Below are 69,620 nucleotides of genomic sequence, written 5' to 3' on the forward strand. Positions count from 1 at the left end.
CTCGTCACATAGGGGTGTTTGTTTTGTATTGTGAGAAAATTAGTAGAGGAATTATTGAAATTTCTAATCATATCCCTATTTGTTAATTTGAAAAAAATGATGGACCGCCATCCCATAGTAGAAGATATTCCGACTATCACGGGTTAAGTCATCATTTACATTTAATTGTATATATATATATAAACTGGGTTGAGATTTCAGAAAATCGAAGAGAAAGTGACATAAAATAAGTGAAAATACTTGAATTTTAACATTCTAAATACATAACAAATATTGTTAATGTAGAGAAGAGATGAAGGTGTACATATATGTATGGTGTTTGGATAATTTAATATTTTTTATTATAAACTTATTCCCATCTGATCTCTCTCCTAGTATTCTAGTAATGGACTTGGCAATATTTCTATAATTATTAGATTTCTATCCCTATCTCACGTTTAAGCTCCCAAACTTCCATTAATTCCCATATACGTACTTAGGTACTATCACCTTAGTGAAAAACAACTTTGTTACTTAAACACGCTATTTTATTATCAAATGATTTTGAACCATTTGTAACATAATAAGTGATCTCGTGTAGTGTTTTTTCTACACTTAAAAGCTCTCCTAGCTACACGTACAAAAACACACAATTACTTAATAAAGTTTTATGCTTCAACTAGGTTTATACAAGAGTTAGCAAATCGACCAATTAAATAGGGTACATATACATGTTACTTTTGCGTTGATGCTTGTATCCAAATATATTAAATGAATAATGTTAATACTTAATAGTTAGATTATTTTTACGCTTATTAATCCATCCCAAGTTTCTCTTATTACTAATTTCCTATGAATTCGTATAGATTATAGGCTTTATAGCTAGTGTTGTATCAGATCAGAGATTACTAGCTTTACCTTGTAGCCTATTCTCATCGCTTTTATGAGCAATAAAGAGTCAGAAAATGTATGATGAAAACAAGCCTTCAAAATTCAAATTAACGTGTATGTATGAGTTAAACAAGCTAAGGGAGAAAAATTGAGGAAAGTAAGGTTAAAAAAATTTAGTGAGAATTTGAAAGAAAGAGTCAAATAAGCGGGATCCACCACTAAATATTGTCGGAATTGATAGAGGAGAAAAAACTAAAAAAAAAAAAAAATAGTTGGCGTGAGAAATATTAGACATTAGTTTAAGTTTATATTAAGGGTTAGAAATTTTATAAAATAAATATATTGTGAATAAAAAAAGTAAAAGATAGCAACCTTTTTTTTCTTTCTTTTTTTTTTTTTTTTTTTTACATTAACATATTTTCTTTTGTTGGAAATTAGCCAACTACCTTGATTACAGGCTAAAAGGTCTAATCTTAACCAACAATTTAGGAAATTAATGTGGCAAATCTAATATTCTTATTTGTGTATCAATTTCTATGACACATTCTTACTTCATGCTCCAAGTCCAAGATAAGTCTAGATTCTAAACTTGTTATTCTTGCTAATATCATGCGTCATTAAAGTCATACAAATTTGTAGTTAGTGTTGGAATATTAGGTCTCTCAATGACAACTAACTAAGATTTTGAACATCAAATGTTTTAGATAGAATGGTTCAAATATGCAGGCTGGAATAACAAGTGTTCCAGTGAAAACTATTAGGGTCTAATCATGTTAACGAAGACAACTTACTTTTAATTAACAACACTAAACTTTGCACGAAATACTACCTCTAAATAAACTCAATATTCACGTATACTATTTTGAATATTAAACTAGTTCACATTTTTGTTTAAAGGAATAAAGTTGAGCATAGAGTACAAACATGAAACATACACCCCCACATAGATGATGAAAAAAGGCAACTATAATAGAAATAATTTGGGGAAATTATTGTGAATCTTTAATTATGAGTTGTTTAATTATTTTTCAAATGTAAGCAGATATATAGAACAATACTAATAACATTGGATAGCATATCATTGTCGATTCCGCTAGATTCAATCTGGTGATTCTATCTATTGTTTACGGAGATGATTGTTGTTTGAGGGAATTCTTGGTCACATTGAGTATACATATGGCCCTTTGGCCCAGCCAAACATGCCTACTCTTACAGCTTATGCATGGTTCAAATCAAACAAGTGTACTACCTTCCTTCGTTTGAAACTACTATATATACGTAGTTTTATTATGCAATAAGAGAGAGAGAGAGAGCCAAATTTTGGAACCAGTTGTGCAAATTATTGGTCTGTAACTCCGTATCCCATGATTCTCCCATAGCATTAAGCATACGACAACAATACATATAAGTGATAAAGCTAATACAACCTCTATCATGAATATCAACCAAGGAAACAGAAAATGGCAGAATTACTAGCAATAAAATTTTGATTGCTAACATAATCATTTATTATACACTTATCCGTATAAATCTGTAGATATTTGACCTAGCTCATCCTGCCTACTCCTACATAAAACACTGTTGCACAAGAAGTCAGTCAAGTTACTATACATGAATTGCGGAGAGGACAAAGTTTGATTTACGTTGTATAGACATCCTACTTAAGTTAGTAATACCTGAACTTTTCTGAAGGTTAAATATTGGTCAGAACTACGAAACGAAGATGGAAGCCAGATCAGGATGCTTTACATCCTTCAGCTCATGTCAGAAATCAGTGTTGTTTTCCATTCAATAGCTAATGTTAAAGGTGTTTTTCTTGCCATGGTCCATGATGAAACTGCCCTGGTGCTGCCCCTTGGTACATATTTGGCATTCCATTATTAAAGGGTACGGGAAACATATTGTGCAAATGAGCAGGCCTTGTATTTGGAGTTTCCTGTCATGCACAAGCATACAGATTTGATGAGATGGGTTTAGAACGACAACTTGATACGCTTGCCTATTTAAACGCATCAGGATTGAAGAGAGAAATTTCAAGAAGATACATTTTGAGCAGAAATCTGACATACCACTTGAGTAAAGCCATGTTCAGGTCCAACTGCTGCAATATTTTGGTCCAGTGGATCCTGATGGAAAATGCATGAATCACCCTATCAGAAATCGAGATTAGTTGTCTTTTACAAACTGTATCAAACATTGATACTAAGAATGTTGGCATGTATCAGTGAATGTGTTAAAAAGTTGTATTCATAAAACTCACCCTTTCTCTGGTGTTGTTCACATTGACGTCACCACTTCCAATCTCAGGAACTGCAGTTGTCTCAATCAATCTTATATCTGGCTCAGCGTCACATAATCTTGAATGGATACCTCGATTATCATCCTCATGGCAATTAGTTGAATAATCTAAACAAGAATTGGGTCTCAAATCCTGTTCAAGAGACCCATTCACATGGTCACACTGCTGAAATCCATCTCTTATAGAAGATACTGCAACATTATAGCTCTCAATAGACAGAGAACCTTCTTCAGCCAAGATTAAGGCTCTCCGACAAAGATCATTGTACCTACGAACTTTAGCCTGCACCTCATCCAGCTTTCCACTGATTGAATGCCTGCTTAATGCAGCACTTGTCCAGCGTTGCAATACATATTTAGAAGGGATGCTAAAAACACCAGACATCTGCAGAACAACGATAGCATGTCGACAAAGGTAACCATGGTGCTCAAACATACGGCACAAACAACAGATCTCAGACCTTGATTCATTCCATTCTACAATGAAATCCTGATTATTCTCAAAGTCTTTAACAGTATATGTTATGCCAGTTTCATCTTCTTTTTCCTTCTTTAAATGGCATGCAGCAGCTCCCAAAACCTCTACCTGAAACCTCTTAAAAATTTCATGTGTATAAACCCAGGACATCTGCTTCTCAAAAGGAGATGGAGACTTCAAGTCAGGAGCTTCATGCCATGCATCAAACTCTGCCTTGGCCTCCTCTTCATACCTATCACATAATAGAAGTTTATATTGTTCTAAAAAATCTCTCAAAGAAGATTCTGCATTGATATACTTATCAAAGAAAGAGTTCAAACATTCAGACCGTGATCTGGTGGACAACCCAGCAAACGACACACCTCTCATAAATAGTGGCACCCAGCGGATACGATTACCATACATCGATCTTAACCATTCGTCATCTTGAAGTTCAAACTTTTCAACCAACTCCAACCATCTCTTATCAAACTGCTCTGCTGTCCATGATCTATAGATGCATTTATTGAACTTTTCAACAAAATTATCAAGCCATATATTTATATATTCTAACTGATTAGGGATTTTTTCAAATATATGCCACAGGGAAAAATAATGGCGAGTATCAGGGAGAAGTTCAGCAATAGCTGTTTGCAAAGCATTATTCTCACCAGAAAGTAAAACTAGAGGAGGTTGTCCACCCACTGCCATGAGCCATGTCTGTATCAACCAAAGAAAGGTATGCACCGATTCATCTGCAATCAGTGCACAACCCAGTAATAACGGTTGGATATGATGATTAACTCCAACAAACAAAACCAATGGAATCTTGTAGTTGTTCTTAACATATGTAGTGTCAAAAGATACTACATCACTAAAGTAACTATAATCAGTTAAGCCTTTTGTATCAACCCAGAAAACATTTCTCAACCGATTCTCTTCATTCAAATCCACAGCATAGAAGAATTTTGGATCCTCTTCTTGCATTTGCATGAAAAGATCAAGCAGCATTTGTGAATCTCCAGCTTCTAAAGACAGACTCCGCCCCTTGGCATGTTGGCTTCTTTTAAGATTGTCCAAACAACCAACATTCTGATACGCACTGAATCGTTTGGATACAGAAGCTAAAATTTTGCGTCTGCGCAATCGAACATCATTCTTTAGTGGGTCCAAATCCCTATGGCTTCGGAAGAAATGCGCCTGTTCAGGTAGAAGTTCATGGTTATGCTCCTTGACAAAATTATACACATACCACTTTCCATCCTGCTTTCTTTTCACGTGCAAGCTAGCCTTGCAACCTATCTTGGGAGAAGGCCGAGGATTAATAGCATCATCAGACTGCTGCTTGTTCCCATACCTTATGCATGAAAATTTCGCATCAATAAATTCCTTTGAAGCCCTTGAACGGCGACTGCTCAACTTAGCAGTTCCAAATCCCAAAGACTTCGCATATTCTTTATAAAATTCATATGCTGCCTCGTGCGACTCAAACTCCATCTCCTCATGAGGCTCCAAGTCTGAGGTAGCCATGGTAGTGTTAGATTCCATTTAACAATCAGATTCCCAATTCTCCCACATCTACCATGCAGCTCAATATGAAAATCAGATTACAGTCACCCATTTACAGCCATTATTTTGTCAAATAGAGTTTCCATTAAGTACATTATTCCCTGACGAGCCTGCCACGGATAAAGAGTAAGAACATGTTTCACTTCAAAATTTCAACAGAAAAAAGGGTGTAAAACTATTAATTTAAACAAACTACCAATATCAGGGACAAATTTCACACAAATTAAAAACAGGAGAAAATTAGTTCTGAGCTTCTGACTATTACGTGAAATGTTAACTAGATATGGAATACTAACATTTCCTCACTCTTGCGGACCAAGCAAACAAAACAGAATCTCTAAATAGATGATTTATCAGAAAACCACCCGTTTTTTATACATCCGTCCATCTGCAACAAAGAGTGATTGTACTCCCTCTGTATTAGACTGAGGCTCACTTTAATGAAACACAGTAGAACTACTATAGTTATTCATCAGTCAAGTTCCTCTATAGTACGGAGTATTTACCCATTTAGTAGGTTAAAAGCTCTTATGGGATGGTAACAGGGAAAGTTCAAAGTTTAGCTAGCACATTTAGGCGCCGTTCTTTTCACCTGAATTTTATACTACATATAAACTTCTTTGTTAGAACCTACTGTTTGGCAGTTCCAAATGAATTTGCACCAGCTTACAATACAAATTCATACATTAACACAATAAAATTCAATTAGAACAAAGGCTTTCCTAAATTCTGAGAATATTTCTTCTTCTAAAGGTACATTTTTGAACAAAAATAAAACAAAAAAAACCCAGAAAATTAAGATTGCAGCTCTGAAATCTAGGGTTCATAAAATAGGGGAAGAACCCCCAGGATTAGAAATTTGGGATTTCGTCAACTACAACCTTATTGAAATTAGAAGAAATCAAATTCAAGAGACATAGAGGAGCATCAAGTATTAGAAAATTTCAGAAAAACAGCTCTTCAACTAATAATAAACTCAATCATACAAATAACTGCAACTAATTAATGTATACCAAGAACATGATTCTACAACTCAAATTATTGTAGAAATTACTACATTTTCATCTAAAATCATGATGTTATACATAAAAATGAAAACTTTGGAATGGGAATTAGAAGTATACCTGGGACTCTGGGAGGAAGAATTGCCGGAGAAATCAAAGAAAGAGAGAGAGAGAGAGGGAGGTGAGTTAAATCTGTGTTAATTCCAAATTAGGAAAGGAGATGATATGTTGGGCTTTTGCTTGGTTATTTTAGTCAAAAGGGTTTTGGCCTTTTGGGTACATAATACACACATATACGCCCAAAATCCCAAATTAGTTATCCACCCACCACTCTCCATGCTTTGCTGTATGACTGCCTGTATTTGGACTATCGACTTAGAGCTGACAATCTTTGATATGACACGACAACACGTTTAAAATCGGCACGACTTAAACACGAAATTACTTAGAGAAAACATGAAGTCAAAACGACATGACACAAAATCAACCCGAACACGTTCTATTTTGATAAATTGGTCAAATTATGCAATTATTCTTCATTTTATGTAGTTTTTGATAGATATCTTGAACAACATGAAATGAACAAAAGACCAAACACGATTACACGAACACAACTGTTTTATATTTAATTTACATGTGTCATGTTCGTCACAACTAAACAATTTAAAGAAAATCCTAGGAATTTCACGTGGGAAATAATTTCCCATAAAATACAACTTCCTACGGGAATTTATTTCCCGTGTCAACCAAATGAGACCTAATCGAAGATACTTCATTTGAAGCTAAAAATTATACTCATACTCTGGAACAATTAATTTCAACAAATTTATGATGTTGTGATAAGACGACATACCTTACATGGTGGTGTATGCAGTGTGGGTTGAATATAAAGCTTATATTAGTGTAAATATGACACATGTAAATTAAATATAAAAATTAATATCTCGATCAAATATCTATTATTAGATCATGGAACACATTAAACCCTATAATTTGGAACTTTTAAGTCTTATATAGGGAGGAAAAAGAAAAAAAAAGAAAAAAAAAAACATCCGTGTGAGGATCGGGATATTGAACCCGACGTGAATCGAACACGCAACCTTCTGATCTGGAGTCAGACGCGCTACCATTGCGCCACGGATCCTCGTTGTATGAATCTTGAATAAAATTATATAATACAATCATCATACTTATTGTAAAAATCTTATGCTAGACATAAAAACCAGATGTCTAAAAAGGGAGGGTCCAAATATCAGCGAGGATGACACTTGGCAAACTCACAGCTACTCTGAAACACATGTTGTCAAATTGGTACGACACAAGAGCAATAACATTGGAAGTACTTACGTACGTGTCTCTTCTTTTCTTGTACCTTTTCATGTTTACAAATACTCCATCTCCTTCTTTTTTCCGCTTCTCTTTATGCATACCATTCTTATTATGCGAACTATTTAGGTAGAGAAAATCAGAAAATCTTAATTTGCTAAGTTCTACAGCTTTTTTCTACAAGATTTGGGAGGAAGATGAAGGTATTGTTTTTGTCAAACTTGATTTTTGGTATATATGTATGGATATAATGTGTATGTATGTAGCCGAGTTTTTGTCTCTTTTAATTTTACATATTTGTGCATGTGAGGGTATTTTCAAGGGCGTTTTTGGTTTAATAAGTTTATATGCTAGAGCGCGTTTTTTTAATTAGGGATCCCCCTAGTGAAGTCGTGAGGATACCGATGATGGTTTTATAATGTCTTCTCTTGAGAGTTTGTTATGTATATGGTGCACGGTGTACCTAAAGATATTGTTTGCTCATTTTAATGATTATATATTGTTCATTAATCATCAAATGAGTAAAAAATACTCTTGGATGTACTATGCACCCGGGTGTATATAACTATTTTCATCTTCTCTTTTCCTTATCTTTATTACTCCTTATGCAAAATAAAGTAGCTTTTTTTGGGGTTGATATGTTCGGGATTTTATGCATCATATATTCATATATGCCTTAATGCTTCTTGGAGGTACAAAGTTAGGACTTTTTTTAAAATAATAATAATAATAATAATAATAATAATAATAAAAAATAAAATAAAAATTTGTGTTGTTTATAAATAATGATAATTGTTCATTAATTAGAAGGAATTTAAGAGCTGAGAAAGTTAGTATAGATATGACAAACTTGCCCTTTGTTCGTACCTTTTGACTCATAAGAGTCATAACCGTAGCAATACTAGCATGGCGCCATGGCTGCCCGAGTACTACGTACACGTCAACGTTGCACCCATAAAAAATACTCCCTCCGACTCTATTTGTTCTTTCTTAATTGACAATGCATAACAAAACAAAGAATAACCAAAGTTGCATGCATGGTAGTATTTGTTTAGATTTTATCATTAGTTTACATATTCTGGATAAGTACGTTTTAATTTGGTGCTCTAATAATGTGGAAAGTGAATTTGAATATAAATAGGTCGAAACGAGATCTCACGTAGCACACGATCACGGAGAAGAAAGAATGAAGACAAGAAAACATAAGACGCATGAGCATACGGATCATCAGACGGCGAAGAAGACGAAGCAAGAGAACGAGAATGAGACGAATGGGAAGACAAATGGAAAAGCAGCAACATCAGCAAGTTCTAAGGAGTATGAAGACTTTTGTAACGCTACAAGGGAGAATTTATCTCCTGATCATATGAAGGCCATTCTTCAGTTGAATGGCCAAGACCCTACTGGTTTTGATGACTCCGTCGTTTCTAGATGGTATGTTTGTTACCTTAATTTTATTTTAGCTAGAGCTCGATCTATCGTGTTGTCTTTCAAATTAGTTGTACTTTTCTTCGTCTTCATGCATGTTTAGTGTGATTTTAAGTAGCAATGTGACAATCTAATTCGGATGAACTTTGTAATGATAATGGTTTAGTCACAAAATTCGAACTTTTTAATGTAACACACAACATATATAGGTGGTTGTAAATGGTTATTAACCTCCCACAAATTGTACTCTACCTGTGTTTTACTATAATTAGGTAGTTCTTTAGCTCTCATATATTGGTGGGAAGTCATAAGCTAGAGTGTTTATTTAGCTGTTAAATACCACAGAATATCACTGAATTAATTTGATCTTAAATTTTGGTTTAAACTTTTTTTTTTTTTTTTACACCTTTGATTACATACACTGAGAGTTAATTAGATATTATGACGGAGGGAGTAAGTGTTCACAAGGCATTGGATTTCAAAAACTATTGAAAAGTGTGTTAAATTATGCAGAATCCTCGATTGTGCTATGTTTTTACGTGAATCAATTTCGGACATAGGAGGTACTAGTATCAATCAGACGTAGGAACTCTAGGAAATATAATTAAGCCCCTACGGTGAGCACAATAGATAGATAGTTCTTGTTGGTTCATATATAGGGAGCGAAATCCATTGACCCAAATGATTTGAGCTTATCGCATTATAACTAAACTTACGAGACTAGGCCACTATGAACATGGTGTGACCGACTTGGGTTGCACCATTTCATCTAGAAGTAGCTAAGTAGCTTAATCATCTTTTTTTATGTCATTTGTTCTTTGGGTATAAGGTTTTGTACAAAACTCAAATATTTGACATGGAATATATTGCGAAATTAAATTCAGCCAAGACCTATTATATTATGGAGCATTGTTGGAATGTAAAGTATGTGGAGGCAATTTGGAGTTCATTGGAAATAGTTACTCTTGCACTGGGGAATTAAGTGAATGGGCCACTTGCACCTACAAGACCAAAAATCCTCCCAGGAAACAGGATCCTATCAAGCTGCCGGATTCGGTCCTTGAATCCCCGGTTTCTGATGTAAGTTATATACTCCTTTATAATTTCCTTATACGATTTATACTCACTAGTAATACGTACTGATACTATAGAAGCAACATAAACTACGAAATAAGACGAGTAACCTCTGAAAAAAGGAGAATTATCTTTATATGTAACTTCTAAAATTCGGGTTTTTGAGTGGGTTTTAGTTGTTGAAGAAGTACCAAGATCCGAGTCAGCGTCATCAGAAGGAAATACCTCATCATGCTGACAAGCCTTTCACAGACATGGTCATATGTTTGTCTGGCAGGCTTTCTCGAACTCATGTATGTACATGATTTCTTTTTACAAGCTAAGGTGGGTTCATAGATGGAACTTAGTGAATAAATTGATTAAATTTTGCTGTTTGTTGGTGATGTTGCAGCAATACTGGAAGCAAGTAATTGAGAAACATGGAGGCAAAGTGGCCAACACAGCTATTGGTAAATTTTCACAGTATTGTGTAACCTATATGCTTGCAATAATTCATCATGTTTTTTTGTAGCAACAGTAACATTATTATATTGGTATTGTACTGGTGTAAACATTTTTGTATTGCAGGTGCGACTTGTCTAGTTGTTCCTCCCATGGAAAGGGAACGCGGTGGCTCATCGAAAGTGTCTGAAGCAGTGTAAGTATTAGCCAGAACACCCTTTATGATGCAATTATTAGAAATTGAAATTTATGTAATTGATACACTTATCTTCTTTTGGGCAGAGAGAGGGGCATACTGGTGGTACGAGAAGCATGGTTAACAGACTGCATCGAGAAAGAAGAGCTGCTGCCTTTAGAAGCTTATGAATGTGTTTCTGATCGATCTGCTTATGGCAAAGGAATTGCATGGGACAAACAGGATGCAAGTGAGGAAGCCATTGAGTCCCTTGTTGCTGAGGTAATTTCCTCCTGTTTGCAGTCTTCTGATTCTCAACTGTAAATCTGTTGTTGAAATATTGAGGTCAGTTTTTATAATTTGCTTTTGATTTTTCATTTCCAGCTTAAAATGTATGGAAAGAGAGGTGTCTACAAGGACACCATGCTGCAGCAACAAGGAGGGAAGATCTTGGAGAAAGATGGTTTACTTTACAATTGTGGTTTCTCTCTTTGCGACCAAGGCCGCAACATAAACGAGTAATATAGGCCTCTTCCAAACTAAGTACATTGATTCTGTCAGACTTGATTTAACAATACTTCCTTGATTAGAACTCTTTTCTTTTCTGTTAGGATCGCTATAATCCAACTGGTCACCGTACCTGAGAAAAAGTTACACCTCTATTACAAGAAGGGTAAGGTAGGGGATGATCCTAAGGCAGAGGAGAGGATGGAAGAATGGGATAGTGTGGATGATGCAATAAAGGAATTTGCACGGCTTTTCGAAGAATTAACAGGAAATGAGTTTTTTCCATGGGAAACAGAAAAGAAGTTTCAGAAGAAACCACAAAAGTTCCATGTGATAGATATGGTACAAGTTATATTACATTTCATTATGGATATTTATAGAGGATTTCAGGTTTTTGTTGATATCTTTAAAACTGTACTCCTACAGGACGATGGAGTTGAGGTGAGATATGGTGGGTTGGCTCTTCGGCAACTAGGAACAGCAGCTGCACATTGTAAACTTGACCCTGTGGCTGCAAATTTCATGAAGGTTTTATGCAGTCAAGAGATCTATAGGTACTTCTATTTCTAGTTTCTACTAAACTTTTGAAGATTAACATTTTCATGTCCATATTCTGAGCCTATATAATTTTTCAACAGATATGCTTTGATGGAGTTGGGTTTGGATTCGCCCGACATGCCAGTAGGAATGGTCACTGATTTGCACTTGAAAAGATGTAATTGGAATCTTCTAGTCTAAATTAATAGGTTTATTTAACTTATATGTTGCCTTGTCATAGATTAACATCAAGCTTATATTACGTCAGGTGAGGATGCTCTCCTGCACTTTATAGAGAACGTAAAGTCAACGGAGCAAGGAGGACCAAAAGCTGAAGCACTCTGGTCTGAATTTAGTTCAAAATGGTTTACGCTCATGCATTCTACTAGGCCTTTCATCTTCGAGGATTTTGAGGAACTCGCGGATCATGTAACTAACTTCGTGCTTATTTGAATATTCTACAAATACTCCCCAAGTTTAATTTTTCTTTGGCTAATATGTTGGGGCAAATATGTGCAGGCGGCATCTCCTCTTGAGACTGTTAGGGACATAAACGCAGCTTCACGACTAATTGGCGACATGAGTGGCTCAACATTGGATGACCCAATGTATGAACGTTACAAGAAGCTCGGATGCAGGATAACTGCTCTGGACAAAGAATCTGATGATTATAAGATGATCCTCAACTACTTGGAGAAAACCTATGAACCAATCAAAGTTGGTGAAGTTGTAAGTAACCAAACCCTTTTTAGTTGATTGATATTAAAAGTCCTCATTATTCATTGTAATCCAATTTATTCAGAGTTATGACGTTTCTGTTGAGAACATCCTTGCTGTTGATTTGAGTGCTGGACCATCTTATAATGATATAAAGAAGTTGCCAAACAAAGTTCTGCTATGGTGTGGTATGGAAGCTTTGCACCTTCTTTCTTATTCACAGAAATTGCATTGATGCCTTTGTTTAAGGTTCATAATCGATTAATGTGTGTAGGAACTCGAAGTTCGAATCTGCTAAGACATCTGCAGAAGGGTTTTCTCCCTGCAATCTTTTCTCTTCCTGTTGCAGGCTACATGGTATCAACACACTATGAACAGAACATATATATATTTGCATCTTTCCATCATTTGCAGGAATGCTTATTTCTGTGTCTTTCTTTCTACTTGTAACAGTTTGGCAGGGCAATTGTATGTTCAGACGCTGCTGCTGAAGCTGCAAGGTATGGATTCACAGCAATCGACAGGCCAGAAGGATTCCTAGTACTAGCAGTAGCATCTCTAGGGGACGAAATAATCGAGTTTAAGAGCCCTCCAGAGGATACAAAGTCCTTGGAGGAGAGGAAGGTAGAAGTGAAAGGGTTAGGGAGAAAGAAAACCGATGAGTCGGAGCATTTTGTTTGGAAAGATGATATCAAGGTACCCTGTGGTAAATTAGTCCCAGCATCACCTGAACCAAAAGAAAGTATTTTGGATTTCAATGAGTATGCTGTTTATGATCCTAACCAGGTAACAAGATAGTGCCTGAAATCAACCTAAATTTTGTTTTTTCGGTTGTAATATGTAAAGTATTCTGTGTCTGATAGATAATTTTTTTACAGGTTAAGATGAGCTTTTTGGTGGCTGTGAAGTACATAGAGAAGGCAGAGTGAGAAGGTAGTGATGGCTTGAATTCACAACCAGTTTTTTTGGAGGGAAATCAAGTGGGTGCAGAAGCAACGAGCCAACGACACAAGGCATGCCCATGCTGCATCCCCCCTCGTTGCGGTTCCCTCAGGTTGTTCCCCTACCGAGGATGGTTTATATGGATGGATGATATTTTGCTATTTTGTAGATAGTTAACTAGTATGCTTAATTCTCCCAAGGGTTCAAAAGACACTACACTAGTAAAGTAGTCTTATCTTTTGTTGCAACAGCTTTTGTAGTTCTGGTATATAATGGAAACAGACCTATTTTGGTGATCTTTTGCTGGAAATCAGCTCGGTTTTGTTCATCTGTTAATTTATTTGCTTGAAGTTCTATAAATTTTTTGTTTTGTATATTCTGTGATGTTACAGAAGTTGAAAATTCTAGTTATAGAATTCCAGTATCGACCTTAACATCAGCCATTTGAGCCATTTCTCGAGCCAGTATCGGCCCTTACGATTAGTCAGCTCTATTTCTTGATAAAAGATGGTATGCTAGAACGAACATGGTTAGCTGTAACAAAATCAAAAAAATATACACATGTATTATTGTGATTTTAATAACGAACAAAGGTTTTATCAAGTCAAGTTAAACAATTGAAAATGATGCGTAAAACAACCAATACCAGTAAATTACAAATCTAGACAGTCAAATATGAAAGTTGTGGGTGTAGATTTAAGCTGTGATCTTCATTATCAAGAAAGTTGAAAATTGACGACTAAGGGTTTATTGGTCATTGCTAAGGGTCCACAACGGCGTGCTGCTGAGTGTATCTACCTGGAATCCAATTCTTAAATTGAGGATCACGTCATTTTTCCAACTTGACAATCAACTGAACGTATTATATTATCTTCATCTAGATATGAGTTGTATAAGTAGAGTATTAACCATTAAGTCCATTAATAATATCCGAAGTTATACAATGCCACACGAAAGTATTTGATTAAGGGTCGTATATAAGGTACGCAAGCTTATGTACTTGGTCAAAATTAACCCAAAATATATTTATTACTTCGTATATAGTAGAGCTGAGTAAACACATAATAGTGAATCAAAAAACAGCACAAATGCACAATGGCACACATTCGAAATTTAAAGACTCGGGTTATTTTTTTTCAACTGTTTAAATCATGAGCTAAATACAATTGGACACTCTCATGAAAGTGTGGACTCAAAACTAGATCAAAATTACAGCAAAGTATCACCACAAGAAACTTCTCTTGGGATTTCGAATTTGTTTCTGTTCCTAATTGATTTGGGTATATGAAGAAAAAACTAAGACTACAATTAATAGAATCCACAAAAAGACGCTTTCAAAAGACTTGTCAACGATGAATTTCCACAGGAGGAAACTTGAACTTGTTGGAGATGAATGGTACTGCACGAGGCCTCTCCACTAAATCGTTGTAAAAATCATACTCGGCCAAGTAATCGTGCAATGTGAGCTCCGCCTTTTGATTAGTATGGTAATGATGCTTTGCAGCAGTCGATTTCCCAAACCCAAAAAGGCTAACTCTATCACAAACTCCCAATGCCAACGTCACAGCTTGCATACCTGAAGAGTAATGGAACATAGACCCATCATGAGCGGAGTTCCATTGCTCTAGAGTCTTGTTCGGATGATCTGCAAACCGTTTTAGTGAGTAATACTTCACAATCCGAGAACACAACATATCAAACCTAGGATCGGTGACAATCAAGGGCGATTTATGAGACGAGTTGCACACTACATAGTCTAGAAATTGGGCAGGTTGGCACATATACATAACAATGGGCGTATTAGCCCCATATGGGTGGCAAAAACAATCATCCCTCCTTGCACAAAGATGCAAAATGTTACTATTTACGAATGATAAACTCGTTTTAGAACCCACATTCTTTCGATAAGATTCAATCCTAGCATTATTCAACCGAATCACGGCTTCATGACTATCAATCAATTTCCCATACTCTTTACTCAACAAAATCCCACTATTTCCCACAACAGCACAAGATGAATACTTCTTCTTTACACCCTCAAACACTCCATTATGCTTATCAATAGGAACTTTCACAAGCTCAATCAACTCCTCCATAATATCAGGACTAAACCTCTTCTTCCTAAACCAATCACCCAAAGACCTCCTAAATGTCAACCAAACCTTAGAAAACTCCGGTGACCGGATATTAACCGGTACCCCCCTCGACGTCCTAGCACGAATATCCCCACTCCTAAAGAACCTCCGCCACGAGGCGAAAGTCCGAAGCCGAGCAACATTCCCAAAATTACCATCCATCAATTCATCAACCTCCTTCCTCAATTTACCCTCACCCACCTCAACGTCAGCCAATCTAAGCAATGTGGAGTTAAAAACATGCAAATCCAATGGTGAAACTACACTACCATTACCAACTGAATAATCCCCTTCACCATAAATGGATCCAAACCCATTTCTAATTGCAATCCTGCAACCAAAAGTTGCAGCAATAACAATGAACAACAACAAACTAAAAACGGGTCTAACCGACCTTTTCATGGGTTGTGATGAAAAGGCGGTGGACCTAATAAGATTATGTGCTAGAGTTTTTGGTGAATCATTAGAATAGATCTCCCAAAATTTGGATTTTGACTTTGAAATATACTCTTCATCTTCTACACTTTCTAACATTCAACTAATCCTCAAAATAAACTTAATTTTTACTATAAATTATAGATAAATTTAAATCAAGCAGCAAGATTCAATCTTTAAATTCACTAATATCAAAGCAGGAATTTTGTACAGCTAAAACTTAAAAATATAGCAAAAAAATAAGAAATTATAGAAATAAAGATTGAAACTTGCAGAAAAAAAGGGGTTGCTACATACAGCAAAAGCGTTGAGCAAGAATGGATTTTGGAGGCTGTTTGAAAGGAGAGAGAAAGGGTGGGAGATGGGATTTTGAGAAATTGAGAGGAATTAATGGGTGGGTTTGTATTTTGAAAGCAGGAATATGATTTTGAGGAGATTTATTTATATAATATAGTTCTAAATCCTAATTACACGGTAGTTCATATGGGGTAGTATTAATGAAGTACTCCGTTGAACGGAAGATTCCACTAGAAAGAGGATAAAAAGAGCAAAGGGAAAATCACCTAGTTTTTTTTTTTTTTTTTTTTTTTTTTTTTTTGGAAAGAAGGGATAGAAAATCACCTAGATTAATAAGGAAGATTTTCAATTTTTTTCTTTTTTTTTTTGATAAAATGACAAGGTAAAAAAAAAATTAGTCAAAGATAACTATAAAATGCAATAACTTTTGATGAAAATAAACTTATAAAAAATTACGAGTTGACATTTTTTTATAATTTTAATTTTGATAAAATGAAGAATTATGGGTTTACAATAGGATCAATCATATAAGAAGTGTTCAATTTAAAATTAAATCATAACTCCACGATTTCTTCATACATATTTGAGTCTTTGACAATTTGCTTGATTTAATTTATGTCGAGGAATATTACTTGTACTTTCACATATAAGAACATTTATTTCTCCTTGAGAATGGATTCTTGAGAAGACTTATTCATTTGAATTTCCGATAAAAGTCATCCTATAAAATTCTAAGAAGTAAGTATATTAAAAATTGACATACTCAAAATTGCTTAGAAATTCACTCTTAATTTATTAAACTTTAGTCCTTATGAGGCATTCATTTAATGTGTATTTTTGTAATTCTAACAAAGTTTTAGCATTACTAAGAGTTTTACCAAACTTTATGTCACGTAGGATTGATGAGAGTAATTAAAAAAAATTTCATTCCCATTAAACTTGGCACAAATAAGGTGAAAGAGGAAAAGAATGCTCATATTAAAAGCACAGTTCCTTTCTATATATGGGTGAAGAAATTAGTTTTAGTGATTTTTTAGGATAATGAAGGAAAAAAGCTAGCCCATAAATAGCATTTTCTTTGCTTTATTAGGTTAAACAGATTTAAAGTGCAGCCAATAGCAGTTTGCAAGAGCAAACTTAATTTTCTATAGGATCCAAGATTAGAAAGTTTCAACAAATTTGTGATCTAGTCGTTGTCCATGACCAACTAACCATATATAACAATTATTGTTGTTTAAGAAAAAAAAAAATGATAAACATTGTCATTCACTATGTCTTTCCTTTTTTATTTTATTTTATTTAAGAAAAAAAATCAACATCATTCATTATTTCTGAATGACTGAATTAATTTTGTGGTCCCTCAAAAAAATTGTGGAATAAAAGTTATAGAACACATTGGAAGATGAAAGACTGTCTACAATATTTTGTTGAACTCTAACTAGAGAGGTGAAGAATTAAAATGGTGCAACATCAACAAAGTTGAGAAGCAAAGAATACATTGGTTTTATCTACTTTCAAAGGGAAATGCCACTACTCTAATTTCATCTTCTCATTATTTATGATTTCCATAAGTCTAATAGTGAATTGGAGAGCCAGAAGTCCTAATGAGAAAAAATACCAAGAAAAAAAACATGGCGTGGATCATACTTAATAATATAATCTTATTTATTTAAAGGAGCGACCACTTTTTCTTATTAAAGAGAGGCCAAATTATACAATTATACTTATACATAACATGACATTACAAAGAAAGAGAGTCAGAAATAGACAAACATTTTTTTGGCATATATGCCAGTACTTCGTAACAAGTTGTTATTTTCTAATTATACGAAGTACTCTGTAATAGACTGAGTAATAGTTTATAATTAAATAGCTATACATATGAGGAAGGTGAGACATAAAGGATTTGCTCCTCCAATGTCCTTGAGAAAGATGAGCATCATTAATGAAGATTTAATTAAGTGGTGCAATTATTAATTAATATTCCCAGTCAATTTTTCAGGGTAATCAGCTAATCGTGGAACATGCTGCCTTTCATTCTATTATGACGGACATTGCTTGTAAACAATGGAGGGCCCTTGCTTTCTCTAAGCCGACCTTCAAATTTTGGTCTTTTGGATTACTTTCAGCCCATTATCATTCTTTCTAAGGGTCCCTCATTTCATCTTATAGTCTCACCTGTTATAGGTGGGAAGATGACCAGGATCATCTGATCATGGATAATATGGAAATTTTGTGTAATATTTCGTACATCCTATAGAAGGAAACAAATCAATAAGAAACTGATATATGGTCGAGTTGGTTTACTAACAACGGTACTTAAAGTAATGGGTATTATATATACTCCGTATATGAACTTATCAACAACAGATAGGAAAAGAGATAATTAACTTAATTGGACTACTTATTATGAAGAGGTTTAAAATAGATCATGTACATCCATTATGAAAGGTTAGGGCAATACGACTATTATTTGGAAATCGCACATAGAGGAGAAGTATACATGAGCACTTAAGTCTATCAAATGACTACAAATGGGAGTTAGTAGCTTGCTTGACTGAAAAAAGGTCCAAAATTTGTGAAAAACTTTCCCAAAACAAGGAGGCGGCTTATAAAGGATAAAGGTTTAGAGCATAATTGTGTGTCCCAAAGTAAAGGGAATATAGGCATGTGGTCATGTGGGGAAGGGGAGAACAATCAACACATGGTGAATGTAATTGACTGATTAAAAGGTGATCATCTCAATACTAACCTCCCTCAACTTGCTTATTAAGTCTGTATTTTGCTGCCTTTTTCTACTTTTCTCTCTTTCAACTTACTTTTCAATTTCTACTACTCAGTATTTATGCTTCTAGAAAAAATAATAATTAATAATTAAAATTTATCCATCTTTTGACCAGTCTACATCTTGTGCCAACAGCAGGGAGAATAGAGGTAGCATTGTGGCAAGGGCAGCAGCCTATGTTACTAAAACTAGGGTATTCTTGTTCAATACGGGTACATGTCCAAGACTATTTTGTGAAATCTATCCATGATTTTGGCCCAAAATGAAAGGTCGATGTGTCCTACCTGATAGGCCTATACCCATACCTAAGCGTCAAGGATCTGGCACTTGGGATCAGATAAAAAGTCATGAGTAACTAGTACTGAATTTTTTTGGCAGAACGAAGAATAACAATCTACTTAAAATGGCCATGGACTCAAAGCACTCCCCTGCTGTCAAAATTCCAAGAGTGGTTCAAGGAGCATTACCCCTGCAGCTCTACACTGAATTGGCTTGCGCCTTGGGCAATAATTGCTAAATGGAGTAATAAGTTTACACTCAATATAACTCGCTAAATGGAGTTATAAATTTATATTCAGTATAAGAGTATTGATTAGTTACCTTGAAACTGGAATGTTTAGCAAATTAGCAATATAGGTTAAACACAATACACATATCGAATACTGTAATGGAGATCGCTTGTTCTCATGGAACGTGGAATGATAGTTCAAATATAAATAAATATTCAACCCTAGCTAAACTCTTACAGAAAACCATTTTTTTTCATTTGATCTACATACGAGTAAGTGAGTAACAGTGTACTGTGTACAGAAAAGCTTTCCATGAGTTGGTTCACTGTCTAGAAAAGATAAATTATCCAATCCTTAAGCACCTATACCGCTTTGCTTATAACCTGCCTACTCAAATTATTAAAAATTAAGAATACTAGGGTCCAATTGTCCAAAGCTTGTTTACGACTTTTTGAGTGAGACAATGAGCTTCTAGACATACAAAGCTATTTTCGGTCACAAGAAGAAACACATCAAATATCCACTAAACTGAAAGTCCAAGACTCCTAAATCTAGGTTAGAATCAGAGACAAAAACATGATGCTTTTTCAACGAGTTTTGCAGGGAAGATAGCATACCACTATTTCTCATGACATTAACTTTCCTCATTGTAGCCTTTACCAGTGTGTTGTAGGGATTTGAAGATATACTTAAGCAACTGCTACAACATAGGCATTCCAAGCATCTTGCTGCTGAAAACTTGAGACCTCTTCGTATTTATCATCTCTTGAGGAACCAAATCCCCGACTACTTCTGTTTCTCTCAGTGTCAGGCATCTCTCTTATCCAAAAATGAATAGATTGAAAACCAGCCTCTTCCAAACAGTCTCTTATCTCAGGCAATGACCACCTGGATTTAATTAGAAATGTAAGACATAAGCAACCTTTTCACAGTTATCACATTTTATGAAGAGCAAATTCAGGAGGGAGGAAATGACTTACAGCCTCCAGCTATAAGAAAAGGCATTGCGAATTTTTTTCTGTGGCTTGTGGAGCTGATAATGAAGACTAATTCTGGTCTTCCGCTGGATTAAATCAAATTCTGCTTGCTCCCATGTATACTACAGAAAAGTAGCCATATTAGATTACTACACCTCACTTTGCATTAAAAAAAAATACTCAAATGGTTAGCTATAGAAGAAAATATAGGCTATTAAAGATAAGTACAAAATAAGAGAGGATTTTTAGTCATCAGAAACACATTTACAACCCGTTTGGTAGGCAATAAAGCCAATAATAATTGGGATTTATGGTCATGAATTAATATGTAATTTTGTTAGAAAAGTCTCACGTTAATATTCATGGTTATGCAACTCCATCCTCAAACATGTGCTTTTCAATATAGACTTTCATTGTCACTCAATAACATCTCTAAAGTAGTCACAAATAATTGAAAAACAGACGTTAGCAATATCATGCACTAAGAGCCATAAGAGCCATCAAAAATTGATTTTGAAAGATTCTGCACCCTTCTAATAAGCACCAGTGCAGGGAAATGTCGTAAATTTTGTTCTGCATATTCAAGCACATCACAGAGATTACACTCCCCTGAATAGCAGAGCCAAGCAGCTAGAATAACTGAGAGGCCAATCTCCACCAATGTTAATACTAATCACAGCCAAAAGATAATTATGGACTAGTCTTATATTACATGAACTGCTATGGTAACTACCGTCATATTCAATTACACATCTTCATGCATTGACATACAGGCTTTTATTTGTAGAAACCAAAAGGCTCTATATTATCTTTTCCCTGTATAATCCTAATAAAATATATAGAATGCTACTAGTCCATGAACAGCTGATATGTAGATAACCAACCTCAACAAATTGAAAGATAGTAAGGTACTGGTCTAAATTCCAACAAAAATGATAAGATTTACTATCTTTAACAAGTAACTCAAAATAATCCTTGATTCATTAGTTATCACTTATCAGTCATGTCTCATCACCACTATTCCAATCTCTAGGACGATTCAGCATGCCTGAAAGTAGCTAGAATTACATGGGGAAATGTTAATCATATAGCTTAAAAAAAAAGACCTTGTCATAAAAGGATAATAACGCTTAGTACCAGTCGTCAAGAAAAGGCAACTACGGAGTAAATCACAAATTCTCCCTTTCAATTCAAGGGCATCCCAACTCCCAAGGCTATAAACCAAATCGCATAGTTATATTGATCCACCAAAATCTAGATCTAGCAAATGTTATATGCATACCGTAAAATTGGGAAATTTCCTCTGGAGCTTTAACTTGTGCTCAGATGAAGTACCACCATACAAATCCATGACAAATATACCACCCTTCTTAGACAAAGCATCAAGGGAATACTTGAAATATGCAACAAGCTCTTTCCGCTTATGCAGGCAGCAGCAACTGTAATTGAAAGCACACACAATATCCCTTGCAGGCAATGAGAAATCCTTTTTCAAATTTCCACCACTAACTGAAGCTGCCGATCCCAGAGAGTTTTCTGCTGGATTTTTTAGTGTGGCATCTTGACTCTCTTGGATAGTTACTTTCTGAATCAGATCCTCAGAATTCAATTTGACAATTCTAGCCTCAAGAGGCTGCAAAACATTTCCATGAAAAAGAGAGATTCCGGAACGAATGTCACTGCCAACTTTGTCAACATTGTTCTCCATGCACCACATGAGTGCATCAAGGTCGAAATCTACACCTATAGCAGTCCTCCGAGGATCAGTTCGAAGCCACTCTGTACTGTCAACCCATTGCAGAACACTTAGACAGTTAGACTAGATGATAATATGAAACATTTGGTAGCACTTGAACAAACTTGAGCACATATCACTGTACTTAGTCTACTGAGATTTTTTTTCCACATCAGCACATCACAATACAAAGCAATTAAACATTTTTTAGCAAGAAAATAAGGAGTACGTGATGTAACTCGTTTGGTATGATGTACAAAAATTAAGGGGACAGATATTCACCCATAAAAGTCATTTTTTGTTTAGCACGCCATATAAAGCGAAGCCATATAAACACAATTAACAAGAGATAACAAGTAAAAACAGCAGCCACGATGATCACATTATAAGCATTATAAGCAATTTCGGAGACATGATATCACATTATCACAGCTGCTTGTTTCCCCGGTATATATGAGGAGCTACAACATTATAGTTTCATCAGTATAATTGAGGTGCTACAACATTGTAGTTTCCCCAGTCCTGCACTTCAGAATGAATGCAAGCTAAGTAGTGCACTACAATACACTCTAATCTAGATTGATGAAGATTCAAGTGTTGGGTTTGTGATGTGTGGAGAACAATTCAAGGCTAATCAAAGGAGGCATAAGGTGCATGCATGCGCTCGTGAAGAATCAAGTGCAGTTCGACCAAACTTGTTAGTGGTTCGGCCAAACCTCGAAGGGAACAAAGTGAGCAATGTCACTGTTCTTTTGTGCGCCCAAACCAGATGAAGGTTCGCCTGAACCTGAGGTCAGTTTTGACAGGCTGATTTCTTCGGTTTGCGATTAAAAGGCGTGGTTGCTTCTTGTCCATTGGATTGTATTTAGGCATTGCACTATATATACTCATGTTTAGTCATTAATTAGGGTATGATGTGATAATTAGAGAGAAAAGAAAAGCCTCTTGTATTAATTCATTTTCTTAGGGTTTAAGAGAGGTGTGAGCTTTCATGGTGGTTTGAGAGCTTGTAATCATCATCATCAAATTACTTCATAGTGGATTGGTGGTTTTCTCCCGGCAATCGGGTTCCCACGGTAAACTCTTTCTTGTCTTCGTTACTTACTTGTTTTCGCTCTTTATCATTGTTGATTGTCATTAATCGCATACAAGCTAGCACATTCGTTAATCCTTTCATCAAGAATCAAATTACATGAGTTATCAAGACCAAATTCTCACATTCTTGTTAATGTGTAGATGAGCACTAGGAACTTCATAGCTTTCCATATCAAGTGATTAATTTACATAAAATCCTAAAAGAAGCTAAAATCATTCCAGTCTAAAGAGAAAAAGAAAGCAAAACATGTGAGCTACTCCAAAGAATTGAATAAATAGGTACCAATAAGGAAGGAAGAAACAAAAATCAAAAAAGAAAACACCTTAACCATATGTCTAACTTCTCGATTCCCACATGATCTTTAACACTCTAACCTTGTGTTAAGTAACATAGCCCTAAAATGCTCAGACACAAAGGGAAAAGGAAATCAAGATACCAAAATAATACAATTCGCACTATATACTCCCAGTTCTCTTTTACGTTTTTACACGATGTCCTTTAAAAGTTCACATTTCAAACTATTGTAAGGGTTTATAATCGAATTGTATCAAATGTTTAATTATGAGGTGTTTGGACAATGTTTGTTATTTCCGATAACATGTGTATATTAGTGTATCTCAAGTACTCAAACAGCTTCCCAAAATCTATACATCATTACTAACTTGTTTGTTATTCTGAATTTCAGACAAGTACCTCCCTCAAGAAAATCATACTTAAATATAGCAAAATATAAATTTTACCTAAGAAGAGCAGTGCCACAAAAATCCTCTTGTAGGTGAAGAGGAGCTCTCCCACCAACATACATCAAGAAGAACTTCTGCAAATAGCTTATATCCCCTTTTGGTGACTACATTAACAAACAAACAGACAAACAAATACCCAATTAAAATTCTAACAAAATACCCAATTCAATTAACATAAATTTCTTTAAATTAAGAATTATACCTGAACAGATTGTTGATAAAGAGAAAAATTTGAAGGAATTGACTCATCAGAAAAAGGGTTTTGCTGATTTTCTGGTTCAGAATCTTCTTCTTCCTCTTCTGAGGTTTCTTCATCGCTGTTAGAGAGAGAAAGAGGAGGGTAATGTTCATCTTCAGGAGGAAAATGAGAGTGTCTTTGACGAGATGAAGATTTCTGTTGATGCTTCTGCTTCTTGCCGTTCTTCCCCATTTTTGGCGCTAGGTTGAATTACAGAGGTTTTTCTGGGTTTTAACTTTTAAGGGGTTTTGTGAATGATGAATTGCAACTTGCAAGTAAATGGATTGTTGATTTTACGATGATTCAAATTTCACCTTTTTTTTTCTTCTTTTTTTTTTTTTACCGTGTCTAAAATTCTGAATTACCTCCTACTTTTGAGCTTGCCCCATTTACTCTCTTAGTAATAAATAATTTTTGTTTATCCATGACATTTTCGTAAATAAATCCACAACTTTATCCAATCACCATCAAGTGTGGAGCTCACATTATTGAAAAAAATTGTTGATTTATTTACGAAAATTATTACTGAGAGAAAATGGTATCTGACTTTTGATCGTTACAAAGTTACGTCACTTACATGTACGAGTAAGACAAAGAAAGAGACCATTAATAGGCCACAAGCAACTCAACTTGGTCAAATATTGATCAAAAATCAAATTGATTTGACTCAAAACTTTAACTAGCATGAGACGTATGAGTTGAGCAAACTCTCATTCGACTTGATAAGCTAAGCTCATGAATAAGTTAATACGGAATAATTTATTTATTTAATTTATATTGGAAAAATAATATTGCTAATTTTTAAAGTGAAAGTAAGAGTAATTTAAGAATGAAAAAAATGTATATAGGGGAAGCAAAGGCCAAAATTTCACAAGTCAAGCGAAGTTTTCAAGTCGAAACTAGCAACTATCAGCTCGCGATCATCTCGGCCAATTAGCATCCTTGTTTATTTTAGTGTCTTAGAGCAAATGATTGATAATTGAAGTATTTAGCAAAGAACAATTAAGAAATTTAATAGTAAAAGAGACAAAAAAAAATTGGAAGGTGGGAAAATCCTTCTAAGCAATTATTTGAATACTATAAAACCCACCCAAAGCAAGGAGAATAGTTGTATTGATTTCAACTAGTGTTTATAAGAGTAATCTCTCACTAATATCCATTTTAAAGCACAAGGGTTTCAAGAACAAGAACCCTAGCTCTAAATGTGTTTTTCTCGATTTGGGGATAATAAACAAAATAACCCCAAATGGGTATTTATACCCCTGACAGATCTGGATAGAGCATCAGGTAGGCACGGACGTGCTAGCTTAGATAAATTAGACCAGAAGTTACTGGTCGTCTGGAACTCCAGCTGCACGAACGTGCCAATTTTGGCACGGACGTACAACCCCTGTTCGAGTTAGCACAGATAGCTCGTAGTAAAACAGCTATAACTTCCTCGTTTCTCATCAGAATTAAGTTTATGACCTATTGTTGGAAAGCTCTTGAAACAAGCTTTCACCTCCAACTTGAATTACCTCAAAATTCCGAGTAATTTGAGAGATATGCCCAGTTGAAGTTGACCCATCCAATGCTTCTTTGCTCAACACAAGTAATTCATCCTCAATTGATTCTTGAGTCATATTCCAACATAGTGTAATGATATAGGAGTTTGATATTTAGAGGAATAGATAATATTATTTATCATTACTCTTTTTCCTAGCTTTGTTTAAAGAGATTGTGTGAAATCATGAACTACTAAGATAATCTCAATCTTGCAGAAAATTAGAGTATTTCATACCCACAATCTTGCAAGAACAAAAGGAGAAGATTGGAACAACAGTCGCCTATTTAGTACTTGTGTAAATAAAATGATTCGCAAACAAGGTCGGAACAACTGGCCACTGGCCACAGGCAATCTTACATTAGTGAAATTAATCTATGAACAACTGGCCACAGGCAAACAAATGATTCATAAATCTAACAACTTTATCAAAAAGACTACAATATTGAACTCATTTGAGTCATTTCAGCAAAACTCCTGCTCCTTTCATTCAGGGTAGAAGAATTGCACATGTCTACATCACTACATGATGGTTTTATGAATTGAACAAATTATACACCTACAAGATTTGATATATGCTAACATATGGTCAAGAATCAAAACTTTCTGCTTATATGACTCATGTAACATTGATTCAGAAAACATGACATGGGAATCCCGTGTCAGTTTGCAAGAGTTGAGCCTCAAACCATCAGCTTGACCAGTTGTCACGTTGACTATGTGAGACCCCAATTATGCAGCCACCGCTACTTTTTCTACTTTCTTAGCAGCAGTTTTTGGTGTCTTCCCTACTGGTGGTGCTTCTGGTTTCTCAATTCCTTCTACATCAGTTATTCTCAACCTAGTGAGCTCCTGCAAGTCCATTTACACATTAGCACCTGTCAGTTTACAGGGTCATGCATGAGGGAGGTTGAGTAATGTCATGAATCTCAGTTTTGCATTACCTGTCGGTGACCTTTGGTCCTCCTGTAGTTCTTTCTTCGCTTCTTTTTAAAGATGATAACCTTGGCATCTAAAGCCTGAAAATGAGAAAGTTAATTTATAATTACTCATAAATTCACAATTAAATCTGACCTGCAACTCATTCAAATTCAACTTTCATGACAAAAATTAATTGCCTTACAACTACATTTCTTTCACAAACAGTAACTTCAACAGATCTGAGTAATCAGCAACCTAATTTATTGATAAATTTGACTGCATAATGCAGTTTCTTTTGAATTAGAGGGCCTCTTATATAGATCTTAGCCCCTAAGCCCAGAGGTTGTAAGCAGAAACCACCTTTTGCTAAGACGAACGACATAGAGATGATCAAACATTAAGGGGTAATAGCCCAGAAACCATTGATAAACATAAATAAAAATTAAGTTCCAAAGATTTCTTACATGTTCCTCTACGACAGCATGAACTGCAATCTCTGGCAATATAGGCCTCCCAATCATGGTTTGGGTTGGTGAACCGGCCATCAAGACCTTATTTAAAATCAACTGCAAAAAACCAAAATGATGAGCAACCAACCTGAATTCTTGGTACGATATGAGGAAAGTAACTGTGAGGAACAACTTGATGAATTAGGGAAACAAAAGTTATGCACAAGACACTAACATCAGTGCATTCAAGTAAGAAAGAGAGAAACCTAAAATCATTTTCAAGTATAAGTCTTAAAAGTTCAAACTCAGAGGACATTACATGTCAGTGGCACTTCTAAAATTCAAAATCATTTAAATGTTAGAAGAAGCTTGCTGACAAGTATACACTTGTCAGTTCCTGCTTTCAGTTTATGTACTGCTGATTTGGAAAGTAAGGGTCAACAATTAGTAGAGCGCTATCAAGATGTAACAAAAAGCATTAAACTAGGATTTTCAAGACATAGTAGGAATAGGTAGTCAGGAAGATACTGGTTGCTTATGGTACTAACAAGTCAAGTTCACCACCAATGTAACAAACCAACCATAATTAGGCGGTCTGCTCAGCTAGCACAATTATATATTTGCTCTTTTAAGTGCAGCAAAATAAGGACTTTATCATAATTGATAAAGGCTGGAGCTTAAAGATCCTCCACAAAAACAACAAATGCAGGGTAAATAAGATGTAGCACCCTTTCCAAGTCCCTATGCCTTCATACTCTAATAAAGCAAAAAAATTCTCTTCAGAGCAAAAGGACCGTGATCAACTCATTAACCCAATACTAGCTCAACCCATCTTAGCTGATCTAGTATTGGTTTTCTGTTTCTGTTGAGAATATGGAACTATCAACCATTGTTTTTTCCAGTTTCTTTTTGCTCACTCACTCTCACAATTCCCGTTGGAAAAGCAGCTCCCATGTACTAACATTCAATGCTTCACAATAGGAGGAATATTGATATCTGCTCTATTAACAACTACTTGTGACGTTACCAAACTTATTCTAAACAAAGGGGTTGATAGACACAACTTCAGAAGTAAATGGAGTTCCCACCCCAACCTAAAAATGCAGAGTAATTTATATAATCATAGTTGACTCCTATTACTTCGCAGTCATTCCACTCCCAAGATGTAGCATACTTTCAAGTTCGACTAATCGATCGTTATGAAGTATAGAGTAGCTAGTGAGCAATTCTAAATGCCAATGGTGAAGATCAACATGCAGATCAAAATAAAAACCAGCATAAATCATTCAAAATCCAAACAAGTCTTTAAAACAAGCACACCTACTATGATAGGCAATATCCATGTCTAGCCAATAAATTCAGTGCATTTCAACGCCTGGAGTTTCTCTTCATCATCATAACATACCAAATCAACTTTCCGGAAACCGAAACCCAAAAATGCAACACCAATTTATAATCTATTATTACCACACTCATCAATCAATGACCATAAAATCGAGTAGAAAAACAAATTACCTTATCATTGACCTCACAGTACTTGAGCTTCTCAACATAGATGCAATCCCCATTACTCACCTTAAATTGATGTGATCCCACCTACACCACAAAACAAATCAAAAACCCCAATTAAACCCTAAAATCAAACCACACCAAATTTCAAACAAAACTTACAAAATATAAATCAAACCTGAACAACTGCGAAAGCGGGTTCATAGGGCTTAAAAACCCGATCAGTGGGCAGAAGCGGCCCGACAACCTTATACCCAATATGAGCAGCTTCTTCAAGTTTATCCTCAACAAAATACGATCTATCAGCAAGATTAGATGGCTCATTTGATCTTTCTCCCTCTTCTTCGCTCGAATAATCCTCCTCTTCCTCGTCATCATCTTCTTCTTCATCATCGTCGTCGTCTTCATCATCGTCATTTTCGATGATTTTAGGATTTTTAGGGTTTTGGGTGCGTGAAGAAAAGTTGCGAGGGAGGAATGAATGAGGGTTGAATTGAGGAGAGAGAGAATGAGGGAGTCGTTGAAGAGAAGGAAGGTGAGAAGTTAGGGATTTGAGGGAGTGAAGAGAGGGAGATTTGGAGAAGAAAAGAGGGTTGAAAGAATGGCGAGTGAGAGTGGAGAAACATCGTCTAGACGCCATTGTTGATGGGTTGAAGCTAAGTTGCAGTGTTGGTTGTTGCTGGAAATGTTGGGGGTTTTTGCTCAACAGGAAGAGAGGGAAAATGGTACTCAAGGGTTTAGGCAGTTTGAGTCATTGGGCCAAATTGAACGATTGGAGCTCATGCCAGATACGGAGTACCAAGTACGGAAGGTTAACGGTTCAAAGTTCCTAATCAGCCTTATGGCTAGAGGTGATTTAAAATTCAGACAGGTTCGGACGCTAACATCAAATTTCAAGCAAATTTCATGCCGAAACCTGTAAAATGTGATGGGCTTGTCGAGTTAAAGCGGATTTTTTGGGCTTTTCTGGGCCGAATAGAGTTTTTAAACTAATCGAATGGTTTTTGGGCAACTTTTTTTTGGGTCAGGGTCATAGTTGGTCACCTCTAGCCATGTATGGCACATTGATCACACAATTAACGATACATATTAGTTCTCTTCTTATATTGAATGACAACGAACAAATGCATCACTTTTATCAGAAGCCAATACCAAGCAAGATTGGTGGACTTGGTGGGAAATTTGCCTTATGAGTTGTGACTTTAAGGCCACATGTTTGAGTCCTACCTACTACATTTGCTTGAGAATAGGGGATTCTCTTACCTCCCCCTTTACTCCTAGGTGTTGACTTGCATTGTTAGATTGACTTAACATGTTAGAGATGTTGGTTAAGTAAAGTCAAAACAAGTCAACTAATTTAGAATGGATGGAGTATGATAACTTTGAGGTAACAAGTTTGAGAATCATCATCTACATGTCCTTGGTAATTAAGGGGATTTTCTTACCTATGTTTTATATGTACAAAACAAGTCCATGTATTTTTATCTGTATTCGCTTATCTAATAATTCAAAAATAATCAAACACCCAATTTTGATAATTTGTGTGTCTCAAGTGTATTTTGTTATCGATATGTGTTGGACACACACACGATACACTTAATTTAAATTGTCAAAAACTAACCTGTCCCCAAAAAACTAGCTTGAACTATGGAGTAGCAATGGCTCAAATCCTACATATATATTTGTAACATGCATGCATGGGAGATACTAGCTATAATAATCGAATTTGACGTAATTTCCATAAACAAAATTGACTTGGTACTTTATGGCCATAACTTAAACTTGTACCTGATCTAATTTTAACTGGCAATAGATTTGACCCAACCCAACAATGATATGAACCTAAATTGGCTCCTGATTTGATTAAAATAAAAAAAAAAACCAATTTTCCCAACACAAGTTATTAGTTTGTTACTAACTTGTGGTGACTTGTTGCCTGATTTTATCCCACTCTTGTTAACTCAACTCAAAACATATATGAAATCACAATATAGACACAATCTATTTGTACTTAGCCTAAAACATATGAAACAAGCTTAACTAAAATTAATCTCGAGTTTAATTTAATTACAATGGTAAAATTAAATATATAAAAAAAACATTTTATTTGATATTATTAGTAGAAATGTTTTATTAATATAAGCTCAGTTTTTGGTTTAAATAACCCATTAAAACATGTTAACCAATCATATAATTGTTGTTTGCAATTATATAAGCTTAACAGTTAATAACATGTTATTAAGTATTGATATTGATTTGACTTGACCCGACTTAATATATGTTAATCAAACCCGAACTTAAATCGACCCAAATAAAAATAATGACTCGATTTGAATTTTATCTAACCTTATAATTATTCGACCGAACATGCCTCAAACTTGAATTATCCACCGTAAACTTGCTATAAACCCGAAACGACATAACCCTAACCAAAATAAAACCAATTTGAAGTTGTCTTGAATCAAACTTGACACGATTGAGAGGATAATCACCCGACACAACACACGAATTTAACCTAACTCGAACCAAACCCAACTTGAGGACTAAATTCACTCAATATGACTCAACACTTGTAATGACCTAATTAAACTAAACCTGAATGCAATCCCCTTGTAGGAAATCCAAGAATTAGCTTAATGCCTTAATCATGATTGAGCTACTTAACTTAATCATGATACTCTCCTAATTTTTTCCAAGGTGTACAAAATCCAAAAATTAGATAAAAACCCAATGAAAGTATCAAAGGAAAGAACCTTCCTAAATCTGTCATTCTACCACCACAAGGGTGCGCGTTGCACCCTTTTGCAAATTCCTCGTCTTTCTCACGCGTCACCTTCTTTTGAATCTTCTCCTTCATCATCAACCTCCAATTTCTCTCTCCTAGGTTTTCCTTTGCACAATACGAACAATCGATCAATCATAAATCAAAATCAATTCAATTCAATCGAATCGAATCGAATCGGATCATCGCCTTTATGCATCACTAACCCTAATTTACCCAATCCAATTTAATCAAATTCGACAATTATGTACAGCAATTTCAAAGAACAAGCGATCGAGTACGTTAAACAAGCAGTACAAGAAGACAATGCTGGAAATTACGCCAAAGCTTTCCCTCTTTACATGAATGCATTGGAGTATTTTAAGACTCACTTGAAGTACGAGAAAAACCCTAAAATTCGCGAAGCAATTACTCAAAAATTCACTGAATATCTCCGTCGAGCTGAGGAGATTCGAACGGTTCTCGACGAAGGAGGAGGTGCTGGGCCTGCTTCTAATGGCGTCGATGCGGCTGTTGCGGCCCGGCCGAAGGCGAAGTCCAAGGACGGGGAGAATAAGGATGGAGAGGATGCTGAGCAGGCTAAGTTGCGCTCCGGGCTTAATTCGGCGATCATCAGAGAAAAGCCTAATGTAAAGTGGAGTGATGTTGCTGGATTGGAGAGTGCTAAGCAAGCTTTGCAGGAGGCTGTTATATTGCCTGTTAAATTCCCACAGTTTTTCACCGGTTAGTTTGGCACTTTTTATTTTATATCTCCACAATTTGATTTTGCAATTGTTTGAGAATTGTTGGTTTTGGTATTGAATTTTGGGTGTTTGATGATTCGGAAAGTATGATAATTTGGTGTTGATTCTCTATTATTTCAATGATTGATGAATTTCGATAAATTATGATGCTGTGGAAGTCAGAATTTGACGGCTGGAATTTTCTTTTCTTTTGGGTTTTTCATAAGATTTGAGGCTGTTGTATAATTTTGTTGCTTGGGTTGTTGAGATATGCTGATTTTGGGTATGATTTGAAGTTTTAAGTGGTATGAATGAGAGTTTGATCTTTTTATACTTGTAGTATTTGTGTTAATTGGTTTCACTAACGATCACTGGTCACAGTGTGGGGGATTTTTCTCCATGATTTGGAGAATGCAAGATCGATTTTAATTGTAACTGTTGATAGTTGCTTGAGAATAATTTCAAATTATGGTGTATATTTGGCTATTGGTAGTTCCTTTTGTTGTTTCGGTTTGGGGATTATAAGGCCTTGGTCCTTTTTAACATTAAAACTCCTCATTCGAACTAATTAGACCTTATCTAAATCAGACCAAACTTTTAGGCTTTATTTGACGTATTTTAATTTTGAGTCAAACTTGGAAACCCTTATATGAGGCTCACTTCTTGTGTTCGACTTTTTGATGGGTATGGTTTATTTTATCATCGTTAGAGAAGAATGGGACAAGGAATTTGTTCACGAGAAGTAGTTTATTGGTCAAAGAAAACTTTTTTTCACTTTAGGTGGCTGTTCACTGGACACAGGTTTTCATCCTTTCAAGTTTAGGGATTTTGGCCATGTTGAACAGCTTTTCAACTAGCTTCTTTAGTTTTGTGTCTTTTGACCCTACTTAAGGTGAAAATTCGTGTTTAGTGAAGTAGTGTCTTAAGTTAGCTGTTAGTTGTTGAGGTAGTTTTTTTGGAGCTACTGAAAAATGTAGATTTGGAGGTAGAAGTAGCTATAGCTGGTAATATATTATATATAATTTTTTTTAACTAACCCAACAGCTAATTCATTGAACACTCATTGTTTAATTTAACTAATAAAGATTACTTTTGCCAAATAGTCCTTTAGTCATATTTGATTCTTCAGTTTATACAAATTCGAAGTTGTTACCTCTTCATGGAGATCGGAAGCCTGTTAGAAGTGCCATGTGTGTAATAATAAGTTTTCGTTGGTTTTCTGGTGTTAGCTTGTGCCTTGTCAATGGTTATTGATTGATTTTTACTTGCTAAATTAACTAGTATGTGTGAATATTCGTCTTTTTAGCATTTATTTAGGGTGCTTGCTTTTTTTAGAATATGAGACCATATCTTAAAGAGTGCTTGCCTTTTTAGCTGGTGCTCACCGTAAAGAGTGCCGAGGTGTACTTTTTATGTTGATTTTTGGTGTTTCCCAGCTGATTTTATGAGATTATCATTCGCGCAATCGCGCTGTGTGGCAAGTATTCACAAACCAATTTTTAATAGCTCATGGTCTTAACCTTTATAGGTAAAAGACGACCATGGAGAGCTTTTCTTCTATATGGACCACCTGGAACAGGAAAATCATACTTGGCCAAGGCTGTTGCAACTGAAGCTGACTCAACATTTTATAGGTATATATATTGTGCTCTGATTTATCTCATTAAGATGTAGATGTATTTTTTAGTTGTTTTATGTCCTTTGGAAAACTTGACTACCTTTTGGTGGAGCCAGGCATGTTTAGCCTTTTGTTTTCTTGTTATGACTTTCACATTTGTCAAAGTGCATCAATAAGTAAAAATTATGATAAGTTGATAGTTTTCTTATGTTCATATCACAAACGACGGTCAATGGGCTGTGTGTGTTTGTTAATATGGTCAAAATAAAGAGTTTATACTAAATTTAGTTATAGTTTGTCAAGTGTTGACTTGCTTCTGAATTACTGTACTAGTTCATCTACGGTAAATAGGCACATAAGAAATAACCCTCTTAAGTAGTCTTTAACTACTACTCTACTAGGATAAGTTGTTCCCTCAACCTTGCTATCTGGGATTAATACTGGGTGCTTGTTATCATCGTTGTTCTGTGTACTTATTCTCAAGATCTAGCTCCTCCTATTGAAAACATGTATGGTTTTTTTAAGAATGGCTCTCCCTCTATAATTAAAATGGCTTGTATATAGTCCCTCCAGGTGAAATTCAAGAGCAGATGCAGTACCTTGCATCTTGTAGCTTTGGTTCACTAGATAACAAAGTAAAAGACGGGAAGGATCTCAGTTTTATCTGCTCATTTATTGCGTATGATCTATTTCTTATTTTCTCGTTCTCATCATTAATGTTTCCCTCTGGCTTAATGCTTGTCACTTTGTGCCACATTTTTTTTAATTGTCTGTTAGCTTTTTGGCTACAGCTGCATCACTCAATCTGTGTTTTGTTATGTGGTATCAACTAGAATCTAGCACACATTAGTTCTACTCAAGAAAAAAATTTGAATTAAGTTTCAACTCCTTTTTTATTTCCTTTTCTTTTTCTAGTGTATCATCTTCAGATCTTGTATCCAAATGGATGGGTGAAAGTGAAAAGTTAGTTTCCAATCTTTTCCAAATGGCCCGTGAGAGTGCTCCTTCGATTATCTTCGTTGATGAAATAGACTCATTATGTGGTCAACGAGGAGAAGGAAATGAAAGTGAAGCTTCCAGACGTATCAAGACAGAACTCCTTGTGCAAATGCAGGTTATTTTGCTTTACGTTCACTTTGTTTGACATTTAGATAATTCTTTCATGTTGTAAGCTTTGCTGATTTGCTATATTCGTGATAAATCTGTTTTTCTATGCTGGCATGTGCTCCTTTTCCCATTCCCCAACCATTTTCCCTTATGACATGAAAAGTAGCTAATCAAATATTTTGTTCTGACTCTTCTGAGATTTAACGACTGACTTGTCTTTGTGTTGGTTTATTTTCATCTGCTTTGTCATTCTGGGCAATGTTGTTTTTTGCTATGAAAAATTCTAGTGATGAGAAATTAATTTGCAAATGATGTATCTCAATCTGAACCATATTTATCAAATTTATCATACCTTTATTATAATGTTTATTTAGATTGTCTGTACCTACTTGCTTTCTGTCAATTTCTGACATACTTCCTCCTTTCCAAATTAGTTGACATGTTTTACTTAGGACACTATTCATAAACTTTGCTTTGACTAACATTTGTGGTTTATAGATATGAAAAAACATAGTGGTGCCTCAATCTTGTTAGATTCGTTTCAATGTGTTCTTAATTAAAATTAAATTTTTAGTATTTTTTTTACAAAAAGTATAATTGCAAATATTTTTGATTAAATTTTTGTGTTGGCAAACGTGATAAAAGAAACATGTCATCTAATTTGAAACGGAGGAAGTAGTAAATTGCCTCCATGTGTGCTTTGAAGTTTGAACTCCCAATTTGGCTAAGTGATCCAGTAATAGAAGATCAGAGAGAGAATTGTAAGAGATCATTGAATAAGGGGAAACCTTACTAGGAAATCATGTTGAGTGCTTGTTTGGTTTAACATGGGAAGTAATGTGTAGGAATCAGGAAGGTGTTTCTCCCATATTGTTACAATTTCTACTAGCATCGAGTTCAAAGATTTAGATCTGTTTGTTGAAGATAGGATAATCAAAGATGATTTTGATGTTAATTAAATAAGCATTTAGGCTTTCACTTGGCAGGGTGTAGTGAAATTACTGTGATGAAAAAGTATCTGGTAATTAATCCTTCTATCATCTGTTCTTTTGATTCTCACCCTCCCTGTCTTTAAATTTGGATGAGCTGCATGTATCAAGGCCTGACTTGTATTGTAAATTTGTAACACACCATTGATTATTTTTGCTTGTTGATTTGAAAGTATTGTTGATTTCTGTTCTTAACTTTGAAATTTTAAACTTTAAGTTTCTGATGCAACATTCCCTAGGGTGTTGGACACAACGATGAAAAAGTTCTTGTTCTTGCTGCAACAAACACACCGTATGCTCTAGATCAGGTACCTCTACATCCACATCCCTTTCTACTTTGTACTGAGGGATTGCTGTACCTATATTTCTAAATGGATGATATCTGCAGGCTATTAGGCGGCGTTTTGACAAGCGTATTTATATTCCCCTACCAGATCAAAAGGCTCGGCAGCATATGTTTAAGGTTCTTAAATGCTTTTATTCTTCTATCTGCCTTGTAGTTTCTTAGCCATTTCTTTATTTGGAGACATGCTCTGCTTTACTTGCTAAAGAAAAATTCTGCTCATTAAATTTATTTTCTTTTGTGAACTCAGGTTCATCTTGGGGATACCCCTCACAACCTGACTGAGAGTGATTTTGAATTCTTAGCTCGTAAAACAGAGGGCTTCTCTGGTTCAGATATAGCTGTTTGTGTAAGTCTCTACAAACACTGGTTTCTATATCTTAAATTTTGTGCATTTAGTGTCCCTCTTTTTTGGGAAATATTAATATTAGTTCCTTTATATTGTCTTATTGTACAATATATTTAATGCCTTTTCACAGGTCAAGGATGTACTTTTTGAACCTGTTCGTAAAACCCAAGATGCAATGTTCTTCTTTAAGACAAAAGATGATGTGTGGGTGCCCTGTGGACCTAGGCAGCCAGGTGCTGTCCAAACTACTATGCAGGATCTTGCAGCAGAAGGACTTGCTGCTAAGGTATGCGCTGAATTCAAACATCGAGAAAGCTGTCATCATTTCTTGCTTATACTCTGTAGGAGAAGCTGATTATTGAGGCTTACTCTATATTGGTTATAAATATACTCAAGCAATTAGACTTCTAAATTGGTGTCTAATCCTTTATACTCCCTCCGCCCGGGATTATCTGCACCAAAGGACATGTTTGCGGACTCCTAGGCAAAACTTTTAGGGGAGTTTTAATTGAGTTTTGGTGGGTTTAATTAAGGTTGAAAATGGAGGGAAAAGGAGTGGTCCCACTTAATTTTGTTTTGAGTGGGTTTTAGTTAGTGGGTAATAGGTGGTGGAGGGGACCACTAACCAAAAAAGTGGGTAATTAATAGTTAAATATTACCAAAAAAGGAAAGAAAAAAATTTGTTGCAGATAATAGAGAGCACCCATTTTAGGTAAATGTTGCAGATAATTGCGGGCGGAGGGAGTATTAAAAATATCGTTTTTTCTGTTGATAAAGGTTTTCGGACAGAAAATTTAAAACGATAGTTTATCCCTCCTCAAATCTATTGGGTACTGGAAGTTTTTAGAAAGCATGTGATGCTCTAGAGCATGAAATAACAAATTTGAGTTCAATTGCCTATGAAAGAAACATGCTAGTTTCTCAAGCTGATTTGTACTTCATTCAAAGTTTTAAATTGCTGGCTGTTGTTCTGTGGATGCACTTCCATTTTTTTCCCTCCCTTTTCTTAATTTTAAAGATATTTTCACTCAATTTGCAAGTCATGACATGGTTTTATGCTGTTATAGTTGCTTTTGCTAATCACAAGACAAAGGTCTAATGTGTTATCTGGTGTGAGTTTTAATGCATTTTATTCCTCGTTACAGATTGTTCCGCCACCGATTACAAGAACAGATTTTGAAAAAGTACTCTCCCGGCAGAGGCCAACTGTGAGCAAATCAGACCTTGAGGTTCATGAGAGATTTACACAAGAGTTTGGAGAGGAAGGTTAGTTTTTCTGAAGGAAGGTTGCCATGTCACCACGAGGAGGTTGCATAACTTCGTAATTTAATTCTTGGTATTGTTTTCAAAGGATTACTCTCCCTGCCTCTTGTAAAAGAGCTATGGCGTAATTCGCTCTCCTCTTGTATTTCGATTACTCTGATATTTGATATCCGAAGAAATTGTTTTGTCTGTGGTTGAAACAAGGCCCTATAATTGTGCATTAAGTTGTTGCTCATTAATTTGTGTATCAAAAGTAGCCTGCTTGGCACTCGATGTTTGACAATCTTTTGTAAGTAATACATGATACATCCAATCTTTAATTACAGACTTTGTAAGTTTTGTTTCTTTTTTCACTTTCCTTCAAAAGTCTTTGCAAAACAGTGCATCAGTCTGATTTATCTGAATATTGTTGGTATCAATATACCTCGTAGTTTCTTTGTTTCTTACATTTTGAACAACTGACACAACGTGACACTGTTCATATAATAACTTTGCCCGTATTGTCGAATCACGAAGTTTTATCTTATGAACGGTTGCTAAATTAGTAATAATATATCTATAAATTAAACTTTTTGTACTATATGCTAATATATATTTCCTTATTAAACAATCAAACGCAGCTTGCCTAGTTTAACTAGGTCAATGAATTTTGACACGGAAGGTATACAAATATACGTAGTACAATAGTTATATGAGTAGTTTCATTAAACTTGGTTAAACTTGTTTGCATCTATTGCTTACAATCACCATTGTAGTGGACTCAAGAGTCCAATCAGTAGCGCATACGGCGGACATACGTATGCCTGATCATCTCTGTGACCTTGCAGGCCACCCGACAGTCCCGAGAAAGACAAATGCTTTCATAGAAAAGGGTTGAGAGATCTCACTGTCATCTATATTTTCTGGTGAAATCTACTCTCTCTAAAACCTAAAGACTTACATGTACAATTCTGTCATCCCCGAGGCCCGACCTCTGCGAACTTGCCAATTGATATATACCATTTTGTTAAATAATTGATCACATCCCTATTTAATAATTGAATCTTATAGCTAAAGGTAAAAGCTAAAAAACTACAAATGAATTTGATTTAAAGAAAGTTTAGCTCCAATCATCAGTAAAAAATTTCTTCTAATCAAAACATTCATCTCCAATTGACGTCAAAGCATAAATTCCATAAGTGATTATTTGACGTATGTAATCTTTAAATATTACCGATTAGATAATTGTGTGAAGTTAAAAAATACTACAAATTCAAATTGCTTACAATTACTTGAGCAACAACCGGGCCAATCAATGATACATATGACTTAAAGTTATTTCTGGTCTCTAATCCAATTCTTAAATCCTCCATTGTGCTAACAGGATTGCTATGAATAAATTACACCCCTGGAATACATCCCATGATCAATATGGCACGATATGCTATAAATAGCTAATATAATACCCATATTAAATTTTTATGTAGCGGCATGCTAGGAGATATATTTTGTGACTACTAATTTGAACGGAGGGAGTACTAGATAAGGCATGAAATATCAACCATTTACTTGAAGGAGAATTCATTGTTTTATGGGTATATCACTCTTAAAAATGTAATGTAGGCAAACCTTGAACTCTATACCCTCCATGGGATGATATAGAGCTTTGATGTTCAGTTGCTCCTATCCATATCCATGAGAGTCTTTCCTGGACAAGCTCCTGAGGATGCTAAAAACATCTCCTAATCCCATACGTACTCTGAAAACAGGTTTGTTAGCTATGCTGTCATGCTCTGAAAGCGGCATTTAACCATCTCTAGGTCATTCTTGCATGCAAACTTTCTGTTTCAGGAATCAGTGAGAGAGAGAATTCCCGATTAGTCAAAACATTGATTTTTACAGTTTAGCAGGCATTCTGCAAGTAATTGCCTTGCTGGAACTTCTAAAGAAGAAACTCTTCTACACTCTGATGTAAAGTTCTCCTTGCTCCTCCACCTATAGATAGACAATAATCAATAAAAATATATCTGAGGGTTTACGGAATAGAGGGTTTATACATAAAAAAAACATGTAACAAACCTTGATTGACAAGTTGAGCTGCAGCCTGCAAATACCTCAATCATCCAGGATTACAAGCTCAGTAAAATTTGACTGCCTTTTCAGCATGGAAATAGAGAAGCATAACAAGCCAGCCAAAGCATTTTTGCAAACATCTATTTAGAAGACATCATACAGATTGAGTTGTGTTTGCATAGGCTGAAGGTTAAGCCCCAACAACACGAAGCAACTATCACCTTCCAGAAAATATGCTATTTGATACAAAGTTCAGGGAGGTCTAGCGGCAGCCATATTTACCCTAAAATAAATGAGTATTCTGCAAAAAGTTCACATTTGTAAGAGAAGGTGATGGTTATGCAATTTCATACTAGTCAAGTCTTGAGTTATTGGAAGTTCGTTCTTCAACTGGAAAACGCATAAAGCCTCCATCCTACATGCTTTGGCCTAACTTGAATGTCACCAAAAGTCACCACATGAACACAATCCTCCTTTGAAGTGATGAAAACGATTTGAATCCCGAACAGTTATTTCCCGTCCCTCAATTTTGGATATTAATTTAATAACAGCATGGCAATCCCCACAGACTCGCAGATTCTTCACAATTTGGATAGGAGTGCCAGGTGGAGTTGCAATAAGTCCAAAAGCTATGGCCAGTCTTTCACTGTGTTTAGACAAGATAGTTTCCTTGTGCTCATCTTCCACATCATGAAGCACATATGTGGTATCTGGACTATATCCTGCATCCTTCAATCTAGTAGACAACTCTTCAAGCTTTGCGTATATATGGTCTGACAATGGATGAGAACGATCACCAGCTAAGAAAGAGTAAGTCTTGTTCTTGACTTCAATCCAGCTGTAACCTGCTTCCTTTTTCACTTTTCTGAGATCCATCAACTTCCTGACTTCAGCTCTCTCTTTCCAGTTTCCAGTAGCTGCATATATGTTTGACAATAGAACATAGGCTGAAGAATCTTTAGGTTCAATTGATATGAGGTTTTCTGCAGCAACCTTTCCCACGTCTGCATTTCTCCGAACATGGCAAGCACCCAAAAGACTCCGCCACACTGTTGCCCCAGCCGGACATGGCATCTTATTTATGAAGTTCATGGCTTTTTCAAGCATCCCAGCTCGACTATAAAGGTCCACCATACAAGCATAGTGTTCCATGGTTGGATAAACATGATGCTCCTTGACCATTTGGTCAAAGTACTTTTGACCTTCTTCCAATAGTCCAACATGAGTACAGGCAGAAATTACACCAATAAATGTAATCCCATCCATTTCTATATTTTTTCTTCGCATTTCCTCAAATACTTCAAGAGCTTTGTGCGCATAACCATGTTGTGCATATCCAGAAATCATCGAGTTCCATGAAACTAAGTCTCTTTCTTCTTGCCTTTTAAATAACTTGTTTGCACTATCAACGTTACCCTTCTTTGAGTACATTGTAACAAGAGCACTACTAACACACAAAAAGTTGTTGTATGCAAATTTAATAGAGGAAGCATGGAATTGTTTGCCCTGTTCTACTGCTGCTTCAGGGGCTGCACATGAATTGATGACACTACTGAAAGTGTACTCATTTGGACAAATTCCTTCCTTTGATAACTGGCGGTAGACATTGATAGCCCCCTCTGTGTTCCCTACTTGAGCATACCCTGCTAACATCGCAGACCATGCCACAATATCCTTCTGAATTATGTTTTCAAACACCTTGGCACCTTCATTTACATTTCCAGTCTTGATATAAGCATCCAGGAGAGCAGTCCCAACATTTGGAGAGCCCAGATAACATGTTTTGACTATATGCGTATGTACCTGATATGGAGATACACAAGGATGAGCAGTAAGGATAGCAGAATAAGTGAAATCGTTTGGTCTTATTCCCATCCTGTTCATATCTATAAAAATATAAGCTGCCTTTTCCTTTCCACCATTCTGCAAGTACCCACTAATCATGGCTGTCCAGGAGATCACATTTTGACTTTTTCGAATTGTCTCAAACATCTTGAAAGAACCATCCATGTCACCACACTTACTGTAAGCAACCATAAGAGATGTCCTTATATTTACATCAAAGTCAAATCCACTCTTAAGCACTTGACACTGGAGCTGTCTCGCAAGAGAAAATTCCTTTATGCTAGCACAAGCTTTAATGATGGTAGCATAGATAAGCCGTGTGAGCAGAATGCCTTCAAACCTCATATTCTGGAACAGCTCAAGAGCTTCCTTATCAAGCCCATTTGCCACAAGACCTGCAATCATACCATTCCAAGAAACAACATCCTTGCTTTCCATGCCTGTAAAAATATCTCTAGCCTCTTGCACCATTCCAGACTTTGCATACATGTTAATTAAGGAATTGGACACTGGATTATAAAATTTAGAACCATTCTTTATTACTTCTGCATGAACTTGACTTCCTTTGGCAATCATGTCATAATCTGACAACGCCCCGAATACAGCTGCATAAGTAAAAGGATTAGGCTTAATCCCTTCCGTTCCCATACAAATGAATACCTCTAATGCTTCTTCTACTAATCCCTGTTGCACATATCCGGACAGCAACGAAGTCCATGTAACCACATTCTTAACCTCCATTTCATCAAAAACGCGCTTTGCATCCTTCACATTATCAAATTTCATATTCATATCAACTAGAGAAGTACCCACACTAACATCCACCGCAAAGCCTGATTTAATACAATGGCAATGCAACTGTTTTCCAACAATCTTATTGTTTGAAACACCGGAAACCTTCAGTGCACAAGAGAGGCTCGATCCATTGTCGACCAAACCTAACCTATGTATGTCCAAGAATAAATTCATAGCTTCCGCGTTCTTGTTACTACGAGAATATTCAAAGAGCAAATGATGGTACATATCAACATTTCGCTCAGGGCTTTCATCGAACAGTTGGTGTGCATTGTATCCCACTTTAGATTTCGCATCACCAACTGGAATTTGGGGATCATAAGCAAGTCCATGGAAGTGATATAAATTCTGGGTTTCAAACAGAATTTGTGGGTATCTCAAAAAAATTGAAGCTTGCCTAAATTTGACTTCTGCAAGTTTGTTGTAATGAGGTCTAAAGAGAAGCATTGGTGGTTACAATTATAATTTGGATTTCTATAGCAGATTAGCACTTTGTTTGATAGGTTTTTTTTGCAACATGAAATAATATGGACTTTGGAAAGTTGGAATTCTAGAGGGGAAAGAATACACACCATACAAGCAACAAACTCCAATAAGCTGATTGAAGCATAATTGCATATTCCAAGCTTCCTCTGTTTCTTCTTTTTTTTTTTTTTTTTTGAAACCAGCTTCCTCTGTTTCTAACCAAATGAGTTACAACTTACAAGTATTCTGGGTTCTTGATTGGTTGACAATATAAAATGTGGGAAGTAGATAATCACTGGGAATTGAGAAGTTGGATTAGTTTGATTGACGCACAATAAAAAATTGTGGGAGTGAGAATTCCAGGGAATTTTAACTTCCTATGAAAGTAATTTATCAAGGTCATGTTTAGTTCACCTTATTTTTATTTATCTGAATTTATTTGGTCTGCTCTGATCTGATCTGATCTTATTGTCTGATTTGACCAAACTTTGACCTTAAGTGTACGATAATTTGTAAAGAAAAATATATCAAGCGGGATCTTGTTAGATTCGTAATAATGTGTATTTTATTAATATATAATTTTCATAATTTTTTTCATTACGAAATTAAAGATGTTTAGCAATAAAAAATTGTACATAAAACGATGATCTGATCTGAACTTATTTTTTCTGATCTGATCTTATTTTTTTGAAATAAGTAAAAATAAGTTGAATTAAACAAGACCTAAGTCTCAGGTCAATCAAAATTTACTGGAATTTAAAATTCTCATATTACCAATTTAACAAAGGGTAATGCTATATGCAGCCCTTAATATACTTCTTTTTTTAGTATTAAGTTAAGAATTTATTGACAATTCACGAGTAAATCGGTGTAATAAATGTTTATTTATTGTCAATTCTTTTCACTTTTAGCTTCTTATATGCAGCCCTTAGCGCTGTATATATCTTTTTCCTTTAACAAATGAATGAAATTCATAAGAATGTCTTAGGGAAATAACTTCTCATAAAATGCTACTCCGTAATTCTTATGGGAATTTAATTCGCATGTCAATCAAACGACGTCTCAATATTATAAAAAACTATGTATTCCAATTTTTGGCTGATGACATATTCATACGAGAACATTCTACCTAGCAACGAGTTTGTATCGAAATCAAAGCTTTCCAAAGACGGGTGATTGAATTAGAATATCTCAATCATATCCACTTTGGCCTGTTTCAAATTCGAATTCAGGGCCAAATTAGATTGTGGGTTCCGCACTCCTAAAGTCCTAATGTTAACACTCACTAATAATACCAACTAGTTAAAGTCCCGTGTCACGCACGGTTATCTTAAATTTTATATCAAATTATTATTTTTTATACAATGTATTAACAATAAAAATTTATTTTTTAGCAATGCAAATAACTTAAATTAAATCTGTATCCAATACCATAGATATCAAAGTTATTACACTTCATGTTTTTTTTATACATACTAGTATATGTTATCAAAATAATTTTTTTAATGAAATGAATTCTATAGCCAAAAAAAATAAAGTTTGAGAAAAAAGAATGATAATATAACTTAGGTAAATTCTAATTATAAAAATTTACCTAGTATATTATTGAAGATATGTACAAAAATTCTAGTTAATTGTATATAGATTCAATATGATTACCAAAATGAGAAGAAAATAATAATATAGATTATAAATTGAGATTTTTAATTTGATATACACTTTTGTAGGTCTTATTTTATTTTTTTTATTTTTATTTTTTGATGTTCCACCATCCACCCTTTGGGCTAATTCGGATTCGGGGATCAGTTCAAGGTGGTTAGATTCCAGCCCCTTACTGATTGTTGTTGCAAGGGATCGAACATGGGTCCTCCATACCTAGTGCAGTCCCAATCACCATTGCACCAACAATCAATTGGTAAGTCTTATTATTGTAATATACGTTGTATGTATAAGTGAATCAATTGTAATTATTTAAAATTATTTTGTTTAATAGATATTCCTTAATAACATAGGAGACATTGCATTTATTTATATATATTTTTTAAAAAATACAGTATCCGGTGACCGAATTATATAGTATGTACTCGTATAATGCCAGTCAATGGTTTTCTGATTTGGTAAATATATATATGGTAAATATTATTTTTGAATAAATATATGGAAAATCTTGTGTATTAATAGTTAATTAAAAAAAATTAGATTATTTTTTTTAAAGTTGGAGGAAAAAACTAGCATAAAAAATTGACATGTGTCATTCTGTGTCTGTTTTAATATTATGTTATTGATATTACGAAATCACGTAAAAACCAAAACAACTTCATATAGGCTTTTTGCATTATTAATTAATGGCAAAAGACAATTACACAAACCCTCAACTAACATCAAATCATATTTTACTAATGTGATATTGTGAATTGCGAGTTGTGACGGCAAAAGTTTGTACTCTTTGGTAACCCTTGTTTGCTTCTTTCGATCTTTATTTTTCTCTTGTCTTTCATCATCCTTCGATCTTTCTCTTGTTTGTCAAAATTTGGCAATTACAAATCAATCTACCCAGATTCATTTTTTCAGGTTTTTCTTAGGTCTTTACTCTTTCTTTCTTTCTTTCAAAGTTCTTTCTTTTTCACCCCAAAGTTCTTTCTTCGACCGTTACAAAAAAAACACAGCACCAAAAAAAAAAAAAAAAAAGAAAAAAAAAAGGGGAAGAACACTTCAGCCTCAAGCTTCTTCCTTTACCATACCCACCTAGGGTTTTGCATTCCTAGGTCTAGGGTTTTTTTGGGTCAATTTAATTTGTAATAACCCATTTCATTAAAACCCAGTTAATGGGTTTTTGAGGTTTGGAGCAAATTTGGTAGATTTTGGGTATCAATCAAGAAGTTATTTGAAAAATAAGATGATTGCTGAAAAACCCAGTTGGATTAGGCATGAGGGTATGCAGATTTTCTCCATTGATATTCAACCTGGTGGTCTTAGGTTTGCTACTGGTGGTGGAGATCACAAGGTTATACCTCTATTTTTCTCTTATAATTTCCCAAATTATACAATTTTATCACTTTAGGGTTTCTTAATGCTCATTGTTACTTTTTGGTAATATAGTAATGTTGTCAGAAATTGGTAGAATGCTGTATTATTGAGCTGGGAAAATGTAAAAACTTAGTAAATTTACTGGCTTTTGCTAGGTTGCCTACTGAGAATTTGGAAACTTGTGAGCTATTTCATTGTCTTGTTAAATTCTATCTTGTTATTCAATTCTGTTAACTTTTAGGCTTACTGTTTTGATTTAATGTATTGGATAGTTTGCTTTCGAGTTTTTGTAACTGCATTAAACGTGTCTATTCAATTGTAAATATTTTGGAGCTTAATGCCGAGTATTGTTTAAGAAGTCAGTTGTGGTGATATGGAACAGCCGTTTCCTTTGGTTTTACTGGCTTTATCTCGTAAAGATAATTTGGCAATTGATTAATGATGTTATTGTCGGGTCGTTTGATTTGAAATATATGATAGATAATCTTTGTTGACGTCGGTGTTTCCAGGTAAGAATATGGAATATGAAATCTGTTGCTAGAGATTCTGAGGACGATCAGACACACAGAAATCTTGCAACTCTTCGTGATCACTTTGGTTCAGTTAACTGTGTCAGATGGGCCAAACATGGTCGGCACATTGCATCAGGGTCTGATGATCAAGTGATTTTGATTCACGAAAGGAGACCTGGTTCAGGAACCACTGAATTTGGTAGTGGTGAGCCTCCAGACATTGAAAATTGGAAAGTTGTCATGACTCTGAGGGGACACACTGCAGATGTGGTAATTATATATACTTTCTCTCCAGAACATGGTTTTTATTGTAACTACTTGTGCATGACATGAACCTAATTCAACCATACTCACATTCCCATCTTTAGAGTCAGATCAATATAATTATGTTCTTATCGTTTGTACAATGCACAGCTATATCCTTCAAAAGTTCATATATGGTGTGAAATCAGTAACATCAATCCCATGGCTGACATGTGCTTTTCTGCTACACTTAAATAATGCTTGATATTAACCAATGCTATTTCAGCTTACTGAACTGCCAATGGTATAATTCTATGTTTGTTTTCTGAAGCATGATTGGCTTTAACACGAGACTGTATGACCTGAGTATTTTTTCATGCATGAAGTAGGTTGATCTTAATTGGTCTCCGGATGACTCAATGTTGGCTAGTGGAAGTCTCGATAACACAATCCACATCTGGAATATGAGCAACGGAATTTGCACGGCAGTTCTTCGAGGTCATGCTAGTTTGGTTAAAGGTGTCACTTGGGATCCCATTGGCTCCTTTATAGCTAGCCAATCTGACGACAAGACTGTTATTGTATGGAGAACAACTGATTGGAGTCTTGCCCACAAGACAGAAGGCCATTGGGCCAAATCCGTATGATATCTGACCATTCTTGAAGTTCTCTTTCAAGTCTTTTCTAGAACTGTTTTCATTGATTATCCAATATAAATTTGCAGTTCCTTTGTGCGGTTATTTATGAGGAATCATATCTTTTTACAGCTTGGGTCAACATTTTTTAGGCGGCTTGGGTGGTCTCCTTGTGGCCATTTCATAACAACAACTCATGGTTTCCAAAAGCCTAGACATTCAGCACCTGTGTTAGAAAGAGGCGAATGGGCTGCTACTTTTGACTTCTTGGGACATAATGCCCCAATTATAGTTGTGAAATTCAATCATTCAATGTTCAAAAGAAATTTCTCCAATCCTCAGGATGTTAAAGCTTCATCTGCTGGATGGGCTAATGGGACTTCAAAGACTGGAGGAAAAGACTTACAGCCATATAATGTTATTGCCATTGGTAGTCAGGATCGTACTATAACTGTCTGGACTACTGCAAGTCCACGTCCTCTCTTTGTGGCAAAGCATTTTTTCACTCAAAGTGTCGTTGATTTATCTTGGTAATGTCTTGTGTCCATTTCAATTCTCCAAAATTTAATAATTGGACAAGTATTGTCTATTGCTATCTTCTTTTTTAGTTTAATTGTCATTACCCCATCTCTATCTCACATACCATTTTCTTTTGGAAACAGGAGCCCTGATGGATACTCACTTTTTGCCTGTTCCTTAGATGGTTCGGTGGCAACATTTCATTTTGAAGTTAAAGAAATTGGTCAGAGGCTAACAGACGACGAATTAGATGAATTAAAGAAAAGCCGCTATGGCGATGTTAGGGGCCGGCAAGCTAACTTAGCTGAAAGCCCTGCGCAGCTGTTACTTGAAGCAGCTGCGGCGAAGCAAACCCCAAGCAAAAAAGTTACTATGGATGTGCAGCAGGAGCAGGTTGCTTCAAAGCCTTCGTCTGATTTGGGGATTGTGACAAAGGCCTCTGAATCACATCTTGACAATGGAAAGAAAAATGGAGGAATAAACTCCGAGGGTTTAAATAAAGTGGCTACTTCTGCTCGTGTTTCTAGTCCTGTGAAGCAGAAGGAATATAGGCGGCCTGATGGTAGAAAAAGGATTATACCTGAACCAGTGGGTATGCCTCCGCAGCAAGAAAACATAACTGCTGCGCCCCAGTCTCAAGCACTTGATCTATCTCTAGCATCTTCTGATGGAAGAATAGACTTGAGTGCTGCTAAAGTTAGGAGAACCCTTGGAGCAGGTTCTGATGTTAAGGAACGTAGTGGGGTCACAGCCAAGGCTTGCTTTAGTGATAGTTTGGTCATTGAAAGAGTTCCAATTGCTTCAAGTAGAGATGACGGTATTCTTGTTGAATCTTCAAGCATTGCAAAGGCCTCAAGTTCTTTAGCTGCTTGTAATGCTAATCTTGCAATAAAGGTTGTAGATAAGAAGGAGGGTACAGATGCAATGCCACTTACATTGGAAGCTCGCCCTAGAGAGCATGCAGTTAGTGACATTGTTGGCTTGAGTAACATGTCACTGGTGAAGGAAACAGAAATTGTTTGTAGTAGAGGATCCCAAACTTTGTGGTCTGACCGTATTACAGGGAAGGTCTCAGTTTTGGCTGGAAATGCTAACTTCTGGGCTGTTGGTTTCGAAGACGGTTGCCTACAGGTAATCAAACCTTTCAAGATATACAGTATATCCTGCCTATCTTCTGATGAATGTGTACTATGTCGTCAACTATGTTGATTTAATTTGCAAAAGTTTACTTTCTTACAAGTCTTGTCTTTCTTGACACATAAACTTGCCTCCAAATATCCACCTTCTCCTGCTGCAAACTTTAAAACCAACCATTTCTTGCTGCAAGTTTTATCTATCCTCCTTTCCCCTGCTGCAAACTCTAGATATCCACCTTAGCATGATTGATTGTAAACTGGAAATCCATGTTTTTATTATCTTAGTGATCCGTAATTGGTGCTATTGGCCTTGCTGCCATTGGTTCCTCCCCTGAACTTTCGTATTTTTGCTATTGGCCTGTGTCTCCTGATGAGATCTGTCACATTGATGGGTTTTGTATTAGCTAAAACTTTTGTCATTTATCCTAACTGAATATTTGTTAAACATTTTCTTTGAAGTTAACGCAACATTCTAATGCAATCTTTGGTTGTGGGGTTTTCTGCTTATTTTGCTGCAAAAGGTGTACACAAAATGTGGAAGGCGTGCCATGCCAACCATGATGATGGGATCTGCTGCAGTGTTTGTTGATTGCGATGAATGTTGGAAATTGTTGCTTGTCACAAAGAAGGGGTCTTTGTATTTGTGGGACTTATTTAACCGAAGTTGTCTTCTTCAAGACTCATTGGCATCTTTGATTACTGCTGATCCAAATGCTTCTTCTAAAGATGCAGGCAAGTACAAAATTGTTGTTATTGCACAATTGAATTCTATAATGCAGGGAAAATGAATGAAGTTATGAAGTTTACTCCGTAGTATTTTGTCGTATCCTTCTTGAAAATTTATGTGACAGTTTTTTGTTTTTTTGAGTTTGGTTGAATTAACCTTGGCAGATAGCGTGGCAGATTCTGACCTTTTGCATGATCTCTTCAGCTGCTATTAAAATTATTTCCGCAAAGCTGTCAAAGTCCGGTTCACCTCTTGTTGTATTAGCCACTCGTCATGCTTTTCTCTTTGATATGAGTCTGAAGTGCTGGCTTCGAGTAGCTGATGATTGCTTCCCTGCATCAAACTTTGCAAGCTCCTGGAATTTGGGCTCCTCTCAAAGTGGCGAGCTTGCAACATTACAGGTGGATGTGAGAAAATTCTTGGCAAGAAAGCCAGGTTGGAGTCGGTAAGTCATTGATTAAACTTAATTTTAATAGTTCTCTTTTCATTTAAAAAAAATAATTCAGGCTTTGTATTACATGAAATATCATAATCCTGTTTAACTGTATATTGGCCATAACGTAACACAAAAGTTATTACATGAAAGAGGGGTTATTCTTGGTACTGCATGAGTAACCATATCACATAACATGGTCCCTAAAATCTCGTTGGGCTGTCTTACAGTTTGTTGCATTGGCAGATGCTATTCTATTTCAATTTTATGATTTTTTTACTTTTTTACTTTAACTTATTATGTAGATTTTCTGTGTGATTTGGAATCCTAGATATTTAGTTGGCTGTTAACATATCAATGCATGCAATAATTAGCATCCTGCGAACGGAGTATGTATTGACGTTGCAAATATAGGGGTGCGATCAAATTTGGAGTTGTAATTAAAATTGCTTCTTTAAGTAATTTGTTTCATATTCCCTCAAAAGTAAAAATATGTATATTTTCTGCCTTTATAGGGTGGCTGATGATGGTATGCAAACCCGTTCGCACTTGGAGGCTCAGTTAGCATCGGCTTTGGCATTGAAATCTCCAAATGAATATCGCCAATGTCTTATGTCATATGTTCGATACCTTGCCAGGTTTGTAGGCTTGTTGCCTTTTTTTTTTCATAACAAAAAAATTATTTTGCTCTAGTAAATGTTTTATTTTCTTACATAATTTCTCCCTTTTTTTTTTTTTTTTTGGGGGGGGGGGTATTTCTATGCTCTTTCTTCACCCCATAAGTGGAGCCTAAAGAATGGTTATGCTGCATTCATTTTAGGGAGATGAATTGTTTAATGTAAAGTGTCCACTGGGCTCTTTGCTGACTTTATTTTACCTTTTTATTATGATTTTTGACGGTGAAGTGGCCGTTGCAAGTTTAGTCTTGCACACGTATCTGTTTTCTGTTGTGAATGTATCTACTTCATTTTAGTTACCGTCTGGCTCTGTTGCTATCATTCACATTTGACATCCTTTTTGTGGGTTTACAGAGAAGCTGACGAGTCTCGACTACGTGAAGTATGTGAGAGTTTCCTTGGACCTCCTACTGGGATGGGTGGTGCTGCAAGATCAGACCCTAACATCGCGTGGGATCCTAGTGTTCTTGTAAGACTTTTACTTTTTAATTGCCTACATAATTTTAATGTATTTTGTATTAAATTTTTCTCTAGATCTTACCACCAAAAAGGGTTAAAAAAAACCTTGTAAATTCTGTTACTCCTAACTTGGGTTCTATCTTATATGTGTCAAGTCAGACATGGTTTGGACACTTGAAAGTTGAAAGACACTTTATATCGGACACCTATCCATGTCTGGTACAAGTACCCGGGTTAAAGTGATATTTTTTGCGAGATGGAGGGGATAGACTTTATAGGAGGTACTCTACTCTATGTGCATTGATGGGCTGGTTGCTTGCAGGGATTGAAGAAACACAAACTCTTGAGAGAAGACATCCTTCCAGCTCTGGCATCAAATAGGAAAGTACAGAGGCTTCTAAATGAATTCATGGATCTTCTTTCTGAATATGGAAGTGCCGAAACGCATATGGAACAAAACAACTCAATTCTTCCAACGACAGCCACGCAGACTACTGCCCGGGCAGATGTTATTCCGTCATTAAATGATATGCAACAAGCTGATCCACCTGTATTAAACCAAATAATAGACTTGGTCCCTCGAAAACTAGAACAAGTGGACATTACACCATCCACTGGAGATCACCAAATGGATCACTCCACTGATCCAACAGATCAAACAAATCAGAATACAGAAGCAGAAGATCTGACCTTAATCCCGGGAAAGGATGGTGTCAATTTAGTGATGGTGAAGGATCAGGCAAACCAGTTAACGTCGTCTGTGGAACCAGTAAATGCAGACGTGCCCAGGGCAGAGAAGGTAGTAGTAGCTCTGCCTGCCAAAGGTACAACTCTTAGTATGATTTAATCACAGTAGTTTTGGTCTTCAAGAGGTATGTAATTTCGAGGATTATACACATTTGGATATAACTCATATGTGAATGTCTCTGGGCATGTTATATTAGCAGGGAAGCAGGGGAGTTGGCCTCGAAAATGTATATAGAGATGGAATTGAATGATTGCTAGCAGTCTATATCTATACTATGTGTAATGTTGGTGCCGAGGTTGACTACCTTACATGGGCAATTGTCCCTGCACTTTTTAGGCTTTTGTAGAATTCTAGATAATAGCTGTGTAAATATATTAAAATAGCTGGAATATTGTTCAGCTATAAATTCTTGTTTTGAATTTTTGTTGGTCATTATATTACCATCTCTCACACACTCCTTGGCTTCCTGTGAAACACTATCTTGCAGCATTTTCCATTCTGTATGTGTGTTACGAAGACTGTCAAAAGTAAAATGAGATAATTGTCGGCAATTATAAGATATGACTTGGCTTAAAGAGAACGAGGGACTTTTACAGTTTACCATCTTATGAAGTGTTGAATAAACTAGATTCGTGTGGTGTTTGTATAGAACCATATTTGTTTCCAAGAGATCTCACTAAGTTTCTACCCAGATGTCAGGCCGAATTTTTTTTGTAGCAATTAGTAAGACTCCAATTTCAACAACAGCATGAATGTCCGTACTTCAACTTGATAATGTTCTCCGCTAATGGTGATATTACAAAATGTAAAACTGGACTTGTTGATCAACTTTTGTAAACTAAATGGGCAATTCTGTAACTTAAACTTTCTGGACTCAATTATGGAAACGTGTTAGTTGCAAATAGTTACAATGTTTCCTTAGTCCTAAATGCTAATGGTGATATACTTGCATTGCTTAGTGGCCAACACTTGGTAAGCTTTCATTTTCATCGATACGACTTGATTTTAAAGTATGCACAGGATTATAGTTTGATGTGATGGTTGGATTAACAGTGTACATTGCTGAGTAGATTAGCTAAAGCATATAGTAATTTTTTTTTTCCAAGTAGAGATTTATTGGTCCTGAATGCACAACCCTTATAAGGGCGAAAAAAAGATAAGGTGATCCCAAATTCCCAAACCCACGGCGCAAAAATCACTAGAAAACTGAAAAAAAATAAAAATAAAAAAATACAATAATAATTTTGAAAGAGAAGAATTAACACATATAACCATTATTCTTCATATTGACAGATTATAAATATTGCTGTCCAGTGTGGTTTATAATACTGTATAAAGTCTGCTCGACAGAATTACACAATAATAAACTAACCATGCCTTGGTATTTTCTTAATTGGATTGAAGTTGAAAAAACCATGCCATGGTATTTTCTTAATTGGTTTTATGGCAACAACGCCGGATTTCGCCATTACTTCCAGTAAGTGGCTTGATGTTCCCCATTTTAATCATGCTACGAGCAAACTCCTTGAAGAACTCGCCTTGCTTCATTGCATAAATTTTAACATAAGAATCAGCCTTATTTCCATTGTAAAGTTGCTGGTCTGAGTGAAGCAACCCCTTCTTAACCAGTAAATTCTGGTAGTACTTGTCATCAAATTGAAACCTTGTTTGATAGTCCAGGGGCTGCAAAACGTTGTCGCTTCCACTTCGAGGACACTTATTCTGTAGCAATTTAGCGAAGGAGGCATCAATATTGGTGTCATTGTAAATATGTGGCCGGAAACTTGTGCACCTAGCAAATCCAACTGTGTGCGCGCCTATACGTAATAAAGTAATAATTTATTGTAATGAAGATGAGTGGTGGTTGATAGTAATGGTAAATGGGAAAAAATTACTACTACCTCCATTTTATATTTTTTGCAGCTTTGGGGTATTACTTGTGAGATATAAAATATTCCAAAATTGCAAAAAATATAAAACGGAGGTAGTATCTCGTTATTATAACAACCATTTATTACTGCCTATCAAACAAGCTGATAATGCTTGAGAAAAGATGAAATTGTTTACTCGAGGGCAAAGAAAAAAGTATAGATATTAAGCGTACCAGAGAGGACCACCATGTCCTTGAATGATAAACCCACAGCGGCAAAACTGGAAGTGAGATTACTGAGATTGAATGAAGGTTGAGGTATAAAGGCATTGGCTGCACTTCTGTTTGCTGTGAGAGAATCTCTTCTTCCCAATCCTACTTTCCATGTAGGACCGCCATACTGCAATTGCCATTTTCATGTTAGCTAAGTAGCTTGTACTCCGTATAAAACATGTGAATATATTATTGCTTTATCTGTGGATGTCAACTAACTTATTTGGTTAAAGTCTTAGGGTAGGGTGGTTACCTAAGGATCAAATTCAGTCTACATCATTGCCTTTGCGGATCTCTCTAAACTAAAATTAAATATCATAGTTCTATTGAGTTATTTTACCCCTATGTTGAATCATCAAATATTACTCCTTAGTTTCATTTATTTTTTCTATAATTTCCTCCGAATGTACCTGAACAATTCACAAGGTATAACTAAGCACTTTCATTAGAAAATGAATTTGGGAGGGAGCAAAGAGTATCATTTAAAACAACTTACATAAACAACGGCATCACGAGCTATAAGAGCAAGAATATCAGCACAGGAGACTATTCCAGGGCATGCCTTCTCTAAATTGGCCTTAATCTGGTCCACAACCTCAAATCCGCGAACTGAGTTATTATTAGGTATAGCAGTTTTCTCACCAGTGAACGTTGAAGTATCATCTAGTAGAATTGATCCATCGCAACCCTAATAAATAAGCAAGGCATAAATAATCAACACTTAAACAATCACCTCTACATAATAGGATCAAAAGACTGCCTTATAGTGTGGCTGCCTTTTGCACTTACATTGACAAAGCAATCATGAAAGTGCAACCTAAGTAACGATGCTCCGACTCGAGCCTCGTTCTTTATAGCTTTTGCAACTCCTTGCTTAACAATACTAAGAGCATTTGGGCAAGAAGAGGAATAAAAATTTGGTGAAAGCTGGCCATGTCCACTCTGAGCAACAACAAAAACAATGAGAAGTAAGAAGTAAAAGTTGCCACAAGCCATTTTGGTTTATTTCAAAATCACACCGACAAATAATATAGGAGCTTGCTACTTTATAAGCAACCTAAACTTGACTGTGTCAACAAATTAATGGTGCATTATTTGTGTCTCATGAACAAGCTAATAAAGTTCAATACAGGGTTCAAGAATTATTAATGTCACAATCAAGTCAGTTTGAGTACATGTTCTATTGTCACTTTCCTATAAATAGATAAGGAACGTTGCATGATTTGGAGGTATAGAAAATGTTAAATCTATTCATTTGAATTTTAATTCAGCACTACATTACATATACTTCGAGATTTATGAAAAAATTATTATAGGAATTGCAAGAACGAGTATAAACTAGATTATTAAAATCTAGTCTACAATGATTTGTGACTTTGATACTTATACAAGTAAATTTTAATTTTTAGTAGAATTGCAACTATGATACTTTCTATGTGCCTTTTTTTTATGTCCCGTTGTATATAATTGGGTCAAACTTAAAAATTTAGACCGTAAATTTTTACTAATCTATAACAAGTGAATCTTATTGAATCCATCTCATTGCATATTTTATTTATACTTTGTATAAAATTTTTATATTTTTAACACATATAGAAATGAAATTATATACCATCTCCTTTCTTTAATAGTTGACACGTTTCATTTTGACACATATATTGAGAAAGTGAATGAAAGATAATAAAAGACAACAATATCCCAAAGACCAATCTTCCTCCCAAACTGACAATTGTGAGATTTGTGACAAATAAGACAGCTTGCTCCACCACCCTAAAACTACCACCGCCTTTTACACCGCTACAGAGTAATAATCAAACTACCACCATCTCTTGCAACACTAGCAGAATGGATTAATTACTACCAATGCTCTACCATCAAATTAATGTAAAATTCGAATTTATCAACAAATCCATGAAAACCAATTTGACTCAGATCTAAACTTACAAGTTAATTTTTTTTTTGAAGAAATTAAATCAATCCCATAACATACAGAGAGAGGAGAAGAAAGAGAAAATTGAACCCTTCCCGACCACCACCGTGGCACACATGAGTTGTGCTCAGGCAATTTCATGGTGTTACTCCTCAAAGTACACCCGCTCCCACTATGCCATGACCGGATCAAACGCTAGTGCTAGAAGGGTAAACTTGTCGTTTATCATTACAAAGCTTCCCCACAATAGAAACATGTCAACTAAATATAAACTTCCCAAAAAGGAATACGTGTCAATTAAAAAAAAAAAACGGAGGTAGTGTATGTTAAGATGCTCTTTGAAGATTGTGAAAAGTCATCTTTAAACAGGTTGATTGAAGGAGTCACAAGAATGCTGCAAAAAAACGGAATACGGCCACATAGTTTCCATCGGACATGCTCCTTAATTGAGGATCTCGTTAATAAGGGGTAGGGTAGCAATTCACAACAATCAACAACTCAAGGTTTACAAAAAACTACTTTGTTACTCTGATACTTTACAAAGCTTACTTTTAGCAATTTTGTGACTTTGATAGCTTTACTTTATAAATTGCAGGGAACAACTTAAACTGTAGGGAGCTTGTTACCCTCACCATGAGTTAAGAGTCCTCAAATCAGCTTTGGGTTAACCCATGGCAAAGCAATACTTATTGAATCAAATTGAAACGGTGTTGATTTGGCAGGCCAAGTAGGGTTGGGTCATCAAGTCTATTGAGTTTATATTAATCCAATCCAAGTTGCGAACGAATTAAAGTTTATTAATTGGATTTTTGATAATTTTTGGCATCAAGTTAGCTTACTATACATTTTAAAGTCTAATATTTAGCTTCTAATAGTATACCTTAATCATTGTTAAATCCTAGAAGACTATGTGATCAATTTGAATAGCAACTATGACACGGTTCGCGATCAGCACATCATTTCCACCTGCTGTACCACAACTATGGTCACATGTTAATATCATACTATTCTTATTGGTTTTATCAAGTTCAATCAATTTTTGATATTTAAGGAACTGGTTTATAGCAGGAAATATCCTCTTCAAGTTAAAATCTATTATGGGTTGTTTTTTTTGTGAATTAGATGCTTTTGAAATCTCTTGCATGCTCAATTTTATATTACATCTACATATATGCATATCCATTTAAATGCAACTGAAATAGAATGTCAGAAAAAACAACAATATCAACATCATAATAATAGTCTAAAAGACTAGAACCCATTACTTTGCTTATGGACAAGCCTAAGGAAAAATATATGCTTTATTATTATTACATGCAAGTACTGATTTACCCTGCATTAAATTTAAGGCCCTCCTAAAACAAGACATTCCAACAACACAGACAATAGGCAAGGGACAACATTACGAAGACAAAAGATAAGACAACATCTATAAGACACCCATAAGCAGTTCAATGTAGGGTCCGAACTCCGAAATGAAATAATATGTACAAAGACATCTCTTTTAATAATTTATCATCATTTCAAATCACTCACATTGATCCAAGGTCGACTCGATGTTATGTGTATGTCTTTAACGAACCTTCATAAATCTCTCCCTGTCCACCTAGTTAGCCAAACAGCTAATAATTAACCATAATACATGCTGAATTAACAACCTTAGCCTTGCTTTTTCGGATTTGGACAAACATAGCCTCATAAATATGTGATATTAATTTATTTTTTTCCACTATGATGCTTCAATATCAATCTCATTTTCAATGCATGATACTGACATCCCTTCAATGAGAAAATTGAAGAGTTACCTTTTAAAAAGAAAGAGGACATAAGCTTTCAGTATTGTATCAAAAATTTAAAAAATATTTTAAAACAAAATAAAAAGCTTAAGTACAGGTTAATCAAAGCACATACAATACATCACCTATAAGAGAATATGCAATTAAAGAACAAGTATACAAAAAACATCACTAATTACGAGCATAATGCACGTCAAGCTCCCAAGTGCATAAAATGATAATTGGACCGGGTCTAAATCTAGTAAAATCACACATTTGAATCAATCAACTAGACTCAAACAAATCCAAATACTTGTACACCCTGAAAGAACCTAAACCCACGATAAATCATAACCATAACATCCAGCTTATATATGTCCAATTGCTAATTCTACGAGCAACTTAGCCATTGCCTTTATGTCAACTATTTTCCAATCCCCTTTATGTCAACTATATTCCAAAGTATTCGGACAAGCAGCCTATCAGAGAAAAAAAGATATCACTAACCCAATTCCCAGTTATAAATGTGATTTCACTCTTCAATCTTTAAATTTACATTTCTATTGACAAAAGTGATCAATCATCCAATAACCTCTCTTAGCGTGATTCATAATACCTTTGGTTGGAATAACTCAGTAGTCCTAAACATCCAAGCAACACAGTAGTCACAGAGGACAGCACTATTATAAATTACCATCCCCCCTTTGAATGGTAAAGTATACCAAGTATAAACTACCTATACAGCAATGCAAAAATTCCAAATCTACTCTAAAACATGAAAATGGTCCCCCTAATAAGCTAAATAATTAATACAGATGAGAGTTTTCATCACATTGCCATGAAAATAATAATCCGTGGATGCCATCAAGGTAGTAGGCAAGGTCTTTGAAACCAAAATCAAATCTCATCTTCATCACTATCCTTGAACCTACCCTAGCCACAAGATGACTCTCTTCCAAAAATCTTACCCTAATTCCCAAGTCCTAACATCTCTTTTAGTAAATTGGCCAAGATAAGTATCAGTATCAGTAGTATATACCTGATGCAGTCAAAATTCTTCTGCCCATCATTTGGGTAAATTTGGATGCCAGGATTTTTCATGTAGTACCGTTGAGATCATCATACTCCCCCATTATTCACACACTCTCATCCTCAAACCAACAGCTCTCATCAAATCAACCCACAAATCAAATATACATAAAGCCATCAAAATACACAGAGAGCATCCCATATTCTCTCAAAACTCAGATACTTTAAAGCAATACATCATAACATCACTCATTCTACAATTTTAAAATCACAGTTTTGCTAGCACTACTCAAAGATAGAAAGGCCACGCTCGGTACCTAACACTACAAATACTAGAAAGCGTATATCCATTTTAGACCTTTCCTCATTTACTAAAGAGAAATAAAGTAGCAGCTATATACCAATACAGCCTGCAAATGAAGCTACCAAAAAAAAAATGAGGGGGGGGGGGGGGGGGGGGGGGGGAGGGGACTCAAATCTTTAACTTGTTTTCATGCAACCTTAGTTTTTGCTCCCATAACAAAGTCCAAAAAGAAGCAAATTGACTTCAATCTCTAGAAAGTTGAAGAGGGAAAACCAAAATTAATATAGAAATAATATTTGATGCTCATTTAACAGCAGTATGAACTTTGCTATTCCCTCCTCCCACCCTACCCTAAAAGCACCTATGCTTTGCTAAATGAGTGTAGCACTATGCCTTGGGTATAGGCAAAAGCTGAGGCACAACACCTAAGTGTGGCACATTGAATATGTTGCTACTAGCCTACTACTGCCCACGGGCATAAACAGGACCAGCCCTCAGGGGCGTTAGTGCTGCTGCTGCAAGCAAGTCCTAATGCTAAAATCCAACCCCCTTAATATGTATTAGAAGCTTTCTAGGTCTTTTGTTTAACTTTCCTAGCACCTAGACACAATTATTGCATTACTTCAATCCAGCGTTCACAAGGAAAATCTTGTAAATGCAAATTAAAGCTTTTACCAAACTCTCTATTCGATTGCTTATTTCTATAAAAATTGTGTGTTGTTGTAGGCCTTTATAGATATTGTGCCCTTCCTTGTTTAAAAGTGCCCCACCAAACAAGAGACCCTCCAAATTGTCGTCGGATCCGCTTGTGCCCGCCTTAACTGCTCGGCCGTCACAAGATCTAACTACTCTTAACAATTTTGCAGTTCTGCTAATTTAGAGATCAAAATTTCCAATTTGGGCATCCTGTTCCACAGAAGCTTAAATCTACCATTCAAAGTTCTCAGAAATGCAGACCGAACCACATAAGGTAAAGTATTTAATTTTAAGTGAATATGACAGTCTTCGCTGGCTTTAGGCCATAAATAGAAAGCTTACAACTATGGGCTTAGGCTTAAGTATTTCATGAGCCAATGTTAAGTATAATCAAAACAAACTCTCAGGTGACATCTCATAAAATTAAGCATATGAAATAAGGCAACAATCCACTTAACAACAAAACATTTAAATATATTTCCACTCTTTTCAATTATCAACAAGATTTTCCGGCTTCAACTTAATATTCTCTGTAACGACGACTGTAAGATATATAAGTAGTACTTTGTAACAAAACCATAAGATCGCATAGAGCTTATTTAGTCAATGAAACAAGACTTATTCTAACTTGGACATAAGCCAAGAAAGTAATTCTACAACCCTCAATATCCCAAAAATTTGGCAATTACAACATGCAGCTTCCTGATTCATTTAACTTTGCTCATCTTATTCCTATAAAAACAAGACCCTAAACATATAAACCAACAGAACCACCACCTTCAGAACACACGGTAATCAGCAACCTAGTTTCCCAGCAACATGCAGCAAATCTACAAGCTTTTTCCACTCATTAGAGTCATAACTTCAAAAGTAGCACATCATTTGGCATGAATAGTATTTCACGCAATATAACAATAAAGAATAATACCAATAAATCCTTCCAAAATGTAATCATCAGGTAACTTTAGAACTTCCAACACGCGCACCAATATATATTTTGTTTCAAGAACACTAAAGCTGTATTACTAGTTCTATCTTATATTTCACCAATTTCCTCTACAAACATAAGCCTTCATCAAATAAACAACAAATCAGACCAACGACCAATCTCCACCTTTGTAGAACCTAAAAGTTACCAACCTAGATTCCCAAAAAAAAAAATCAGATAATCTACAACACCAGCTGTTTGAACTCATAAAAGTAGTACATTACTTGGCATTAATAACATGTTATATGCTATATGTAACACTTAATGCCAATAAATCCTTCCAGGATAAAACCGCCAATTAACTATACAATATCCAACTTGTGCACCTATATCATCAATTATTCGTCACTAATCTCAATCATGCAGCTTAAATGATCTCACAAAATAACCAATTAACGCATAGCAAAACTCGCCCACAATGACGTCAATGACAACCACACAGAAATATACACTAAACTCAAAAATATACACAGAAATATACCTGACATCAATGACAACCACACAGAAATATAAACTAAACTCGAAAATCGACATAAGACTTCCAGCATCAACATTCCCACAAAAATTGACTAGTTAGCAAAAGCAGGACAATTCTCAGCATGTAGTTCTATGGGCAAGAGAAATCCCCCACAATTTGTTTCAAATACATTCATCTACATGATTAATATAGATTAGAGAGTAACATATTCCTCTCGCAAAGAAAAACCCCTTGTCAGATAAACAAATAGATTAGACCATCAAAACCTCCATTCTCAGGCAAAAACAGAGCAACCTAGACTATCTTTATAAGCTAGAGAATCCACAAGCATTGTGCACTCATAACTTAAAAAAATAATAATAATAATTAAAAAAAAAAAAATTTAAAAAATAAAGGTACATTACTCGGCACTAAAATCATGTCATGCACTAAATGTAACACAATACCAAGAAATAATTCTAGATTAAAGTAGTCAATTAACTAAACTTCCAACTTGTGCACCTATATCATCAATTAATTGAGTGACTCATAAAATTGTTCAGTATCGCGAACTAGCACTTGTGTTCTCAACATATCATTCCCCCTATAAAGCATATATCTCATCCTTTAAACCCAAAACCCCATACAATTACATCAAAACGACAACTTGGCATTTAAATTTCTCTACAAAACACAAGACTTGGCTTCCCAAATTCGTCTAAAATGTTTCCCAATATACAGATTTCTTCACAAGATCACTCCAAGTCTCCAAGTATGCTTTCAAAATAAAGCTATCCATAAACCACATGATAAACACCCACTAGAGCCTCAAAAACCCAATCTGTTCATTCGGACATGCAAATCACACACAGCAAACATCAAAACATAATAGACTTGGCAATCCAATTTCATATCAATTTTCTGCAATATATACAGATTTTCACAATATTATTCTCTAGTATGCTTACATAATAAATTCCAATCATCAATGATAAACATAGCCACTATCACTAATCTACTCTTATATCATAAAAATAACTTCAAAATCTAAATGTCGTATTTCTCTCAAAGCCAAAACTCTCAAAAAGAAACCTAAAGATCACCCAAAAGTATATGGGACGGACCGAAATCTTTCCTCATTGAAAAAAATAATTATTATCTACGGTAAACGGCATGGAAAATTTCAAAACAAACCAGCAAATCATAACCAAAAAATTTAAAATACATGTCAACATTTATACTATAAATCCTTCATTATAACTATTCTAATAAAATAACTTTCTCTTCTGTCCACCAAAATCGACTAAATTACACCCTACATCAATTTAACAAAACGCCCTCCACTGAAGTCAACACAAGACTTCAGCGTCTCACACAACCACAACCACAAAGAATTCGGCATATCAAAGCAAATGATGGACAAAGTCCAGTATGTAATTTTATAGGAACGAGCAACCCCCCACCCCCAAACACACATATACACACATTTTATTAAAAATTAAAAATAATATTAATATCAAAATAAGACACCTCGTCAAATAAATCAACAGACCCTCACTTTCAGAACACCCAAACTCAGTATCCTATATTCACTTCAAAGTCGAGATAATCTACAACAAATATTTGCACTCAATCCATAAATGGCACATTTCATAGCATAACCAACATGTTGTGCACCTATATTTGTAATTAAGTCACTCATTTCAATCGTTCTGTTCAAATGATCTAACAGATAACCGATTAAGGTATCAGAAACTCCCTAATCAATATTTTGTCCTCAAATGTATCATTACCTCCTTCAGTCTACACATGCCACCATTCAGGCCTCTCAAGTGCTTCCAATATACACTGATTCACAAAGATACTCCCAAGTATGATTTTGAAATACACCAACAATAAAACCTTGAAGCCCACTTTGCTCACTTAGACTCACAAATCATGCATGATAACGACCATCAAAACATCATGGATTTGGCTTCCAAACTTCATCTCAAATGTTTCCCAATTAAGACGACTTAAAATGTGTTTTAATCCAAATACCAAATGAAAAACACAGCCACAAACAGCAGAATCCCAACCTTCTATTTTCATACATATATTTTTTACCTCAATACCTATACATCATTGTAATCCTCTCAATCTGTAACCCCTAATAACAGAAACCCAAATATCATCACACAACCATTGTCCACCAGACCTTCACCATAAGAGCACACAAAACTTATCACAAAACTTAACTACTAACATTCCATTCCAATAAGCACTACTTGACCTAAAAAACATGATTTGAACTTTTTTCAAAAAAAAAACAAAATGTACTTTCGAAATTCTAAACCATACAAAGTTCAAAATTCTTTTCAGCAAAAAATAATATAAACAGCCATAGGCAATTTTAATAAAATATTTCACATATAGGACAACCAGGAATTCCCCTCATTGTAAAGAGCTTAATCTATCATAATCAAACAGCATGGCAATATTCCTAAACACATCAGCAACAGACAATGAAAAAAAAAAATACAAATACAAGTTAACAAAATCCTTCATTTACAACTATAAGAACAAAAAGAAGCTTCATTTTCTGGTATCCACAAAACTACACCTAACATCAACAATTTATACTCTCCTTTAAAGTCGAAATGAGACTCTCCAGCATCTCACATTCCTAATTACCCAAGTCTAAATTAGAGGATATGATGGACAAAATGTAGTATGTAGTTTTATAAGCATGAGTGAAGCCACATATTTTGTTTAGAAAAAAAATATAGCCTGCTTAAATATTACATATCAGTATATCACGCATGATATCAACATGTATCATACAAAAAAAAAAAAACCTCATCAAAATAACCAAAAGAACAACACACAACCTTCACTTAGATCACACAAAATTAACAACCTAGATTCCCTTCAATGAATCTACAACAAGCTGCTTTGCACTCATACCTAGAGAAGCACACTACTTGGCACACAAGTTAATCAATATAAAGTACATAATAACAATAAGTCCTTCCAGAATATATTTTCAATTACACTTCCAACTTCTGCACCTAACCATCAATTAACAGAGTTACTTATTTCAATAATTCAGTTCAAATGATCTCACTCACAAATTATCCAATCAAAATATCACAAACTTCATAGATACACTTTTGTTCTCAATATATCATTCCCTCATAAAATCGACACATCACAACATGTAGATCCACAATTTACACACTATAACAACCATCAAAACAAAATGATAACTCGAAAAACCGAATAATAAAGTCACTAAACATCAAAACCCCAATCTACTCTCATAGCAATAATATAGCCTCAAAAGCAATATAACATCGTCCCTCAAACCAAAATCTACAATAAAAAAAACCCAAAAATCATCACATAACTACAATCAACAACCCAAAAAACTCACAAACTCACAATGCTTAACAGCTCATTCAATTTTAATATGCACACTATTTGACATAAATAACATGGTGTAAAATATAACAAAAAAAATTATACTTTCAACATCCTAAACCTTAAGAAAATCAAAATTCTCTCCTGCCCACATAGAAGAATTAGATAAAAAGCCATAAGCAAATTCAGAAGTACATTCAATATGGGACACTCTGAAATCTTTCCTTGTTGCAAAAAGCTTTACCTAAATAGTAATCAGAAACATTTCTAAAAAGATCTGCATATCATTACATTCCCCTCACAACAAAACCCCTAAACAAATAAACTAACAGATCACATCAACACAACTTCCAGTTTCAGATCACACAAAACTCAACAATCTAGCTATTCAAAAGTAAAATAATCTAAACCTATATATTTGCACTGGTAACTTATAATTAGCAAAATACTTGGCGCAAATAACATGATATACACTTACAGTAACACATAATAAATCTTTCAGAGTAGAACGCTCAAGTGACCACAACTTCCAACTAGAGCACCTATATATTATCAATTAATAGAGTTACTCATGTCATCAAACAATCTCACAAATTACGCAATCACAAAAATCTCTAAGTGCTCTTTAGTTCTCAACATATCATTTACTCCTTGAAGTCAAAACTTTCCTTTTACCATCAAAAGCTCAATAGTTCTCAGCAGTCAACATATCATTTACTCCTTAAAGTCAACAATTTTCAATTACCATCAAAAGATACCAGACTTGACTTCTTGAATCCCTTTATACATGTTTCCAAATAAAGTGAAAGAGGTCTTCTTGAGATTACTAAGTATGCTTTCAATATAAGTCTTTCCTCAAACCAAAAAATAAATACATCAATTAAAACTTCAGAATTACAAAGTACTCTCACAAGAGTTGTAACATTAAAAAAAAAACCCCCATGGAGCTATATATCTAAATATTTATCTCAAACATCGAAGAAAAACAGAGATCATCACACAACAACAATCCACCACCTAAGAACACCAAAACTAAACAGCTCAGATTCCAATCAAATTAGTCACAACGCCCAATTAAAAAAAACCCAATAACCACAAACTCAGAGAATCCACTTTTGTTCTCAAATCATCAAGCCATTCATATATAACAGAACTACACATACCAATCCATCCTTCAATCAACAAAACTCCATATTTAGGCCCAAAAAAAACAATAACAAACATCAAAACATTACAGCCCAATATACAGCTTTCTTCCTATGACTACTCCAAGTATACTTTCACAATATAACTTTCAATAAACCAAAAAAATAAACAGCCACTAGATTCTCAAAAGCCCTATTAAGGTATCACAAATTCATGATATTCACATAATCACATACTCTATAATTACACTTGGCATATCAGTCCATCCTTATGTCAACACAACGTAAAAGTCACTCCTTTAATTAGCACAACACATTTGAACTCACAAAATCACAAGCAAAAAACATAACAAACTTGGCATCCCAAAAGTCTTCTTAGGTTTCCCAATATAAAGAATTTTTCACATGATTACTCCAAGAGCCACTAGATTCTCACTAACTGTTCAAGAAACTAACTTATCCACTAAGTTCTCAAAAGCCAAATTAAGGTATCAAAGTATTCACAAACTCCATAACTACATTTTTGTTCTCAACAATTCATCCATAAGTCAGCAAAACTTTAACATATCAGTCACTCCTTAAGTGAACACAATAACAAACATCAAAACATAACTGACTTGGCTTTCCAAGAGTTCTCTTTAATGTATCCCAAAATACAGTTTCTTCACATGGATACTCCACAAGTACAATTTTAAAATATAACTCTCCATTAACCAAGAAAACTAATAACCAACAGATCCTCAAAAGCTCAATCCACTCACACATACCTAAACCAAATATAATAGCAGTCATCAAAACATAACAGACTAGATCCATGTTCATCTCAAAGGTTCCCAATATACGAATTTTTTTTCCTAAAAATTTCATATACCGCATAATAAACGCAGCCACAAGAACCTCTAAAGTCCAATCCACTCTCACATCATTATTAAAAACTCAAACGCATATATCATCATATTGCTCTCAAAACCAAAATCACCGGTCAAATAAACCCAAAGATTACACAACAACTGCCCAACAAAATAAGAAACCAAAATAAGAAAACCCTGAACTTAACAGCTCATATTCCATCCCAATAAGCACAATACTCGCCATAAATAAAATTTAAACTACTATGAAAAAAAAAAAAAAAAAAAAAAAAACTTTCAATATCCTTAATCCTTAAAGGTACAAAATCCTTTCTTGTCCACATTAACCTTAAAGTACTTCATATATGGGACATTTTGAAATCTTCCTCATTGCAATATGCTTTAATCGGACAGTAGAACAATTTTTCTAGACATAACAACCAAAGACTACAGAAAAAAAATTGGAATAACATATCATTTTATATAAGCCGAAATCATATATGACTACAACTTAATCTAATAATGAAAACTTCTCTTACTTCTGTCCACCAAGCCACACTTTAAATCATTTGGACTAAGCAGATATATACAGCCGCCTTCAAAGTTCGCCTTCAACATCTAATTTTACTTTTATTTCGCGGTACACGCGTTTTCTGTGTTAGGTTTTGAGGATTATCCAGGCTGTAATTTTATAATTTTACTTTTATTTTTCACACGCGGTATTTTCTAATTTTCTTCCTGTTAATTTCACACAATAAATTTTTATTTTCTTTTGTTTTTTCTAGTAGGAGTACTATGGTATTCGGTTGATCGGTTCTGTTTCGTCCTGAGACTGTGACACTCGAGGATTCCTCACCCTCACCCATCACTTTCATGTGCTTAATCCGTAAATACTTGGTAAAAAATCTCGAGGTTTAAAGTCGTTCGTCTTTATCTTTAAAAAATAATATTCCATAAGTAATGAAGCTAGCAAAAAAAATAAAGGGTTGGTACTTGGTATAAACCATTGATTAACATTAAATGGTACAAGTACACTTTAAGAGTTAAAATTAACTGTCTTTTTGTTTTTTGAAAGGATTAACTGTCTTTTTGTTAATTTAATTACTATTCCTATTTAACAAATTTTAAGAAAATATTATGCACACTCGTATAATAAACGTAGTAATTAGATAGAATAATTTACATTTCCAAATTTAAAATAAAAAAAATTACATGTGGAAATGGGATTTTTATCGAGTTTGATTTTAACATTGTTAACAGTTAAATCTACCTTTCTAGAAAATCGAAAATTTTGGAATAAAAGAGGTTTAGTGAGTTTATGTCCTTAAGAATTAGAGGTGGATAACTTTGTTATATATTGTCTATTCTCTAAAAAAAACTACAGTATTTTTTTTACTCAATTTATTGGCTCATTAAATCTATCATATTAAGGAGTATTTCGTAAGAACTTTGTCAATTTCATTTTTATAGTTTTTGTCCCACACAACTTGCCTTTTCTTGTACATGGGTCGGATTTGGACTGAAATCTCCCAACACAAGAGCTTGACTGTTGGCTTGTTTGCTTGACTTGTTTGACTACCTGGAAGTATTAGTTGTATGGATTGACTTTTTAAGTTAGTTGTTTAAGCCACCTGTTTACAAAAGTGTTTGGTAAAATTATTTATGGTTGTTAGCAGTTTTTACTATTGATAAAGTGAGCTAACAAGCCAAAATCCAGCAGAAAAAGCTACTCATATTAGTTTTTGGCTTTTGGTGGAAAAGCCAACAAAAAAGCCAACTACCAAACATATTTTTTTGGCTGTTTGACCAAACTAAAAAGCCAAAAGTTAGGGAAAAAACCAATTACCAAACACCCCTAGGTAAATTAGTTTATTTGACTAATTTTAGCTGATTGAATAGTCAACTAAGCTAATATTGGTATTTGGTGGTAAGCTTATTGAAAGAGCTTATTGCCTCAATAAACTTTTCTACAAAACGTTGGTCATAGCAACCTTTTTAAAAAGATGATTTGCTTGCCCTCTTATTTATGACCAAACCTTATCTTTCACTACTAACCAGCCAAACAAGTTAAATCATTTCACTTTCTAGCTTTCTCAATTATCTTTGCCTTACTTTTCTATGTTTTGATTTTTATTTTTTTAGTTTCTTTAATAATTGTACATGTGATTTTTTTTTTTTATTTTTTTTTCAATCTGTTTACAACTCAATCCAAATATTAACAATCCTTATTTCCACCAAATAATTTTCATCTTAACTAAAATTTTCCAAATCCTTGTTACCCAAACCATATAAATCCGATTTTTTAAAATTATTCGTCATACTTTATTTTTTATTAAAATTAATTACTTGATTTTAATTCTTTTTGTCAGATAAATCAAGTATTGAAGACTCATTCGCAAATTTAGCTCCGATAGCCGCCTTATAAATTGGACTATAGCAATTGTTTATATAAAAAAAGGTCTCACAACTTTAATTCATTGATAAATTATACGTCCAATTATATGTATACATAGCATGTAAATTTGTTTAATATATATTTTCTATGTAATAATTGATCCTTCAAAATTAAATATGCCAATGTACTTATTGGTCATTTTGCATACTCAAACAGCTTTAATAAATCAGCTATTTACCAATCACTTTTATACAATCAACTAATACAATAAGTTAGTCAAATCAGTTAATAAAATCAGCTAGTCAAAATCAGCTAATTCAATCAATTTCAGCTTTCAGCTTTCCC

The 69,620-nt window shown here is 34.9% G+C and overlaps 9 protein-coding genes and 1 non-coding gene across 16 annotated transcripts; 3 read left to right on the top strand and 7 right to left on the bottom strand.

Moving 5' to 3' along the window:
- Window positions 1-2,339: 2,339 nt before the first annotated feature.
- Window positions 2,340-6,483, bottom strand: LOC110689614 (protein FAR1-RELATED SEQUENCE 4-like). Of its 4 annotated transcripts, none has more exons than XR_002504922.1 (5): window positions 6,319-6,479; window positions 3,131-5,304; window positions 2,940-3,020; window positions 2,547-2,806; window positions 2,340-2,448 (listed from the first exon to the last, which is right to left on the bottom strand). XR_002504922.1 is itself a non-coding variant. In XM_021866380.1 (5 exons), the coding sequence occupies exons 2-5, from the start codon at window positions 5,171-5,173 to the stop codon at window positions 2,672-2,674; spliced, it is 2,163 nt and encodes a 720-aa protein (XP_021722072.1). In that variant the 5' UTR covers window positions 5,174-5,304; window positions 6,319-6,483; the 3' UTR covers window positions 2,340-2,671. The 4 variants fall into 4 exon arrangements, 3 of the variants coding, with proteins under 3 accessions (XP_021722072.1, XP_021722071.1, XP_021722070.1); XM_021866380.1 differs by having other exon boundaries at window positions 2,340-2,806; window positions 3,131-3,878; window positions 3,975-5,304; window positions 6,319-6,483; XM_021866379.1 differs by having other exon boundaries at window positions 2,340-2,806; window positions 2,940-2,996.
- A 787-nt stretch (window positions 6,484-7,270) lies between these two features.
- On the bottom strand, window positions 7,271-7,342 carry TRNAW-CCA. The gene has a single exon. It is a non-coding gene; the product is annotated as a tRNA-Trp (tRNA).
- A 238-nt stretch (window positions 7,343-7,580) lies between these two features.
- Window positions 7,581-13,655, top strand: LOC110689615 (poly [ADP-ribose] polymerase 3-like). Its single transcript, XM_021866381.1, has 17 exons — window positions 7,581-7,727; window positions 8,666-8,958; window positions 9,837-10,032; window positions 10,203-10,319; window positions 10,418-10,475; window positions 10,594-10,663; window positions 10,750-10,924; window positions 11,027-11,160; window positions 11,254-11,491; window positions 11,576-11,703; window positions 11,788-11,864; window positions 11,955-12,115; window positions 12,206-12,415; window positions 12,489-12,591; window positions 12,678-12,760; window positions 12,857-13,189; window positions 13,282-13,655. The coding sequence occupies exons 1-17, from the start codon at window positions 7,722-7,724 to the stop codon at window positions 13,330-13,332; spliced, it is 2,433 nt and encodes an 810-aa protein (XP_021722073.1). The 5' UTR covers window positions 7,581-7,721; the 3' UTR covers window positions 13,333-13,655.
- Window positions 13,656-14,342: 687 nt separating this feature from the next.
- On the bottom strand, window positions 14,343-16,654 carry LOC110689616 (beta-1,6-galactosyltransferase GALT29A-like). Its single transcript, XM_021866383.1, has one exon. It carries the CDS (start codon window positions 16,012-16,014, stop codon window positions 14,692-14,694), a length of 1,323 nt encoding a protein of 440 aa, XP_021722075.1. The 5' UTR covers window positions 16,015-16,654; the 3' UTR covers window positions 14,343-14,691.
- Window positions 14,905-24,801, bottom strand: LOC110689617. Of its 2 annotated transcripts, XR_002504923.1 has the most exons (6): window positions 24,260-24,801; window positions 24,055-24,161; window positions 21,766-22,267; window positions 20,487-20,605; window positions 20,124-20,394; window positions 14,905-14,990 (listed from the first exon to the last, which is right to left on the bottom strand). XR_002504923.1 is itself a non-coding variant. In XM_021866384.1 (5 exons), exons 1-5 carry the CDS (start codon window positions 24,485-24,487, stop codon window positions 20,196-20,198), a joined length of 1,155 nt encoding a protein of 384 aa, XP_021722076.1. In that variant the 5' UTR covers window positions 24,488-24,800; the 3' UTR covers window positions 19,801-20,195. The 2 variants fall into 2 exon arrangements, 1 of the variants encoding a protein (XP_021722076.1); XM_021866384.1 differs by lacking the exon at window positions 14,905-14,990 and having other exon boundaries at window positions 19,801-20,394; window positions 24,260-24,800.
- A 1,415-nt stretch (window positions 24,802-26,216) lies between these two features.
- On the bottom strand, window positions 26,217-29,576 carry LOC110689618 (50S ribosomal protein L21, mitochondrial-like). The gene is made up of 5 exons (XM_021866385.1): window positions 28,896-29,576; window positions 28,724-28,804; window positions 27,224-27,325; window positions 26,783-26,857; window positions 26,217-26,690 (listed from the first exon to the last, which is right to left on the bottom strand). Exons 1-5 carry the CDS (start codon window positions 29,355-29,357, stop codon window positions 26,571-26,573), a joined length of 840 nt encoding a protein of 279 aa, XP_021722077.1. The 5' UTR covers window positions 29,358-29,576; the 3' UTR covers window positions 26,217-26,570.
- Window positions 29,577-31,447: 1,871 nt separating this feature from the next.
- Window positions 31,448-38,243, top strand: LOC110689619 (protein SUPPRESSOR OF K(+) TRANSPORT GROWTH DEFECT 1). Its single transcript, XM_021866386.1, has 8 exons — window positions 31,448-32,222; window positions 33,750-33,855; window positions 34,755-34,953; window positions 36,175-36,243; window positions 36,324-36,398; window positions 36,529-36,627; window positions 36,758-36,913; window positions 37,773-38,243. Exons 1-8 carry the CDS (start codon window positions 31,745-31,747, stop codon window positions 37,896-37,898), a joined length of 1,308 nt encoding a protein of 435 aa, XP_021722078.1. The 5' UTR covers window positions 31,448-31,744; the 3' UTR covers window positions 37,899-38,243.
- Window positions 38,244-39,106: 863 nt separating this feature from the next.
- Window positions 39,107-43,453, bottom strand: LOC110689620 (pentatricopeptide repeat-containing protein At2g27610-like). The gene is made up of 2 exons (XM_021866387.1): window positions 39,949-43,453; window positions 39,107-39,864 (listed from the first exon to the last, which is right to left on the bottom strand). The coding sequence occupies exon 1, from the start codon at window positions 43,027-43,029 to the stop codon at window positions 40,384-40,386; it is 2,646 nt and encodes an 881-aa protein (XP_021722079.1). The 5' UTR covers window positions 43,030-43,453; the 3' UTR covers window positions 39,107-39,864; window positions 39,949-40,383.
- Window positions 43,454-45,402: 1,949 nt separating this feature from the next.
- Window positions 45,403-52,613, top strand: LOC110689621 (protein HIRA-like). Of its 3 annotated transcripts, XM_021866388.1 has the most exons (10): window positions 45,403-46,051; window positions 46,584-46,856; window positions 47,219-47,470; window positions 47,597-47,994; window positions 48,127-49,114; window positions 49,641-49,851; window positions 50,051-50,291; window positions 50,795-50,917; window positions 51,311-51,425; window positions 51,738-52,613. In XM_021866388.1, the coding sequence occupies exons 1-10, from the start codon at window positions 45,944-45,946 to the stop codon at window positions 52,260-52,262; spliced, it is 3,234 nt and encodes a 1,077-aa protein (XP_021722080.1). In that variant the 5' UTR covers window positions 45,403-45,943; the 3' UTR covers window positions 52,263-52,613. The 3 variants fall into 3 exon arrangements, with proteins under 3 accessions (XP_021722080.1, XP_021722081.1, XP_021722082.1); XM_021866389.1 differs by lacking the exon at window positions 45,403-46,051 and having other exon boundaries at window positions 46,771-46,856; window positions 47,216-47,470; XM_021866390.1 differs by lacking the exons at window positions 45,403-46,051; window positions 46,584-46,856 and having other exon boundaries at window positions 47,387-47,470; window positions 47,554-47,994.
- Window positions 52,614-53,421: 808 nt separating this feature from the next.
- Window positions 53,422-55,429, bottom strand: LOC110689622 (peroxidase P7-like). The gene is made up of 4 exons (XM_021866391.1): window positions 55,096-55,429; window positions 54,803-54,994; window positions 54,268-54,433; window positions 53,422-53,980 (listed from the first exon to the last, which is right to left on the bottom strand). The coding sequence occupies exons 1-4, from the start codon at window positions 55,300-55,302 to the stop codon at window positions 53,595-53,597; spliced, it is 951 nt and encodes a 316-aa protein (XP_021722083.1). The 5' UTR covers window positions 55,303-55,429; the 3' UTR covers window positions 53,422-53,594.
- Window positions 55,430-69,620: the final 14,191 nt, after the last annotated feature.

This window comes from Chenopodium quinoa, unplaced genomic scaffold, assembly GCF_001683475.1.
Source record: "Chenopodium quinoa cultivar QQ74 unplaced genomic scaffold, ASM168347v1, whole genome shotgun sequence".
Classification (NCBI taxonomy): domain Eukaryota; kingdom Viridiplantae; phylum Streptophyta; class Magnoliopsida; order Caryophyllales; family Amaranthaceae; genus Chenopodium; species Chenopodium quinoa.

Coding starts and splice junctions, on each gene's coding strand:
- LOC110689617 (XM_021866384.1), bottom strand. CDS start 24,487: ATGGGGAAGAACGGCAAGAAGCAGAAGCATCAACAGAAATCTTCATCT. Junction 24,162..24,259: donor TTTATCAACAATCTGTTCAG/GTATAATTCTTA, acceptor TTGTTAATGTAG/TCACCAAAAGGGGATATAAG. Junction 20,395..20,486: donor TTTTCTTATAGCTGGAGGCT/GTAAGTCATTTC, acceptor AATTAAATCCAG/GTGGTCATTGCCTGAGATAA.
- LOC110689616 (XM_021866383.1), bottom strand. CDS start 16,014: ATGTTAGAAAGTGTAGAAGATGAAGAGTATATTTCAAAGTCAAAATCC.
- LOC110689621 (XM_021866388.1), top strand. CDS start 45,944: ATGATTGCTGAAAAACCCAGTTGGATTAGGCATGAGGGTATGCAGATT. Junction 49,852..50,050: donor TGCTTCTTCTAAAGATGCAG/GCAAGTACAAAA, acceptor TGATCTCTTCAG/CTGCTATTAAAATTATTTCC. Junction 50,918..51,310: donor TATGTTCGATACCTTGCCAG/GTTTGTAGGCTT, acceptor GTGGGTTTACAG/AGAAGCTGACGAGTCTCGAC.
- LOC110689618 (XM_021866385.1), bottom strand. CDS start 29,357: ATGGCGTCTAGACGATGTTTCTCCACTCTCACTCGCCATTCTTTCAAC. Junction 27,326..28,723: donor ACTGTGAGGTCAATGATAAG/GTAATTTGTTTT, acceptor GGTTTTTTGCAG/TTGATTTTAAATAAGGTCTT. Junction 26,858..27,223: donor ATGCTGTCGTAGAGGAACAT/GTAAGAAATCTT, acceptor TCTCATTTTCAG/GCTTTAGATGCCAAGGTTAT.
- LOC110689619 (XM_021866386.1), top strand. CDS start 31,745: ATGTACAGCAATTTCAAAGAACAAGCGATCGAGTACGTTAAACAAGCA. Junction 32,223..33,749: donor ATTCCCACAGTTTTTCACCG/GTTAGTTTGGCA, acceptor TAACCTTTATAG/GTAAAAGACGACCATGGAGA. Junction 33,856..34,754: donor GCTGACTCAACATTTTATAG/GTATATATATTG, acceptor TTCTTTTTCTAG/TGTATCATCTTCAGATCTTG.
- LOC110689620 (XM_021866387.1), bottom strand. CDS start 43,029: ATGCTTCTCTTTAGACCTCATTACAACAAACTTGCAGAAGTCAAATTT.
- LOC110689622 (XM_021866391.1), bottom strand. CDS start 55,302: ATGGCTTGTGGCAACTTTTACTTCTTACTTCTCATTGTTTTTGTTGTT. Junction 54,995..55,095: donor TTCATGATTGCTTTGTCAAT/GTAAGTGCAAAA, acceptor CTTATTTATTAG/GGTTGCGATGGATCAATTCT. Junction 54,434..54,802: donor CTCGTGATGCCGTTGTTTAT/GTAAGTTGTTTT, acceptor TGGCAATTGCAG/TATGGCGGTCCTACATGGAA.
- LOC110689615 (XM_021866381.1), top strand. Junction 10,925..11,026: donor TTGAGTCCCTTGTTGCTGAG/GTAATTTCCTCC, acceptor TTTCATTTCCAG/CTTAAAATGTATGGAAAGAG. Junction 11,865..11,954: donor TGATTTGCACTTGAAAAGAT/GTAATTGGAATC, acceptor ATATTACGTCAG/GTGAGGATGCTCTCCTGCAC.
- LOC110689614 (XM_021866378.1), bottom strand. CDS start 5,173: ATGGAATCTAACACTACCATGGCTACCTCAGACTTGGAGCCTCATGAG. Junction 3,021..3,130: donor TGAACAACACCAGAGAAAGG/GTGAGTTTTATG, acceptor GATTTCTGATAG/GGTGATTCATGCATTTTCCA. Junction 2,807..2,939: donor AACATGGCTTTACTCAAGTG/GTATGTCAGATT, acceptor TGTGCATGACAG/GAAACTCCAAATACAAGGCC.